This window comes from Thunnus maccoyii, chromosome 4, assembly GCF_910596095.1.
Source record: "Thunnus maccoyii chromosome 4, fThuMac1.1, whole genome shotgun sequence".
Taxonomy (NCBI): Eukaryota; Metazoa; Chordata; class Actinopteri; order Scombriformes; family Scombridae; genus Thunnus; species Thunnus maccoyii.
In genome coordinates, this window is record NC_056536.1 from 29,731,357 (window position 1) to 29,803,445 (window position 72,089).

Here is a 72,089-nt window from a genome sequence, read left to right on the forward strand (position 1 = left end):
GCCGACTGTCAATCAACGCCAACATGGCAGACATCAAAGCTAGTATAAGTCGTATAAATGATCACCAGCACACTTACATATGTGTGCTGGTGGTCATTTTGGAAATTATTGCTCCATTAATAAGATTTGAAGACTTATAGCAGCTTTGATGGGTGAGTGTTGATTGACAGCTGTGATTGACAGTTGGCTCACCTGCTGCTCTTCCCGGCTCTGGGTGTGATAATCAGGTATGGTAATCAAGTAGCATTAATGTTACCAAAATATTGTGACAACAGTCCAACTCAGTTCGAGTCCCAGAGCCAGGAAGAGCAACAAGTGAGCCAACTGTCAATCACAGCTGTCAATCAATGCCAACATGGCAGACATCAAAGCTAGTATAAGTCTTCAAATCTTATTAATGGAGCAATAATTTCCAAAATGACCACCAGCACACTTACATGTGTAAGATTTGAAGACTTTTAGCAGCTTTGATGGGTGGGTGTTGATTGACAGCTGTGATTGACAGTTTGCTCACCTGCTGCTCTACCAATGTGGCAATCAATTGGACTATTGTAGCAATATTTTGGTAAATTTAATGTTACTTGATAATGATACCTGCCATGTTAGCATCATTTAGCTAAAATAGCTAATGTTAGCCCAAGTGTGCACTGCTCAGTAACTGGGCCGTGTTTCCATCACGTGAAGGCAGCACCTTGCACCCCTTATTTGGATGGTCCCGACTCCAAATGGTCTACCTACGTTGACCATTGTTATCTTCATCTTGCATGTTTTAGCCATCCCTCGAGAGTCCCTAGTATTCTCTTTTTGTCAATTGAGAAGGAAAGCATCATTAAAAAAACACATTGTTCTTCCTCAGTCATTCATTGACTGACAGTGCCTGATCCACAGGTGTGTTCTCACCTGTCTTGAGGACCAGCAGGTGCAGTGCATCGTCTCTCAGGTAGGAGGCAGCAGCGATCTCATGCGTTGGGATCCTCATCAGCAGCTTCTCGTTGTCTCTCCACGTCAGCAGCAGACAACGAGCGGACAGACTCAGAATACAGTCCTGATCCACGCTGGTCTTCAGTGGCAACACCTTCAACTGCTACTGACAAACACACAGGTAAACTGATTATAGATTATTGATTAATGAGTCAGATAGTGTTGAATTACAGACAGATGAACAATCACAGACCGCAATTGATTACTATCCCCAACAGTGATTAGTTATAGTGTTCTGATATGATCATTTGAATGCTGAAATTAGTAATATATAAATAATTGTTTGATCAACCCAGTTACTGCTTATTGACCACTAAACCCAAGAGTATAGTTATTGATTCCTGATCTTGGCTGAAATCAATTATATAAAGACAGTTGATGAACAATCCCAGCAGCGATTAGGTAGTTAGTTATAGATGAGTTGATGAATATCACAAAGAATAATTAGTTATTGATTACTAACCTCAGCAATGAGTAGTTATTGATGAATAACCCCAACCCTGACTAGTTATAGATTGGTTATTGATCACCAACAACATTTAGATATAGATGTTATTCATCACTAGCTACAAAAGTGATTGTTTATAGACTAATTTACTGAACTCAGTGATTAGGATTAAACAAGTTATCGGATTGCTAACTCTGGTTGTGATTAGTTATAGATTGATTATTGATTACTGACCACAACAATGATTAATTATAGATGTTATTTATCACTAACTACAACAGTGATTGTTAATAGACTGAGTACTGAGACTGTGATTAGTCATAGGTTCATTATTGATTACTAACCCTGGCTGTTACTAGCTGGCTGTTACACTCCTGGCTGACGTGAAGAGACAACAAGAACGTTACTGATTATCAACATCCACCTTATAGATTTCTTACCTCATTGGAGATTTATTATAGATAAATTATGAGTTACCAAAATCAGTGGTGATTAGTTATAGTGAGGTTATTGATTACTAACCCTGGCTGTGTCTAGTAGTTGTAGCAGCTCGTCTCGGCTGGAGGGGTTCAGGGAAACTGACACCCAGGTTAGGTGGCCAAGGAACTAACAAGAAAGAGTCAAAGTTCAAGCAACTGGATCATGTGGTTATGAAGTCAATTGAGACTCTCCTATACTCTGAGTTCTACCTTAACCTCCTTCTCCACATAGTCGAAGATGAGTCTTTCAGGGTGGATGAGGTAGTCAGGGGGGTAGAGGGGGACAGTGTGCAGCGGGCGGCGGTAAACACTGGCTCGGTCCGCCTGCCTGCGACCAGATTTGGACCAGACCAGCCGCTTAATGGGAGAGACAAAACCCTGGGGAGGGAGAGAAAGGATGAGAGAAAGAGAGAGAGAGAGAGAGAGATACATGACTGATAAGAGGAATTATTTAAAAAATAAACAGCACTTTGGTTAAGAGCAAGATATCTTGCAGGGGACATATCATGCGCATTTCCAGGTCTATATTTTTGTTATGGGAGTACTGGAATATCTTTGTATGATTCACAGTTCAAAAAACTCCTTATTTGTCTTATATTGGCCATTTATGCAGCCCCTCAGTTCAGCCTCTGTCTGAAACAGCCTGTTTTAGCTCCTGTCTCTTTAATGTCCTCATTCCAATGAGTCCACTCTGTTCTGATTGGCCTGCTCTTGGAAAAAGTCCCCTGGCAGACTTCCACCAGCTCTGGAAGCTATGTAAACAAACAAAAGTAGTAGGTTTTCACTTATTTTTCTCATTCTTTACTTGAAATGGCATCTTCTCAAAGACATTTGAGAATCTGATCCAAAATATGGAACAACCATAGCAACAGCCTTAGTAACAAAGGCTACGGAACAGAAGGCCGTTTGTGGGCATGAGCAAACGATGTGATGTCATCTCAATGAGGAAGTAGAGGTTACTTTGCAAACAGAGTCTTCAGAGCAGGCTGAAGCCCTGGTTTTTGTCTTGCAGGTAGCATTTTTACATACTTTCACCTCATGTTTTGGAACTCTAGCTGTGTATATTCATGGTCCCAAGAGGAGGAATCCAAATAATTTTTGTGATCCCATGATCTTTCCTCTTGCACCACCATCAGGCCAAACTTTACACAAAAAAATCCTTTTGATTTTAGTGACCCAATAGCTGTAGTGCCATCCTTTAGGACAAACTACATTATTAGCTCAACTAATAAGTTATCATCAGTATGTTGTTTATTTTGTCCAACAATTTAGTATTCTGGCTGTAATTAACACAGCAGTCTCTGGTCACTGGTGGGTTGTTTTGGGTTTTGAATTTGAACAAGGATTTCATGTAAGAAGGTTCATTTGTGTGTTCATACATGCCTCAGTGTGTGTGTGTGTGTGTGTGTGTGTGTGTGCATGTGTGTTAATGTAGTACATCTCCCCTTAGCTGTCCCAGCTGTGATTGACAGGTGAGTAGTGATCTTTGACAGCTCCCTGCTGAGACTCACTTATAACACAGCACACACTGTTAGACACCCACTGACACCCACACACACAAACACACATTAATATACTGTGGCTTGAAGGCACAAGACGAATGGACATAACACATACACACACACACACACACAGAATAGAGAGAGAAAATCAGCTTGTTTTAGAGTCAGAAACCTCTCTTGTGTTTCTTTCTGAATAATAACAAGGAAAGATCTCTACATATCAGAATGAGGCAGATTTTTGATGAACATCTCTGCTGTCAGCTGAATTTAATCGTAAGGACAAAGACCGAGGATGGTTATAATGAGTTTTGTTCTTCCTCTTGTTCTAGAGTTTCTTTGAGGAGACAGAAAGAAGAAATAATTGGGTTTAGTAATGAATGTGGTTAATGTAACAACCTGCACAGGTCAGACCAAGGTGATGGAGTTAGTTAGAGGGGTTTTTTGCTCGGTGTCACATTTTCCAAAACTTTAAGAGATATTTCTCAATTTTTAATACAGTTTTCTTTTGAGCTTTAGAAGACAGACAGACAGCTGTCTAGAAGATGCCCATTATTACAGAGATCATGTTTTTAAAGAATCACATCATTTAAGTTACTATAAATCGACTTACAGTTTTTGGCTGGCATTGGTCCAACCCTGTCTCCTAGAAAGTATGTTCAGAAATTGTTTCACCAATCATGTTGTGTTAGCAAATGTAATTGCTGCCTGGATTATGATAATGTGGGATATGTTTGTTTTTTTTAAATTTATGAAGTGTTACATTCATATAGCGCTCTGAAGTTTGCACAAGACGCAGGACTCTTAACACCAAAGATTGGTGTTGGCACCCTGAGTCCTGTGTGTGGTTAGGTTTAAGCAACAAAAGCACTTTGATTAGGGTTAGTGAGAGATCGTCATAATAACCATAACCATAATCTTTCCCTAGCCTTAGCCAATTATTGTGTAAACATAACCATAAAAAGTTTCATATTGCCGTAGTTTCTACTAGCAGATGTTGTTCTCTCTGCTATGCTGTTTATACAATGTATGTAGGCATTGTGTTGTCTGGATTATACAACATTTCATTCAATAAAGAATTTTGAAGAGCTAGCTAGTTTGCTAACTGTCAGTTATAAACTCATTAAATTGGCTTATACAGTTTATTCAAATTTAATGCAATATCTTTCTCCATTTTGGACTTCTCCATTCCCCAATACCACAAAGGTCAGCACTGTCAACATGGTTTGCTAATGGTTGTCAGAGTTTAACAAATTTGAACTTGATTGGAAAGATTTACATGTATTCACTTCACTTCACAGCAATTCCGTTGAAATTACTTGATTTTGCTCCAAATTTTTTTGTATCCAAATTTTTTAAATGCTGGTGTGACCTGGGCCTGAAGGCTTGAGTTCGTCACCAACTGTGTGTCTGTAATCAAGCTTGTTGGTTTGTCATTAGGAACTGAGACAACACTTCTTTGACACAAAAATAATGGAGTACTATGTTCCAGTTAGATGATGAAATGTGACAAAAGAAGCTCTGGAGAAACTTCAGAAACAAATCTTCCTCATCCAAATTATAACTTGAATGAGATTAAATGAAAGTCAGAGACAGAACTGAAGCTACCGTACCTTCTTGGATTTCTTGGGTTCATAGTCCATCGTGATTCAGTCCACCTCTGTCCTGGTCCTTTACTGGGTCAGCTGAGTCCTGTTCACACTTTTCCTGACTGTATTTTTTTCAGTTTGTCTTTTGTTGCTGCTGCATCTGTCTCTCAGTTGTTTTTTCCATCGCTCCTTCTGTGTCTGTCTTTCCCTGTTCGAGTTATTTTAGCCTCTGCATCTCAGCTTGTTCTTTCTCTTTCTACACTGATTGTTCTTTTGAGTCCTCTCAGGGGGCTACACACACACACACACACACACACACACACACACACACACACAAAGGAGGACAGAACAGGAAGCAGAGGAAGCCCACTTCCTGTCCGAGAGGAAACTCCACCAAAGGCTGATAAGGCCCATTCTCTCTGCACTGATAACACAAAAAATAATAATAAAATTTGATTTGACTGCACACACACACACACACACACACACACACACACACACACACACACACACACACACACACACACACACACAATTAACCTTTAATAAAACCTGCCCCTTACATAACTGTCCGTCCATTTAGTTATTTGCAATTTGTTCACTGATTCAAATAGGTGTTTTGCCAATTGATGATTTTCTATGCAGGATTAAAATTGGTCAGAAACACAAATTTTCTGTCTAAATTAGAACAGATTTGGTTATTTCACATGAGAGATATCTTCATTTCTGTTTTTGTCATTGCTTTTCTCATCTTTGAAGTTGGCAAGGCTCAGCTGCAAAAAGGTGTCACATATTTACTCGCCTCAATTGCATCATTGTGGAGTTTGCTGATGTTGCCAGCACTGTCAGTCAAATCTGATCAAATCCATACCCACATGCTGAAGCTGAGGTTCTGAATGTTAAAAAACAGTTTTTTTCAAACATACTTTGATTTTTGCATATATAGTAATGATTGTTTTATGTTATAGAGAAACAGAGATTTAACACCATGTTTTCAGAGGTTAAACTAAGCTGTAGAACGATATTTTGAATATGTGAGGAGATAGCAAACATAAAGTACATCACTGTAAACATCAAATAGTTTCAATGAATGGTATTAACTAGCAGATTACAGTATACATGTGTGCTACTTTTAGCGTTGATTTAAAAAAAGAAACAAGGGTGAAATTAAGAGGAAAATCAAGAGTTTACTTAAATAATTGTCATCTTTTCACAGTTTTCAAGACACAAGGTACTGGATTACATTTAGGATGGTGTCTTCAGCCGCAGTGAGCAGGTTTGGCCACAGGGAGGCAGCGCTGTGTCAAAGACTAACTGTGAAGCAGGAAAAAGAGGAGGAGGAGGAGGAGGAGGGGGGAGAGGAAGGAAGGTAACACATATTTCTTCTCAGCAGGACACTGATGGAGACAGAAGAGACAACATCAAACCTGTGACCTATCAGAAACACACACACACACACACCTGCCCACCCACACACACACACAAACACAAACACATACAGAGTCACATAGACAGTGTGAGGGAAATTATAGTGTGAATATGTATAAATGCTTGTGTAAACTTCTAAAAGGTTCAAATTGCTTACTGACAGTCATAGATACCATGTTTGTGTGTCTGAACAGTATGTTCCTGTGTGAAAGAGAAACAAAGAACATCTGTTCATGCTGAAGCATATCCCACCATGTCTGTGTGGGTATAACCACGCATAGAGTAGTCACAACACCTTCTAGGGGTTGGTGTGAAAGAGATCAAGGAGTATTCACCTGACTGTTCGGGGCTCACTCCTCTGCAACTTGTATGCAGAGCTTGTATGTCTGTATCGAGTGTGAGTGAGCAATGCTCTGAGCATTAAAGAAAGTGTGACAATACACATACACATGTGTCACTGGCCAAATCTCCTCTATTGGAGTGCTTGTCTGAGCTCAAATGGATAAACAAGGCAGACGGAGTGCAATACTCACCCTTGCTGAAAACATACAGACGCCCATTTGTGAGTTCATTGACTGGGGTGAGATCTGTACATTCAACTCAGAGAAATATCCTCAAATTCAAACCTGTGTTTTCCCAGCTGACAATAAATAAACAGTACTGTACTGAACAGTCTGTGGGCTAATGGTAAATATGAGGTAGGGCTAGTGAAGGGGGTGCAGCCCCTCCGAGTGACACCTAAAAACACTTACCAACCATGTCAACAACAATATCCACTGAAACTGGAAGCCGTTGAGGGAATCACACCAGTGTTCAATTGTTTTGCTATCAGCTGGAGTGACTGTGCTATGTTCTAACTCACTTGTCAGAAACCATATTTTTCAACTCAAAAAGGTAAAGATGGCGGGTCTGAGTTTCCCTGCAGGTAATGTTTCAACACAGTATATACTAGATGACCTAGTGATCTGTTCACCTTAGCCAGGAAGACTGCAAAAACTGATACAGTGACACTGTTGAAATATTTCACTGAACGAGGTCGCAAGGCTAGCCTATCTAAATTGCAGTTTGTATTACCCACAGTGACATTCCTTGGGCATGAGATCTCAGAGAAAAAATCCCAAATGCCTGAGCCCTAAAAGAGTGGAGGCTATCCTACAAATTTCATAATCAAAAACTAAACATCAATTTGTGTCATTTTGAGGCATGACAGGCTACTGCAGACAGTGGAATTTTGATTATTGATTATTTTGATTTGATGATCCACTCCCAGCCATAAAACATGGCCATGGCCTCAAACTGACTGACCCAGTGACTTGGACCCCAGACTCGGAGACAGCATTCGCATGCCTTCAGCAAGCCCTCACATCCCCACCTACTTTAGGACTGCCAGCCCCAAACAAACCTTTTACTTAGACTTTTGACCAGAAAGGAAACTACATGACATAAATAAACACTCGGTACATATTTGACTTAAAAATAGCAGATACTTAGGGAAACTGCCTTTACAGGAACCCTTGCTGGTTTATTGTGGGAGAGGAAGAAATTATTATAACAAATTATAAACTAAGAAATGATTACTGTCTGACTGTATTATTTCATAATCAGACAACTAAATGAGACATTAAATGACTAAATGAGACGTCATTGAAATCCTTGTTATTTGTAGAATTAAGGTGAATTAGTTTACAAATGCAACCCAGTTTGTTTCAACAGTATAATAAACATTCAATGACCTAAAGGCACAATCCAAATATAGACAAAAAATTATTGAACTGAAAACAGGACAGGACTTAATCAATTTTTAAGAAAATATTTAGATGCTGCTGAAGGTTTATTTTGATCAGGGATGTTGTAAACACAACTGTAAAACTGAATCCAAATTTTACCTTTAAGAAACAGTGAAAGCCATGAAGTGCAACTTAACAAATTTTTAAGCATATTAAAGAATGTCTCTCTTTGGATGCATCCAAGATATTTATGCATGCTATGATTCTTTCCCACATGTCTTATTGCATTACATGTTTGGGGCAGGCTGGAGAAATAGCCATAAGACCTCTTGAGTCCTTATACAAACAAACTCTAAAAACTCTAGACAAAAATCCAATGCATTTCCAATGCATTTGCCTGGTTTACAAAATTTTAAATGAATTGGCCCCTCCTCCACTATGTGACTTTGTGTACACTTGCTCATTAAGCTTTATCAGCTCTTCCAGAATATCCTCCATGTGAGATTGTACCATACCATTTTGTCACACTGCATCTGGGCAGTCAGCTTTCTCTGTGAAAGCCACAACTCAGTGGAATGCCCTAACTGATGATATGAAGAGCTGCAGTTCCATCAGTATGTTTAAAATCAAATTAAAAAGTCTGCTAAAAGCTACTCAGCTCCATAACCACTGACTCTACATTTTATCTCATGGTCTTCTCATGAACGCAAATAATCTTGCTTTAAATTTGACAAGCATACATTAGTCATTTTGTGTGGAGCTTTGTATTTTGTATTATGTGTCCTGTGTGTGTTTTGCTTTATACTGTTTGTTATTGTGCTGTTCTATTAGATGAAAATTAACCATAAGCTAACGCTGTTACAGTACATCAAATGGTAACATCTATGTTTAACAATGTACATGGCCTCAATAAATAAAGAAGACAAAATTACCATTCTTGCCTAAATGTTTGTTTCTCTTCTAGCTAGGTTGGCGCATGGGAAGGACCATGTGTCAAAAGGGGGAAGGTGGATGCAGAAAACAAACACTGGTTCACTAGAAGCTTCACAAATTACCAAAATGAAAAATATATATAATATTTTTTTGCTCAAAATGTAATAAGAGGATATGAAACACAAGCCTCCAGTCATTCAGCCCCTGGCCAACCCTTCAATCACTTGCAGATGGATTTCATTGAACTAACACCATGCATAGAGAAGAAACATTGTCTTGTAATGGTCGACATGTCAATAATAGGCTGAAGTTTTCCCAACAGCATAAAGCTTTGAGCCCAGAACTAATGGAAGATGTGATGCTTAATAACTGTGTGCAGCTAAACAAAATGTTGAGCTCTATCCACACACAGGTGAAAGCAGCTCTCCTGAAACCAACCAAGGGGCCTCTATGCAAAGAGGAAACACTGGAGGAAACCCAGGTGGACAGGACTTCATAAGATTCTGCTGACCACGCCTGCAGCCATCATGGTAGAGGGACGAAGCAGCTGGTTTCAAACCAGCCACTGCAGGAACACCCGTCCTCATAAGAAAAATGTGAAAATAAAATTCAGCGGGCAAAAATGACCAATAGTTACATTTACGCCATCTAGTGGCTGTAATGATTATGACTCGGAAAAATTCAGATGACATAAATATGAGGTGAAAATTTGCCTTTTTAGGAGGTGGCATGTTGGGTAGATGGCTAGATAGTTAGATGGCAGAAAGAGTGCAGACTTAGCTGCAGGTGACCACTGTTAACTTCCTGTTTCCAACCATGAGTGTATGTTAAGTGGTGTTTACTGTTGCCATGACAACAAAGGTTGCATAACTTTAAGGAAGTAAAAACCATGTTTCAAGTGATCATTTTAGCCCAAATCATGATCTTTCCCTAACTCTAACCATTTGGTTTTTGTGCCTAAACCTGACCAGATCTTAACCACAGCGTTATCGCACTATAAAACATAATTATTTTTAACATTTGTAATGGTTTTGGAAAGCGGCATATTACTCTGGGTTGTTTTTGTCTAAAAATGCTCCTATGGGTCGTTGCGGAGTGCGGGTACAATCGACCTATGTGGTCATTAAATTATGAGGATGTGTTGGCAGGAAGGTGCTACCACTGGAAGAGGAAAGACAACGTCAGAGTTTAACTTGCCGTCAAATCTGGTGATGGTCATTTTTATATTGTTGTGGTATTAGTATTGTGTATTTTGTGGGTAATTTGACCTAATCATGCTGCTTGAACCTGCATCCCATTGATTTTGCTGCAGCACACGTCAACTGATGTGTGTTTTATTTGCTTTAACATTATTTCTTATGAACGCAGCCTACAATAATTTCTGATTTGATAAAGAATAATCAAAAGGGGGGAAATGTGAGGGACGTTATTGTATGAATATGTATAAATGCTTGTGTGGACTTCTGAAATGCTTAGTGACAGTCATAGAAACCATGTTTGTGCGTCTGAACAATATGTTCCTGTGTGAAAGGAAACAAAGAACATCTATTCATGCTGAAGCATATCCTACCATGTCTGTATGGGTATAACCACATCACAACAACTTGTAGAGGGTGATATGAAAGAGATAAAGGAGTATTCACCCCACACTTCGAGTCTCACTCCTCTGCAGCAGCTTGTATGTCTGTATTGAGTGTGAATGAGCCATCCTGTGAGCATTAAAGAAAGTGTGACAATACTGTATTGAGAAATTAATTCTTTCCTTAATGAAGTCAAGCGCAAGAGGTGAATTGTCACGACAACAGATACAATAAATACTACTTGAACTTGTCCTCTGGTTTGAGCATGGACACACATGCATAGACACACACACACACACACACACACCTATTGTCAGGGTAACCACTCCATGGTGACTGGGGGGCTAACGGCTTAACGATCGTCCAGTTACCTAGGCAACGAGAGATAAAGATGGGGCATTTATCTTTTGAGTGCTTTTTTTTTTCTTGTCCAGATCTCTCTCTTTCTCTCTGTCTCTCTTGCTTTGAGCCCTGGTGGGGGCTTAACTGTGTCAAAATGAACAGAGGACAAGTCTAAAGTTTCGCACCAAACTAAGGTTTCCATGAGCTCTAAATGATAGATCAAACAAAACGTGTGTACTACGGCTATTGTGCTTAATTTTCAATTTTTCAAAAGAGGATAAAACAGTCTTTAGCATCTATGCCTGGAGCCTCTGAGCCTTGAGCTTGGCCTTGGCAGCACAGAGCCAGTGTTGTGAGGAAATGAACTGTCAACTTATGTGATGCGCTACTGACTGGAGATTACGAAAATGTACAAGCTATGACTGTTGATGAATAACATTTTCAATCTTTTACAATAAGTCAGGTTTTTATCCCACTTGGAAAGTCAAAGCTAGTTAGCCTAGCTTGCAAACTGCACTACTTCCCACTTACTTTTCGTTCATGTTACCTGTGCCTGCTGAGTATCGGTACCTCGTGCACAAAAGGAGAAGACTACTGTCTTCCCTAAAATTAACTCCCTTAATGTTGTCTTCACTCTCAACAATCACAAGCAGCATCAGAAAGCAGAAAACTGAAGCAGCCAGTCACAGTTCTTGAGGTCTCCATGTGGTATCTCCGTCGCTGCAATGGCAATGATGGCTTTTTTTAAAAGTCCAGTCAGTTTTTATTTGTATAATATTAAAAATTACAAATTTGCATCAGGGGACTTCCACAATCCGCACAGCAATCCTCTATCCTTAGACCCTCTATTTAAAGACAAACAACCATAACAGGATAAAAATGGAAGAAACGTCAGGAAGAGCAGCAGAGGAGGCATGTAATAGACGTTGTGTGTACAGAATAGACCAGATAGCAAAATTACAGAAATATAAATAGATTGAACATATATGAAGAATCTGATCAGGAGGACCTTTAGCAACTTCCAGTTGCCGACACAACGTGCATATCTGCCTACGGTGTGGCCTATAATATATCCTCGGAGCCCACGCATGTAGGTAGGTTGTTAGGTACGATATGTAACCCCTTAACACAGAAGTATAAATCTTTACTTTTCGAGGTTACAGTATCACTCTAAAAGTAAATGATAAAGAACATAAAGTTAACTTCTGTAACAGTTTTGCTCTCTCTGCTTTTTAAAGTTTAATTTGGCCACACATACGCACACATGCAGTACATTGCACACTCAAAATATATGTACATATAGTATACACATGTGCTTACCTGCTCTTGAAGTTCTTTCTCTCTTTGACACACACATACACATCAATCATTCTGCTGTGAACTTCAAAGTATGTCAGACCTTGATATGTTTGGTGCTACATCAACTCTATATCTCTGGAAATGTGTGTGTGTTTCTGCAAGCTGGTGTGAAAATCTGTATTTGGGTGCATTATGTGTGAATTCATGCATGTACATTTGTATGTGTATGTGTGTGTGTGTGTGTGCACCAGTGATATCAAAAAAAGCAGCATCCTTAAAAGACCTCATGCTTCAAACACATGAGGTCTGACGCAAGAGGAGAGGAATGAAAATGGAGAAAATACACATGAGGGAGAAGAGGGAGAGGAGAAAGGGATGGAAAATGATGGAAAGAGGGATGATTAAAAAGAAGGAGGTGGAGAGGGAGGAAGACAGGTAAAAATGAAGAGGAGAAGTTGAAAGAAGAAGAGGGTATATGGTAAGATAAAGAACAAAGATAGGGAGTAGACAGGTGAGGAGGAAATGACAGGCAGGTAAAAGAGAAATGACAACTACAAAGGAGGGAAGGTTAGAAAGGAGATGGCAAGGGAAGGTGTTAAGGGACAGGAGAAAGAGTAATAACTGAAGAATGGGAAGGCAATAATGAATACAAGAAAAGGGTGATGGAAGAAAGGAAATGAGAAGGGGGGATGGAAAAGAAAAATGGTAATAGAGGATGCACTGAAAGGGAAAAGGCGGAGAGAAGGCAAGGAAAAGAGAGCAAAGAGGACAGAGAAAGAAGGAAGGAACAAATAAATCAATACCAAATGACAATCAGAAGAAGAGGAGCAAATAGGAAGAAAGGAATAAAAGATTGAGAAGAGGGATGAGAAAAAGGAATGAGGCAACCCATATAGTGTGGAGACAAAAAGGGAAAAGGGAAGAATGCAGAAAAGGAAGGACAAAGTGGAGGACTGATGATATGAAAATGAAAAAAGGAAGAACAAAGGATGGAAGGATGCAAAGAGTAAGATAAAAGAAAGCGGGAGAGAAGGGGAAAAGATGCAGAAGATCAAAAAAACGAGACAAAATGGAGGAGGGAAAGAAGAGAAAGAGGAGGCAAAAAGGACAAAAAAGGAGGACTACTCACCCCATCCTCCTTGTGTCTGCTGAGAGGTAAATGAAAAAAAGGAAGAAAAGGAATTGGAATGAAAACAGAAAAAAACAGAAAATTGACATAAACAGTGCAGTTTAGACTTGAAGAGAAAGAGAGGAAAAAGGAGGTATCGTTGTTTGGTCGCTGGATCTCTGGAGACGCCGACCAAATAAACAACAAATCCTCAGGATGGAGGGATGCTGATGTGAGAGTGAGATGGAGAGATCAAAGGATATTGGTTTGAGGGAGAGATTTTGTTGCCGCCTCGAGAGGGAAGATGGAGGAGAGCTCAGAGGAAACAAGAGAAATAGGGCGGGAAGATTCAGGAGAGAGAGTTTGGTGGAGCTCCAGCTTTGGTTTCAGCTCCACCTCATTCTGGTTTCACACCTGGAAAACCTTCAGTATGATCCAAATATAGAGAATAACCACAGTCAGTAAGAAACGGCCAATCAGGGAGCTTCAAATCATGTTATCGTGGACCTAATAGGGGGGTAAAGTAGAACATTATTGACCGTTAGATAAATTCAGTATATTGAATAAAATCAATTTTGGATAAATTCGTTGTGCAGTGTTTTGTTCCCGATTGTAACACAGAGCTGCAGAGGTTAGTGGATACTGTAGTATTTAAAATCATTTTAAATAACATAATGACAGAAGAACTTGGTTTATCATGTGGGAAAATTCTTCCCTCAAACTACTGTAGCACCATACCTAAGTACAACAGGATGAGACACTTATCAGTCAAAGCAACCAAGCTCCACAATTTAAATATAATAATCTGTAAAATAATTATTAATTAAAAAGGAAATATTATTTGTGAGAAGATTAACCCGTAAATACTGTTCGGGTCAAATTTGACCCATTTTGACACATGAAAGCAGTTAAGACACCCTAAATGACATTCTTTGAGACTAAAATTTTATGACTTTTCCTAAACTGGCCCAGAATATACAAAATGGAAATATTTCAAAATAACTTATATTTGTGCAGCTGGAATGAATATTTGTACATGGAGGGTGTTCTGGGTCAAATTTGATCCACATTTATTCAAAGGGATTTTAAAGTCACTAGAGGGGTTCAAATCAAGGTTAAGGATGGTGGAATCTTCAAACGGTGAAACTATCGATTGGCATGTCTGTGTATTTTTGTCACTGGGGCAGTGGGGACAGAGCTTAACAGGGAACAAGAACTGCTCATGTTTGTTTGAAATTTACAAACCAGTTTGTTGTTATGTTTCATGATTTATACACTCAATGCAGAGTTGATTGTGTACAATTGACAGAAAAGGAGGGCATATGGTCTGTGGGCAGTGTAGAATGATGGTTTTAATGGTTATAATGAAACCTACCATTTAAGAATGTTGTTGCATCCTTCACTTTCAATAAAATTAATATAAAATAATTATGGCTTTTTTGTTCTCCTGTTGTAGTAAACATGAGATCATAATATAGTGATACATGAACATATTTTTTCTATAAACGAATAGTGTCAATAAAGAAAACTCTCTCTGCTCTCTGAAACATTAATAAAGGATAAATCAACCATTTATTAATGACTGATAAGAGATAAGAGATCTATGGATGCAAAATATATTGGTAAATATATATGGTTCAAAATTTAGTATAGGCTAATTATAAAGGGATATTTGAGCTGGGTCAAAAATGCCAGGATATGAACAGTATGAAAGGGTTAATTAAATGTCCTAAACCTAATTGATGTTGCCTCATGACAATAACAAAAGTTAGGAGCCATCTTAAAAACTGGTCACAAAATAGCTATATTTTTGCAAAATGTTGATAAGTTGGATGGGGGACACAGAAATGTTTTTTGCTTATTGTCCCTTCTTGCAGATGTTTGAGCTTCACTGTGCAGTTTGACACTAGCAGACTGCTTATTTGCTGAAAGTGGAAAGTTTCTCTGAGCTCATCTTAAACCGGAGTTTAACACATGTATCTACAAGCATGATTTGTGACCTCACAACTAGCTTTGGGCCAATCATGATCCAGTATACAACTTACACAAGTGGAATATGGAAACCTTAAGCCTCCTACACTGAGAATGGACTTTTAGAGAAGTAGGAGACAACTTGTGTCCAACAGTTAAACTTTTGAAATGAGCGATATTTGTATATTTATAGACTCTGGCTTTTTCAAAGAGGGAGAAAGAGGTGATGTCATTTTGAGGTTTTTAACAAGGTAATTGAACCTTTTTGTGGAAAAACTATATTAGACACAAATTATTATTCAAAGCCGAGTATTTTTATATATCTTTAAACATGTCTGGCAGGGATTCTTAAGTAAAAGTATGTAAGTATTAGCACATATTACATGTAAAAGCACTTGTTATGAAGAATGATACCTTTTAGAATGCTATCAATTATTGCTACATCAACCTGTCTGCAGCATTTTAATGTCATAGCAAGTCAAGGTAGTGCTATCACACTACCACTATGGTAGTACTGTACTGTACTCAAGTGGCAACCTCCAGGGCTGAAAAATGAAGCCATTGCGGAAGTGCTAAAAACCTGCATTCCCTCTAATGGCCAGCAGGGGGCGACTCCACTGTCTGCAAAAAGAAGTCCGATTGTATAGAAGTCTATGAGAAAATGACCCTACTTCTCTCTTGATTTACTACCTCAGTAAACTGTTTCCTAATGAGTTTATGGTCTCAATCGCTAGTTTCAAGTCTTCTTCAATTCAGCATGATTTTCATTTTGTAAATTATGGTCCCATTTAATTGCTTTAGGGCGTGGCTTTGTTGTGATTGACGAGTCGTTACCACGGCTATTCAGCATTTGGTTGTAATAAAAGACCCATCAATGAGTCGGATGATTAGTTTTTCCGGTGAGTACATTTTGTTTTAACGGTTTTAGGCCTGTTTTTCACTAGCAAAAATTAGCATTAGCATTAGTATTATCACTGTTACCCATAGATTGTAAATGCACTGTGCTAACCACGCTAGCAGCTAGCGCTATGCTCAGCTCCACCCTCTCGTTTAAATATGGACACTTCTGGCTCCAAAAATCAAACATGGCAACGGCCAAATCCAAGATGGTAATGGTCAAATCGCTACACTCGAGGCTTCAAAATGGCAGTTCGCAAACCAATGGGTGATGTCACTGTGACTACGTCCATATTTTTTACAGTCTATGACTGTACTATTACATAACCTACTTTAAAGTAATTTAATATATAGCATTGGATGATATATTTTGAGTTTAGCGCATAACTATGCAAAAATAGAATCAGTGAAGTAACTAGTGATTAAAGCTTTGACATAAAAAATACAATACTCTCAAATGTAGTGAAATAAAGCTTCACGTTGGACATATTCAAGTACAATTACCATAAAAATTGTACCAAAGTATACTATATGAGTAAATAAACGACTTTCTACATCTGTTGCCATAAAAGAAGACACAGACACACCCAGGGAGTTTATTTTGACGGCTGTTCAGCCATGTTTACTACAGTATTGTTCCCATCTACAGCTATCAGCACAGCTTGTTGAGTTCTTTTTTAACATCATCATAGATATTTTCACCACTGGTTTATTTTTCTGCTCGTTCACTCAGAGGATGTTTAAGCAGCATTATCAAAAAAACTTACAGCACATCCTTACATACATACATACTATACATACAATACATACAAACCAAAGCACACACACTCATACACACACTTCCTAGTATAGCGCCACTCTGGTATATACAGATATATAGAATGAGTAAAAAAAAAATCTATTTTCAGTTTTTACATCTTAATATAAGAGTCATACCAAAGACATGGCCACCGAGTGAGTAAACAATAGATAAATAGATATAAAACAAATACAAAAATAAATAAACATAAATACTTGCATCAATTAATAAAAGATGATTTGAGTTTTTTTGTTTTTTTTTTAACTCACTGTTCACTTTTTAACATGTTTTTGTTCAAGTTGATATATAATCAGCGCACCACAACTGTTATTTTACCTCGACAACAAAGGATTGGTTCATTACCCAATCAGAGAAAGCGAAGCCTCGCCCTCAGCCCATGATTGGGTGGTTGAAGTATGCATCATCTGTACATTAGCCTATCATGTTTAACATGACATGATCATGGTTGATATAGAGTTGTTGTTTTCAGCACCATAAACATTGCCGTGACTGTACCAACATCCACAAATTCAGGTAAGACACAACACTGTTGGGATAATAAAACTGTATTATTACCAAATTATTACCAATATTGATGTTCAATTGGCATTCCTGATTTTAGATTTTCCCATCACGACCCACCAGAGCTAAAATGACAGCTTCTCTGTAGAGGAGACACACATACGTCCAAAGTGAGTTTATGTGGAAAATTTTCCCTTGGGTGTCATCATTAAGGAATACAACCACAATTTGTTAGGTTCAGAGCGCTTATGTGCTTGCTTTTAACAACACATATGAGTCCGATCCTGTGATCCTTCAGAGCTTTGATTGTTCACGTTGTCAAAAAAATGAACGTAACCCATCCACAAGATGCAATTAGACACATGAACAGTACGGGCAGTGAAGTAAGGTCAGCAGCAGAGAACAGAAACGACAACAATGGTGGAAAGTTTCGAACAATAAAACTAAGAGAACTTGTCCGCAATTATTCACATTTATATGACATTTCTGCCACTTTTTCTATCTTGATCTCAACATTGGGCAACACCCTTGAATGTTGAATGTTTTTATTCTGTTGTCAAACTGGTTTAATTTGACCCTGATCTGCCCCTTTATGGATATACTTTTTAATCCTCTTGGTAGACACAAAGTACGGAGGCGACAATGCTGCTTGCATTACAGCCACTTATCTATGTAAACCCATTGTTCAAAAGCAAGTATATAAGCCAGTCTTAGTGACTTGCTCTAACCATTGGTCTTAAGTACACAAGCTTGGGAATAGTACCCCTGGGAGTCCCTTCACACCTCAACATATACACATGCAACATCAGCATAAAGGTGACTATTAAAGCAGCACTGGATACTGCAACAAGACTTTACTATCCCCAAAAATAAACAGTACACCGCTCCAATCTACAGTAAATATTTTCTTATTGTCCATGAGGGTGGAGATGGTGAACTGCTTCATACATGTTCAACAGCTCTGGATGAAACACTTGTTGTTAAGTAGACATTCTCAGTTTTTACACATATAAATGTAAAATGTAAAATGTAGATGTTAATACAACAGGCTGCACCAAGTTTGAAAATTAAAGTTGAGATGTCATCTTTAGTCATTCAGAACTGCCGCTTGTCCTGTTTTGTAAAAACTAGAATCTAAATATCTTTGACACAAGTTCATAGCAGTTCAATATGGGCTCTACTGTGCCATAATTTAGTTTTTTGTGCTTGTGTCAGTCAACCCTGACTTGGTGACCTTCTGAACATTGGTGTGTTCTAAATACTTGTTGGGTTGTAACATAAAATCTTTCTGTTACAGCTTTAATTTTACCAAACCAGGTAAACTACATGAACTGGGAGCCTTTGTCACCATACAGTATCTTAAATGCATCTTCAAAGTGTTTTGATGACCATGTTTTTTGAGATGCATTAGGATCACATAGTAAAAGTAATATTTTTAGATAAAGGCTTTTAAGTGTATTTGACTAGTAGCATTGATAAAAATGCTAACACCCTCTGCCACCCTCTGGGATGGACTTTAAGAACTCTGACTTTGTAACAAATCAGATCACCATAAATGCACAGTCTAACCCTAAAGAAAAATGTCTTTGAAAAGAACTTCAAAGAGAGCCTGTCAAAGAGAAATCTGTTGTGTAATATGAGAGAGGACATAAGTTAGCTTTGATGCAAGTGTTTTTTTTAACTGTTCTTCCTTCAGGTACTGTTGCTGACCATGCTTGACTTTCTCAGCATCCAGCTGCTTCTAATTAAAAGTAACAGTCACTCACACTCGTGAGTTTTAAACTTCAACCTCTGAAATTGGTTACTGCTCAGTTCCACTGAATTTGTTTTAGTTGTAGCTCCTTGCTTCAGCACAAGGATTTCTCATCAAGTCTTACAATTTCATCTTTTCCCACCAGTCTGTGATGATGTCATTTACCAACCCAAACCTAAATCTACCAAAATCTATTTTGAATCAAAGGCCTGTACATGGTTTCATTTTGTAAACAACACTGCCTTTAAAAAAGTTCAACCCTTGTCCACATTCTATTTGTAACATGAGACAGCATCTATTTCTAAATAGCTAGCCTACAAAAAACATCATTACTTTGCAGTTCTTTTTGTTATCAATTTGCTTTGAGCATATCTTTTGTTACTTGCATTAACTGCTTACCCGATGTGTTGAAGGGTTTTCACATTTGAACAAACCCTTCTATAATTCTTTGCAGCCTGTTGATTAAAAGACACTTCTCTTCAGCTACTGTTCTCCCCAAAAAACAAACACTGGAAATTGTTTTCATAGCGTAATGAGGTTGCTCATGATACCCTTCATACTCCTACATGTTATGTATTCCAAGAAAAGTGGACGACTCTGGACGACATTTAGACTCTTACGAGTTAATGAATCTTCTTCACCCAAAATTCATTCATTACCTAACTACAGCTTATTATAATAGCTTATATCTGACATCTGTATTTATTCAACTGTACATCACAGGCCTGTTTGTGGTGAGTTACTGCATGCCATATGGTGGTAGCCATTGCAAAAGTCGTCCACTTTACATCCTTACGTCCAGTCCTAACTGATTTTTCCAAACAGGTCCTTTCAGCTGTGATGTAAACAGTGAGACTTGTGCGATGGCTGCTTTTGTATCACATATGGATGGATGACTGTTATCACTTGTAGCTCAGGCCTACATTTCATATACCATCTGTTGTGAGCCTACATTAGGAGGGTCCTTCTGTCCTCATGAGATTGGAGCCCAATGTATGAGACTATATTTGTCTTCAGACACCACTGACAGAATGCTTAGAGGATGGTTACTGAAGGTTGTGAGGGACATGCAACCTTTTGGAAGCATGATGGGACAAACCTGAAAAATGTTTACTTCTATCAATTCTTGCTTAAACAAGAAAAAAAAAGGCTTCTTACTATATTTGTCTTCTTCAAACTCATTGCATTTCTTACAATATGAAGCATACCCAGTTAGCAGTGAATTGGTGATTTGGAGGATTAAAAGAAGTCTAATCATCTTGGTTAAAACTGGGCTAAATTTGGTTTAAAAAGTGACACGTCTATGTCATAAATGGGCATTGTTTTATTCACGTTTTAGTGAATACATTTCATCCTGTAGTTATGTCTTGCTTCACAGTGAAATATACAAATTTAAGTGCTGCTGAAACAACAGCTATACATAACCTAGATTTAAAAAAAAAAAAAACCCCACAAAAAAACTAGATTTAAAAAAAAAAGACATCACCTTTCAACATAATTTGGCCCAGTTTTGACCTAAACATCTAAATGTCTTTTGCTTTTGATCTGCAAATCACCACAGTGATATTAATTGGGTAGTATGTCCCCATTTTCTGTCAGTGTCTGATTTTGCTCCAGAACCAAAATGATCACATATCCTGCGCAAACTTTAGCAAGCAGTCTCTAAACGTTCCCTGTTAAGTGTCTGTTGGGTCTCCAGGGTCCGAGGCTCAAGTTCATGCAGCAGACTCTTTCTCAATTATCTCAATCTCCACAATTTCATTACTCTGAAATCCTTTTACTTCTTGTACTGGCCATGCAGGAGGAAACTAAATCTAACACTCCTTGGTCCCAGGATGGGAGATTAAATTTCTCACCTCCAAGCATTTAGAAAAGATGAAGATTATCCCGGTTCAGTGTTACTCCATTAACTTCCCACGGCTCAGTCATGCTACTAACTCCTGAACTGTGTCCTAAGGGGAGAGCCATGGTCCCAGATTGCGCTTCACATTTTACAATCAAGTTTTGATAAACTCTTTCCTTTAAAAGAGTTGCCTGACACTTCATGTCTCCTTTCCATGCTTCTCCTGGCATAAGGAGTCCAGGGATGAGAACTGATCTCAGGCTGTGCCTTGGTCCCAGACTGCATTTCAAAGTTTAAGAGCCTCTGTTGCCTTAGACAGTTGTTTCATATTCTAATACCTCTTTGCTGCCCATCATGCTACTCCTGTACTGTATCCTGGGGCTGATGACTGAAGAGGACTCCAGAACAAGGATGGTCTTGCGCAGGCGCCGATCGATAAAGTGGGCATCCCAGGCTGGATATCGCTTTCTGGGGAGGTCGATCCTGATCACAGGGCCCTCCTGTGCACGGCATGAGGAGGAGGTCCTGTGAAGGAGTGCTGGAGAGGAGGAAGGGGAGGGACGTACCTGGAAGACAGGCAGGCAGCTGTCCCTGTCCCTCTCCCTGTCCCTGTCTCGCTCCCCAGGGACGGGCTCCCCCGTGTCTTTAGTCCTGGGGAGAGTCCTGGGAGGGCTAGTAATGACCATGTCCGTTTGGGACCCTTGGGATGGGGTGAGGCAAGCATCAATCACTCCCACCACGCCTCCTGCACCCACCACACCCTCATCCACACATCCTCCCCACTGTGAGCCCAGAACAGGCCCATCCGGGTGCAGCCAGCAGTAGTACACCAACATGAAGAAGGTTCCCAGGGCAAAACTGCAGGCCACCAAGCACACCACCACCAGGGCATAGGAGTCAGAGGTGAGCTGGCCGCGGTAGGTGTACCAGGCGGCTGTCAGTGCCACATTCTCAGCCAGTGTCACAGAGTAGTAGACGGTCATGCGGAAACGGCTGGGGCCCTCCTTGACATTGAACCAGCAGAAGATGTAGATAATGCCCACCACCATGTTGTAGATAATCTCCTCCCACTTGGACATACAGAAGTCAGTCTCACCTTGGATGATCCAGAAGGTCATGATACACCTGAAAGACAATAAATAATACAGCTGTGAACATTGTGATGACGGCTAGTAAGAATAATCTGATGACTTAGATGTACAACTTTAAAAAGACTTGACAATAATGGCTAGGCATTTCTGTTTTCTAATTGGGAACACCCATTTTCCAATAATATCAACATGCATTTTTAAAATTTCTACACAATTACTACTGTAATTCATATCATTACTACAGCTACACATTCTCCTACTACAAAAAACAACATTGGACAATGACACCACCTTATCAAAGAAACAAAAGAGAGCTATAGTTGTCAGTGCAAAGTTGGGGCAGTGACAGGAGGAATTGGAGGTGGACACCAATTTTCCACATCAAAGTGTGTTTCGAGGCATTGGGGAATACTACTGTGTATGTGAAAAAAGTTGTATGATGCTCCAGAGGGAGCTGTGTGAAATCTGAGAAACTGTCTCAAATGATGTCACTTGAGTCAGTATTGGTTGGGACTGAAGACCACAAGTTTGAAAATGAAAAAAATGGGGGTTTGGGGTTAGAAAGAATTGAGGTTAACAGACCATATACAATATACCCTGCTCCTCATCTCTGCTTGAGGCTAGTAGCTCCAGGCTACATTAGCCGCTAATAGCATAACATACCCAAATCTCTGACCGAACTGTCAGCATTTGCATTGTGGGAAATGTAGGCACCATGTTTTGACAGGGCAGAAGAATTCATGCAATAAAAAAGCGAACATCTCAGGTTCTGCTGCATAGATTTGAATAGTTTAAAAAGAAAAACAAAACTGTCCATCTCGGGACAGACAATATTAATAGAGTGCAATGCTAAATCAGTGGAGTACTCTTTTAACCCGACTGAACATCATGTGTATTCTTGAATATACTTTTCAAATAATCAAAGAGGCCTCATAAGTCCTGGTAAGGTATTTTTGCATATAAATGGTGTTATCTGTCAAGTGGTTTGGTCCAGAGCGAATGATATTCATAATCCCAAGAGGATGATTCCTAAGGACTTTCCTCTAGTGCCACCATCAGGCCACAATCTTCACTGGTACTTAAGAAATATCAAAATCTAATGAGGAGATTGACCTGATATTTGCTGATTCACTCTCTCCAGAGGAAGTAGCTTTTAGATTTTGCATCACCCATGACCCAAGTGTGTGTGGTGGTGTATGCATCTACAGACGCTCTGTCTTCTGCCTGTATTTTCTTATTATTTTGCTGTGTTCAGGACATTTCTGGGCGTCAACCTTTAGGCAGTGGGTGTGTAGCCACCAGCTAATAACAGCGCGCACGTTGTGAGGGCAGGACTCCATAAAAATGTAGCGACATAGCGATGCACTGCAGCATAATGCTTCCAATGTCGAGCCGGTGAGGATGGGCCAACTTTTAATGTTGTGTTTACAAACAACAACCAACAAATCCTCCTCATTCTGCCTTTAAGAAAGCTATTTATAAAACATTGTGCAGAAAATACATTGTTGTATCACTTTCTAAAGGCTCTGCTTGAATAATTTACCTTCTGTTCTAGGACTCAGAGTTTTCTACTAATAACTATTAGTAAACAATATGTCATAATTAATCATTTTCTAAGCGTCAAATGTTAGGTGTCTTATTTTGAGAATTGACTTTTTTGCATCAGGTTACATATATCGCACCAGTGGCTGACGATGAATATGCCAAAGTAGAGCTGGAAGACGGAGGCGAAGAGGGCGAAAGCCACGGTCCTCGCCCCGATGGTGAAGAAGTGCCACAGCATCTGGGCGATCACGGCCTTGTAGGACATGGGCAGCTTGTCGTCGCGGGAGTCTCGCAGAACCTTCTGGTAGGAGGCGATCATCCAGGCCAGAGAGACCAGGGAGGCCGAGGCTGAGAGACCTGGAGAAACACATGAAGAGAGAAAAATAAGAGGGGACAGAAGGGTAACAAATAGATAGATATTTGGGCAATGAAGGTGGGAAAGGGAGTAAATAAAAGAGGCAGATTACTGGCAAAAAAATAAAGAAAAAGAGAGATAGTAAGAGATAACCTATGCAAGAACATGAAAAATAAAACCCTGATAATAAAATTTCAAAAACCAAAATAGAGTATTTGTCTAATTAACTGTGATAACTGTGAACATCCCAAATGTGGAGTCAGTAACACCATGGCTGATATTTTGTATTGCAAAAACAAAGACTGCTAAATTCAGTTTTGTTGCCTTTTGGTTTTACCCAATGGCCCAGAGCAGCTGACAGAGACACGTTCAGTAATGGTCTCATAAATATGAGGGGAAAATTCCAGGAATTGTTCAAAAAAAAAAAAAAAACTATCATTAGAAATCTTTCAGTAGTAAAGTTTCAAATCCCCCTCAAATCCTTCAGATGCAATACACTCTCCAAGTGCATGCGCCTGTGATTCAACAGTGACGAATCTTCTACCTTTCAATCTCAGTTTAAGTTTCACCAAGCTGTAAGCCTAGGAGCAAATCTGATAACTATGCTATTGGTGGCTTCTCAGAATTTTTGGGTTCCTCCTCATGTATCAAATTTAAATGTCTAAATTAAATGTAATGACCAATACCAAATATTTGTCAAGATATTGTGCTGTGGACCAAAGTGTTTGACGAGCTGAACCATATAAATCAAACTATTGGAGAGTGACTTATGATTCGCGGTCCTTCTGAGCAACCAGCAGATGGCAAAATGTCTCAAGGTAAACGAATGGACTATTAATATAGTTCATATATCACCTTTACAAAGGCTAACTAGTGAGAAATGTTGATAAGCAGCAAAGTAAATCAAAGTAGACCATTACCTACAAACACACTAAATAATGTATGTTTTCCTTCAGATTCAAATGGACCTGAACCAGTTATTTAAGTCAAACGATCATTAGCCCACACACGTAACAGTGAAGCCCGCAGCAAGCCGCCCAGAGCGCAGTTTAACACATTAAACATTCATGTGTGTTAATCATGCAGTCTTGTCTCAAATTAGCCATGAATCTTACTGAGAGGGCATTAAAATTTGAGCAGAGAAAGAGCTGAACTGGCTTTGCATTTTAATGTAATTTTGATATTTTTTTTTATGAAAGAAGGGAGAACTAGAATATTGTTCTCATGTGGAGACATATTTGATTTAGATATTTACACAACCAAAAGTAAAATTAATTAAATTAATTCAAGATTGATAAAGTCAAATAACAAAAGTGTCTCTTTGCATTCTTAAGGGTTAACGTGACATCTTGTTTCAGTCTGGATCTGCCCAATCAGCAGTCCCACTGCAGCTCGATACTGCAGTGCAGACCAGCTTTATTTTATCAGTAAACTTTCTCAAAGATCAACTTATTTCATAAAATCCTTTCTTGAAACTCCCTTTTATTGGATGGCATTTTAATAACTTTACTCATATATCAATGCTCAAACTGAAACTTTTGAATTTGAAAAGGACTTTTTTGAAAAAAAACTTTTGTTTTGTACAAAGTAGTTTTAACCCCTTAACATCCATCCTTTTTATAGAATTTTCGCCTATTTGGCATACCTAAATGGAAAAGCTTATAACAGAAGAACTGTAAGGCCATGATGCATGTATTAGGCTTCATTTGACAAATGACATCTTCTAGTTTCTGGAAATGTGTTTGTTTAGCATGTGGCTAAAACACAAACAAAACTACATCAGTTCAAATGAGGCTCAAAAAAGTGTTTTAGGTCCTCGTCTATAATGAGTCATATTTGAATAACAATAATTAGGACATGCTTTATGCCAGAACTATGCATAACACCCTAAACCTTCTACATCTTGTCAACCTGCATAATATTCCAAACCTCTAGGCCGAACCTTATGGGAGCTAGGGAGTTTTTAGTTTGTGGTGTCACTGGTGTCCCCGAACCTCTCCAATCATCTCCAATTGGCAAAATTGTACCAATTGCTTTTACTCATTACTGTGTGATGCTACCACTTACAACTGGCTTAAGCGGGTCACCGGCGACCCGGTGGATGTTAAAAGGTTAAGCTCTAGTTTTGACAATTGATATGAGCTGAATCCCTTATTCTCTTCTTTTTCTACCTTTGCACCCCGTCCGGACCTTATAAAGTATTATTATTATAAAGTTTTCCTTCTCAAAGAAATTACCCATCAATGTCTATGAAACCTAGTAACTAGGTTTTACACTTTTGTGGAATCTACAGCACTGTGCAAAAGTTTTAGGCATTTAGATGCTTAGATTCTTATCCATAATGCAATACCATCAGGGAGGCGTCTGATTGGCCCCAAATTTATTCTGCAGCATGACAACGACCCTAAACACACAGCCGGCGCCATAAAGAACTATCTTCAGAAGAACAAGGAGTCCTGCAACAGATGGTACGGCCATGACATTGCTAAAAATAGGTCCAATGGGTCAAGAAACAAGGGCAGTCAGATGATCCGACAAGTTGTGAACAAGCCAGCTGTTTATCCAGATGAGCTTAACCATTTTTATTTTCCAGGTTTTTTGTTCAAAAGCTAAAATCAGTGACAGCCCAGTGAAGGATGTGTTTGTCCAGTCAGGTGTAGAGAAGGTTTATGTTGGATAGAGAGAGAGCTGCCAATCATTTACTGCCTAAAGTGATTATTTAATCCACAATAAGAAAAGAGAAAATTTTTTGATGTCTTCACCAGATAAATACTAGAAGAGGATTTTTATAGTCTGAACTCAAACAGCAGCTCCCCCGGCTGCTACGATTTGATGTATGACTGATATCAGAAGCAAACTTTTAGCTTTTAGATTTTGTTCTATACTTGCTTCTTCTATTATGTCCTTTTTCTTCTGTAACTTTTGTGTATTTATTTTACTTGATGCTTGGCCAGTCTTACCTAACAAAAATGAATGTCAACCTCCTTTAAATTAAGAAAAACTCATGTTGGATGACTTGTGGCTGAGTGAGATGACAGCAACTGCCTGACTTCCTCTGATGTTGCCTACAGTGAACTCGTCACTACGGAGGACGACACCATTGTTGTGATTGAAATATCTTCTGTTGGATTCATCTTGTCACTGTCAAAACAAAAAAATGTCAGTGGGTGCAACTGTTCCAACTGACTTGATTAGGGAAAATGTATGTGGCCTGTGTGGGAAGATGTTAAGTGGTACTTTCTCACCAGGTAAATTCTGAAATACTCATTGAAGCTCTCCGGGGTTTCGTCCCGTAATGTTGTTTGTCCAGGTGAGAATGATGCTATTTGACCTTTAGTAAAGCCAAATAAGTCTCTGAAAATGTTAGCATTTGTCTTTGTTAGGAATGATGCTGGTTTGTGGATGAAGCTGGATGCAGAAAGTTTCTACATATTTCCAACTTAACACATTCCCGTCAACATAGAAAGGTGATATATAAGGAGGAGCTGGTAATTGTTTTGCTGATGTCTCTCCAAACTTAAACACTTCACCAACCAGTTTTCCCTTTTATTTCTCCTTAAGTAGCTTCAAGGTTTGAAAAATCATGTTAATCCACAATTTCTGACTATATATATATATATATTCTTATTATCAGCTTGTTCCAGCTCCTTACTGAATCTATATGATGTTTACGCTTGGTGGAATATTCAAATCGAAGACATGTTTGACAGTTCACCAAAATTCAGTCTAGCAACTTTGGCATCTTTAGAAACTTCGGTATCTCTAGTAGAATTCAAACAACAATGTTTGGCTGCTCAGCATAAGCTTGTAAAGACTTAGGTTTAAGAGCTTAACATGATTTATCAGAAAGAGAATTTTTACTCAGTAATGAATTATAGATGGTATCTTTTGAGTATCAAACACTCTCCTTATGCTGAATGGACCTTGTGGACATATTTGTTTTGTTAACTGCTGTTTCCAAGATCAAGAATACACATTAAGTGAACCTCAGCTTTTAAACCAACATGGACAGGAAGTCCTTGAAGTGCTTAGAAAAAAATGTAAATCTACAATTTCATGACAACTGTTGAAACTCCATCTGTTGATCATGATTATGTGATGTGATCAAAAGCTCCAGAACAGCCTTTTCTAAACCAATGTTTCCAAGTTCAAGAGTTGAATTTTCACAACCATTAATTGATTGTAAAAAGTTTGTAGTGACCTCACTGATCAAAATTAGTACATGTGGTTAATTCAGTCAATTGTGACTGATTCTAAAAAGTCAAAAAAATGCAGCACAATCCACCATTGTCCATCTGTACAATCAGTATACTCTTAGCTGTGGCAAAATATGGTGAAATACACCTGTGCTGTGTCATGATGTTGATGTCCTTGAGGCTCCAGGTGTTAACCCCAAATGGAGAAAATATTCAACATATTTGGCAGAAATTTCTCCAACACATTGCATCCATAATGAAGGGACAATGAAGAAGTTTGAGAAGTTTCTCTGGACATTTAAATTCTTTTGTTAAAACATTTTTTTCCCTTAATTAAAACTGGTCACTGTTGGAATCTGACAGTGTTGAAATAACACCATGTGTTCCAGGGGGTTTCTGTTTTTTAAAGACTTTTTTAAATGAGTCCAAAAAGATAGTGGTGTGCTCAGTGGTTAAATCTTGAGATGCACTCAAAAAAACGCTGGTGCTGTTGAAGACAAAGGGCTGAAATCTTCAAACGTGCAAAAGAGCAAACTTCAAGCACTCAAACCTCTCTTCAGACCACCCAATTTAGACCTCGATAAGTCTTCATCAGGGTTTCAAATGAAAAGACAATACCTAAGCCGGACCCTTTTATACATTCATTCAGGGGTGTGTCCTAATTGGGTAATTGTGATAACAGGTGTGAGGTAATAAGTGTCAGCAGGAGATTACTTTCAAGATTTTAACTCAAAAAATGAAAACCCCCCAAAAAACAAAAAATCTGAGGCAGAAAACAAGGGCAGACATGGTTATTGACTCAAAGGGGAAAACAGACAAACATACAATATAACAAAAATTGTACTGAAATCAGTTTCTTCATTCAGTCCTGGATATACTGTTTTTTGGCTTCCTCGGGCTTTTCCTTCCTCAGGGGGATTGTGGGTAGAAAGAAACTCGTGCTTATGCTTTGAAAACCCAGCAAATCCTCACATTTGGGAAACTGGAACTAGCAAATGTTTGGGATTTGTACTGAACAGATGACTTGGAAGACTAATTGGCAATGTTGATAGTTGAATTAATTGATTGATTCACTAACAGAATAATCAATGAGCCTAATCAGCACTAATATAATTGAGGCTGTGTGAGAGAGTCTGTGTAAGTGCACACATTTAAAAACATGAATGCTTATGAGCAGATGGTGGTAACCAAAATAGACAGAAATGTGTGTGTGTGTGTGTGTGTGTGTGTGTGTGTGTGTGTGTGTGTGTGTGTGTGTGTGTGTGTGGTACTTGTATCTTTGTGAGAACTTTAAGTTTTAATTTATGAGAGTGAGGACACTCTTTCCAGTCCAGGTTTAAGACTGGGTTTAATGGTTAAAGGCTAGAATTAGATCTAGATTAAGGTTTGTTTTTGTTTTGTTTTTACAGAACTTTTCAAAAAAAAAATAACAGCACATATTACACCAAGTTCAGAATATGTGCACAAAACAATACCAGAGTGCTGATAACCTATTTGAAAATATAGTAAAAATATAAAATATAAAAAATTAGTGAAATGAAAGACAAAAAATATTGAGTTAAAAAGTAAATAATTAAATGAATAAATAAACACTTATGATGAGGAAAGACATAAGAAGGCAATTCATATAACCTCATTAGAGGGTTTCATCAATTATATTTCTATAATGATATAAGAATCAGTTGCTTTTTATTGTTTGTGATAGAAAGAGAATTAAGTAGCAGTGAAATTTTATGTTGAGGTTAGAGTAAAAGGTGAGATATCACATTAAGAGTACAGATGTGTGTGTTTAAAGATATTCAAATGTGTGAATCACTTAGTCTGTGAGCTTTTCTGTTGCTCCTGTGTGTATTTATGTGTGTTTCATGAGTCTGTCCCTCTACTATATGTTTTGTAAAATTTAAATATGTGTCCGACACTTAACTTCTGTGCTGCCAGGTGTGTATGTGTGAATGCTGAGAGTGTGTATAGTATATGTGTGTGTGTGTGTGAGTCTGAGAGAGAGAGAAAGAGAGAGAGAGAAAACGTACTGTATGTTTTGTTTTATTCATCAAAGACCAATCTGCTTCTTGTAACAGGTGCATGAATAAAGCATAGACTGTCCTACTGATATCTGTCTTCAACACACACACACACACACACACACACACCCATCATTAAACCTTACTCTCTCTGCAGAAACAATGAAGTCTAATAAAATAACTATCTAGTCTAGTCTTCTTCTTGTCTGTATATATAACTACGAAGGTACCCTAACCATAACAAAGTAGATTTTTTAACCCAAACTATGATCTTTTCCCAAACCTAAATTGTTTTTTTTGCCTAAATAATTATTAAACACAATTATATGTGTTGTTCTGTAGGGGGCATGGACCAACAACCTATTCTGTCATTTGCAGGATTGGATTGGGATGATGGCCAAAACTATGAGAATAAAACCCAACTTTTAATAACCAGAATTTTCCTTGAATTCCTTCAGTTCATCTGAGAAACGAGGAAATCAAATGTTACAAAGTATTTTTCTTGTTTGTGTCACAATGTTTCACCGTGAAGGAGGAGCTGCGGCTCTCTCACCTTGCAGGGGGAGGACAGTGTTTCCGTGGATCATGATGCTCAGCTGGAGGACGAGCTGCGGCGCAGACTTCAGGAAGGCCTCCAGCAGGCGGAGCATGGTGATGTCAGCGCTCTCAAACATCAGCTGCCAGTGGAAATGGCGGCGGGGACCGTTGCTGTGCCAACGGCTCTGGGCGCCCAGGTAGAGGGCGTGGATGTACCTGAAGGCAAAAGAGACATAGGTTTAGAAAAACGCTAGTTGTTGCTTTCCTCGTCAAACCTGCTTGTCCACACTTTTCAGTAGATTCTTTTCTATGCTTTTCTTCTTATCGTCGAAGGTATTTTCAAGGTTGGTATTACATGGTTTGAATGGATGACCCTCTAACACTGTACGTTCTTCTCAATGCAATTCTTTTTTTTTTTTAGAGAATTACTAAAGAATTCTCACATTTTGCAAGTTTTTAATTTTCTAGTAATAGAAAACTAAATGGCAAATTTCTAGGTTTTGTAGGACACATGGGAACTTTTATTTCTTTTGCACTATGTGACCTAACACAGGAGTGATCACAAAGCAGTATCAGTCAATATCATTCACAATTTCAGGTCTATATATTCTGGGGCTTGACTGAAATATCTTTGCATGATATACAGTTCAAAAACTCCTTATTTATCTTATACTGGCTCTTTATGCAGCCCCTCAGTTCAGCCTCTGTCTGAAACAGGCTGTTTTAGCTCCTGACTCTTAAAGCCCCCCCCTCCCGATGAGCCCACTCTGTTGTGATTGGTTAGCTTCCAAAAGCTGCCTCTCAGCAGACTTGTGCCATAGGCCATATAAACAAACAGTAGTATTAGGATTTCACTTCTTTTTCTTGTTCAAATACATCCGCACATGTTTGAGCCCAAATCTGATCTGAAATATGCGAGTAGACATTGCAAACAATCCATGAAACAACCGTAGCAACAAAGGCTACCAATGGATGGCTGTTTGCGGGCATGCACAAACAATCTGACGTCGGTTTGATGGAGAAGTAGAGGTAACTTTGCAAACAGAGCGTTCAGAGCAGGTTGAAGCCATGGTTTATGACTTTCAGGGAGTATTTTTGCATACGTGCACCTCAAGTTTTGGACAATACAGTATGACATTAATACACCTGGTGTGATAATGCTAAAGACTTCTAAATATACATAATATATAGGCCTATATAAACATCCTTCAGTGTCAAATGTGCACCCTCATCGTGCTGTTCTCCTGGGAAAAAAAACCCACCACAGCGCCGTGTGTTTCTCCAGGGAAACACCTTTACCCTCACCTGTCACTGTTCGACTCTAACACGCTTTTATTTGGTTGTTTTTTTTGTGTCAGTGATGGTCTTGGTCACCAGGTTGCAACAGGTCACCTGGCACACGCTGGAGAGTTGCCCGGTTTAAAAAAAAAAATCCAGAGCCAAATATTGATGTGAGGGGAGGAGGAGCAGGACCGTTCAAAGATATCAGACTCTTCTGTTTTCTTTAGCAGCTATTTTTACCTGTTGGTGCAGCAAGAGGTCTGAATGAAAGAGACATCACTTTCAGTAAGGAACAGCAATGGAGTTTGATAGAAAAACACAAGAAAACTTTTTGGAAATAAGGTACAAATTATGACTTGGGAAATGTTTTAAACATTTAAAGTACCCCTCTATTCAAAAATGTGTTTTTGTTCCTACAGTTGGATGTTTGAGCTTCATTGTGCAGGATGATGTTGGTGCAGAGTTTGACATTATAAGGCTGTTTTCACATTCAGCTACTGAAGGTGGAAAGTTTGTCTGCGCTCACCAAAAATCCAATTTTTAAGGGGCGGGTCAGTGAGTATGATTTGTGACATCACAAATACTTGAATTGCAAGCCAATTCAAGTTGCCAATTCAACTTATACATGTGTGATGTGGAAAACTGGCAGCAAACTTGAAGCCTCCAGTGCACAAACACTGAGAATATACTTTAGAGTGAAATAGGAGACATCTTGTGTGCAAAAGTTAGACTTCTGAAATGAAATACATTTGCATATTTAAAGTTTCTGGAATTTTTAATGAGGGATACAGGAAGGAACAGATGTAATTTTATGGATTTTAACAAGATAATTTAACTTTTTTGGTGGAAAAACTATATGAGACACAAATAATTATTCAAAGCAGAGTACTTTACATACCTATAAAATATGTCTGGAGGGGATCTTTAAGTGAACATAAAGTATGCTGTAGTTTTGTGAAATAAAGGCACTGATATATAATTAAGTAATTTCCTACATTACAGAAGTTACCACTAATTAAAGATAAGTAATTAATGAAATGCTCACAGAAAAATATAGCATTATGTATGTACATATGTGCTGTAAAGAATTTCTTTTTTTTAGTTCCACTGGTGTCAGTTAAAACTGAAGTGTATTTGTTTCCTTGGATGGACGACTAGAAAACGTGGCAGAAGTGCATCTGGTGTCCGTCTGTAAGGGAGGGAGGGACTGATGCATCATGGGGGAAGAGGTCGACAGACAGCAGTAGTAGTAATACGGCAGGACAGACGGGTTGTGGAGGAGAAATGAAGCTAGCTGGAGGAAAAGTGAGACGACACTCACTTCCTCTGCTTCTGCATTCCCAAGCAGATTTTAAATAGAGGGGTAAAAATAACCCAGGAGTATATGTGCACACACACACACATATGCAAGCACACACATGCACACAGACACACACACACACGTCAGCATATATGACGATGTTCAAGCCTGCAAATACTGACAAGCGCAGATACACATGCGTATGTGGATGTGCAAGCGCAACAAACAACATTCCCACAAACCTAAAACACACACATACACCGTACGTCTCACGTGCACGTTCACACACACACACACACACAGTAACAGACAGGCAGGAAGGCCAACGAGGCAGCCTGGAAATCTGTAGCTCTGCAAATAATTTGCTGGCCAAGCACTGCTGGCGCTCCTCCATTCAGTCGCTACGTCTCTCTCTCTCTCTCTCTCTCTCTCTCTCTCTCTCTCTCTGTCTCCTTCTGTAACTCTATTTGCCTGTTTCTGTTTTTGTCTTTCACTCTCTTATATTTGATCGCTTTATTTATCTGCCCTTTCTGTTTATCTTGCTCTTTTCTGCAGTTTTTTTTTTTGGGCGATGGTGACGGCAGTGGGTGGGTAATTCCACCAGTTTGGTCCAGACTGAAATATCTCAACAACTATCGAGTGGATTGGCACAAAATTTGGTTCATGGTTCCCAGACAATGTATCCTTGTGATTTTGGTGATCTAACTTTTCCTCTAGCGCCACAACGAGGCTGAATTTTGTAGTTTTGAGAGAAATGTCTCAACAATTGTTAGATTAATTGTCATAAAATTTTGTGGACAAGATTAATTGTAATTACTTTAGTAGATTTTAATCTAGCGACATCATGTCAACATTTTGATTTATCCGATACTTTGGTTCATCTGCAAACACAATGACATTCCCATCAGTCTCAGTTGTACTTTGTGTTTAATGCTCATTAGCAAAATATTTAGGTGTTGCTTTCCCATTTCTTTCTTTTGTTTCTCTTCTTTTTCTTAGAATTGTGTGCAGCTGTTGTCTAGATCTTAACCCTTTTCTCATTTTTTAAAATAGTCATACTGTGCAAAAGTTTGAGGCACTTTAGATATTTTGATGCTTATCCATAATGCAACACCATCAGGGAGGCGTCTGATCGGTCCCCAAATTTATTCTGTAGCATCACAATGACCCCAAACATACAGCCAGAGTCATAAAGAACTATCTTTAGTGACAAGAAGATGGAGATCTGCAAATGTTATGGCCCCCACAGAGCCCTGATCTCAACATCATGGAGTCAGTCTGGGATTAACATGAAGAGACAAAAGCAGCTGAGACGCCGAAATCAACAGAAGAACTGTGGCAACTTCTCCCAGACGCAGGAACATCCGACCTGCCTGAAAAACTAACTGTGCGCAGGTGAACCGAGGAGAACTGCTGCTGTTTTAAAGGCGAAGCTGCTCACAGCAAATATTGATTTGATTTAGGTTTTCTGTTTACTGAACTTTGTGTGGAGTTAACTGATAAATAAAGAGTATTCGTGGCATTATTTTTGAAAGAGTCCTCACTTCACTTTTAGTGTCTAAAACTTCTGCAAAGTACTGTATGTGTTTAATCCTTTACCATTCTCTTTGTATGCGTGCTGATACGTTTCTTTGTCTTCTTGCTTTTGTTTACTCTTCCTCTTTTTTTCTGCCGCTCACTTTCCATTTCACCTACTTTTTCAGTATCTCTTTCATCCTCCGTCTGTCTCTCTGTGTTTCTTCGCCTTCTCTCTGTCAATGTATCTTCCTCTTTCTCTGGTGTTTGTCTCTATCGCTCTTTTTCTGCCTCCTTTCCTTTGCTTGTTATCTCTCATTTTGTTTCCCTCTCAATCCAATTTCATGCAGCTATTGTCTTTCTCTCTCATTTTTTCACTCTCTCTCTCTCTGTCTCTCTCCGTCCAATTTATTTTGTTCTTCCCTCAGGCGTTCTCTTTGCCTCGAGCTTCCAATCTATCAAATCTATACGAATCCTCTCCTTCTATCCTATCACTCCTCTTTTCTCCTCCCCTTGTATTCTTTTCTCTTCTTTATCCTCCTTCCTCCCTCCTATCCTCTCCTCTTTGCCAAAAACTCTACTATCTACAAGACCACAGTTGGACTGCTGAGACTCTGAACTGAACTTTGTGAAGTAAGTGTGTGTGTGTGTGTGTGTGTGTGTGTGTGTGTGTGTGTGTAGAGTCTTACAGAAATTGCTGCCAAGTCTGACGGTGAACCAAGAATGAACCCGAGGAGAGAGATTCACACGCAGGGGAATTAAACAGTTGCGCACACTTCATTTAAATCTTGTTTAAGTGAATATTACAGGTCAAGGGATGAAACGCAGCAATCAGCAGCAAAAAAAAAGGAGACAGAGGCAGAGATTTATAATTTACTGCAGAAGCAGCAGCTGCACTTTTAGCATCAGCACAATCCCATAATGATGCCACTGAAATTGTTGTGATTATCATGTCTCCTAAAATTAAAGAATTTGCAGTGTTGTTCCAAAAACGTGTGTGTCTTTTTTGGTGAAACAATAAAACCAATTTATTTTACAAGAAACTGCAATGAAGTCAGAAAGAAAATTAACCATTTATCTAAGAACTATTCATAGTTTATGAATAGTTCCAGTAACAGAATTAGTTGTATTTTAACTGGTTTGTTCAATGAACTACCTGTCTGTGAACTAACCCTTTCAACGTTTTTCAAGGACTATTTTTGCCCTGAATTTGCTCTGTCAGATAGAGTTTAATCCCAGGTTGCGCAGCGCTCCCAACGAGCTCCACAAATAAGACAGTAAGAGATGGTTTTGTTTGGGTAGAAGGTTAAAAACAGTTCGCTGAGGTTAAATCGGTGCAGCTTAATGGGAGCGACGCACAACCTTGATTCTGTCGAAAAGACGAGGCCGAGAGAAAATCATAGTGCAAGAAAGTTGGCTTGTTGAAGTGGAGGTTTGAGGACTTTGATTATTTTATGGATTACACAGCGGTGTTTGGGAAAAATCTGCAAGATCATGATTTAATCAGATTTGATGGAAATATTACAGGGATTACATAAAACTAATAGTGCAGTAAGTGCATGAATTTGTGATAATTCTTGAGATAACAGGATTGTAAATTCCAACTGGCAATAGAAGCAGTTATAGCAGTAGCAGATTTAGCGCTGGTACAGTAGTAGTTGTAGTAGTTGTGGTTTTAGGGTATAAATGACTAAGCAGCAGCAGCTGTAGTGTCATTAGTAGCACTGGTAGTTATAGTAACAGTACAGACTGTCCTTGCAAGAATAACCACATCTTTTGTTGTTCAAATGTCTAATATGTTAACATTTTCCTGAAATGGACCTCTGATGTCCATGCTTACATTTACATTTTACATGTTGTCTTTTATCCAAAGTGACTTACAAGCAAGGCAAGACAATCAACCATTAAAGGACAGTGACTCAAAAGATCTCAAGTAGCTGACCAGGACCAGGTGAGAAAGACAGTAACAAGTAGAAGTAGACAAGTGCATAAGAAATACCATGAACAACAAGAAAGTAGTGCAACAATCAACAAAGTGCGAAAAGGTTAAAGGGGCTAAAGTGTCGAGGTGTTCGCAGAGGAGCTGAGTTTTCAGGCGTCACATTTACATTTAATTTTATAATCATTTTACAACTAATTGCTTATTATGACTGTTGTCTGCCAGGAGCAAAGGTGGTCGCAGTGTGATGTTATTACAGCACGTCAAGAATGTCTCAGCATCCACGCACCAAACCCCCTGCCATCTCCTCTGCGGCTGTGTGCACACTGTCCACAACAATTAATGTGTGCTGCTGTGATCTTCTGCTGCAGACTGCAACATTTTAAATTATTGCATAATTGCAGAGGTTTGCGGATGCATGTGCAAGAACAGAAAGATACACGAACCATGTAACAGACTTAAGAAAGAGAGCCCCTTTTCCTGTTCCAACATAGCAATGCCCTCGTGCAACAAAAAGCCAGGTCCGTGAAGAAATGGTTTTCCCAGTTTGGTGTGGAAGAACTTGACACACACTTCTTTTAAGATGAACTGGAATGCTGACTGCAAGCCAGGCCTTATCTCCCAACATCAGTGATTGGTCTTGTGGCTGAATGGGAGCAAATCCCTGCTTCCGGGTTCGGAAAGCTTGTGGAAAGGCTGAAACCAGTAGAGATTCATGGCCATGGTTTTAGAATGAGATGTACAACAATCACATATAGTCATAATCTTCAGTTGTGCACATACTTTTGACCATGTGATTTTCCTTCTGTGAGCCATATATATACATATTTTTTGAATGTAATGGTATTACAGTGGATGTAACCACTTCCTATAAACCAAACAGCCAAATAAGAAGACATCATGTGGCTGTAAAAAAGTTATCTTGTTATTATTAACAGACTGTCCAACACTTTAAATGATGACTTGTGAGCATTTCCTTTTTTATAATTATGATCGTTATTATAAAAGTCATTGTCCCTGCTAAGGCATCAATTTACAGGCTGCTAATGTCTCATCATTACGGCTCATTGACTTGAAATTGATCTGAAGACGCAATGCGAGGCAATAAACAAAGGTCAGGAAACATATATTAGAGTCAGTAGTAATTAATGATTTGTTTACCTGAAGGAACAAATGAGAGTAATAATAACAACAATGATAATAGTGAGTGAGTAATTGGCACCAGGAGGCCACCAGGAATATTAAATCATTGATTGATTTTATATCTACCGGATATGACACTAATCACATTCCTGTATGGTTCCTGATGCCATAACTCTACATCTTAACCACAGTGACATCACTGACAGTCAGGCCATTACTGTAAATCCTCCATCCACTCACAAAGAAAATGAGTTGAGAGAGAAAGGGGAGCGGGGTAACGACTGTAGGAAATAGAAACAAGAGGGAGAAGAGAGGAAAACTAGTGTTTATTAATAACTCTTCTCTGCATTTGATCAAAGACTCGACTGGAATTCTGACCCGCCTTCTCGTCAGTCTCCACGGCGATAAATTGGTACCAGCACCAGGCTTTTAACGAGCTGCTGATCTATTAGCTTCACTCACACACACACACACACACACACACACACAGCAAATTTCTATATATCCTGCAAATCTTTAAGCAGTTAACAGAAGACAGAGAGAAAAAGAAACTGAGCGCTCTTTAACCTTCATTACTTGTCTGAAGAGACTCTCAACCTGCTCATTATCACGCCAGCAATCAGTGGCATTTATTGCCTCTGTATGTGTGCGTGTGTGTGTGTGTTCATACAGTACACACTCCATGATCAAATGCCTCTTATGAAACACACAGTGCTGGTTCCCCTTTTTTGATTGGCTGAGTCACATTGGAAGCTGTTGTGCAATAAATATATAAATAAATGTTGCGGAGCGTTTGGCTGTGTTCCAGGCCGGCTGGAAGATGTGGCGTTTTTCGTTTCACTTCCTTTCCTCAGAACGTGGCCTCAGACCAGCAGCTCGCTCTGGGTTATATGGCGCTATGTTTAGTCTGCTGCATGGATGCTGCCAAGCTGAAGTTAGAAAAAGTTTTGTAACCATGACAGTCTACTTTTACTATTATGTGCACACATCCTTCCATCCTGGAGGCTAACAGCTCCGGGCTACATCAGCTGTTTCTAGCAAAGCACATCTGAATCTCTTACTGGGCTGTCAGCAGTCAAGTTGCCTTATGGGTAATGTAGGCGCCAGATTTTGACAAGGAAGAAGAATGCATGGAAAAAACTAGATATACAGCCTCACAGGTATATGCCTCTGCCAACCAGTCAAGTTGCTGTTTACATCCATGTCTGTCCAGACTCATCATATTTGTAGCGAAGACTTTGAAGGAATTTAATAAAAGGTGTATCTCCCTTGTATGTGTTCACATACTTGACCAATAAAGCTGATTCTGAGAGAACACAAGTTGTAGCGAAAGCTTCAGATATGGATGTTGCTGCAAAGAAACTACAAATTCTAAAATGTGGATGATTCACACTCATCTTCAACCAATCACCACGGTTTCAAGGTGGGCACCCAAGATTAGTGTCACCAAATCAGTATCCGACCAAAATGTAAAATATGGTCACAATCTCCCCTTGTGTTCCTGAGATATGGCGTTGAATAATGGCCAGAAAAGTGTTTTTGCAGAATATTATGATGTCACAGTGAAGTTGACCTTTTATTAATTGGATATAAAATGTCATCATTTCATCATTTTATCCTATTAAACATTTGTGTGAAACTTTTACGTAATTGGTGTATGAATTCTTGAATTATGGCCAAAAAAAGGTCACAGTGACCTTTGACCACCAAAGTCTAATCAGTTCATCCTTGAGTTCAAGTGGACATTTGTGCCAAATTTGAAGAAATTCCCTCAAGGCGTTCCAGAGATATTGCATTCATGAGAATGGGACGGACTGACGGTTGAATGGACACATAGACAACCAAAAAACATAATGCGTCCAGCTACGGCTATCGCCAGCACAGAATCATAAAAAGATGATGTCTCTGGTTCTGCTGCATCCATTTTGATCCTTTTTTCAATGATCCATCATGATTCTGATAATGATATATAAAACAGTTTGATTATAAAAGGCTAATGCAAAATTGGTGTAAGCTCTTTTAAAACTATACTACAAGTCAAATTTGTAACCATGCTAGTGGCCCAGTGAGGCTGAAACAAAAGACTGTCCTCAACAAGAAAAACACCAGCATCTCTTGTTTGTTCATGTTTATGCTAACCTGACAAGCACCATCTTTGTCTGGTGAATATCCTCTGAGTAGCAAAGGTGGAAGTAGCATTACATTTTTATTAGTGCCACACAATCGTTTACGGAGGACGTTAGGGTGGATGGTTGGGTCAACAAATTGACTTTGACATGAGAGACCTTGTTCACGTTCTCTCTTGTAGCATAAATGTTGGTTTCTTTGGTTTCTGAAAGTTCTACACTGGCACAACTATTGTCAAACTGTACTTTATCTCCACTTTCTTTGAGCTGACTGCTGATGTTAGCATGCCAACATTAGCATGATGCTGGCATTAGCATGAACCTTTAAGCATGTTCACATTAGGGTGCTACCGTGCTGATGCTAGCTGCTCACAATGGTGATTTTAAGCATGTTTACCATTTTTTCATATTAGCATGTCAGCCTTTTAAGCAAATATTGTTTTGTTCTGATATTGTGGCAAATGATTTTTTAAATGTGTTGAAAACCTACATATAAACCTAAACCATACATGGTGCCAAAGCCTGATCTTGGAGCCTGGATTCAAGTTTTCCTATTTATGAATTACATTATAACACATCCATACAAATACAAGTCATAAAGCTGCTCTTTTTCATAATTTACAGTCATGCATTTAAGGTTTTTTGTTGTTTTAATCCCTAATATCCCCTCTAGTGGGCCTATATAGTATATACCTTTAAATGTTAGCATATAAAATGGTGTTGGGACACACTCCTGTATTGAGTTGTAATATATGCTTTACAGTTAGCATGCAGCACTGGAGCCAATTGATACATGGTTAAGTTTCACTTTGTCTCTCGTGTGCACATAACACACCAAATGATGTGAACATTTAATTCAGACAAATTAGGCAAACGTACAAATTAATTAGTAAGGGGATTGGGACGTGTTTGCAGCCGTACTTTGTTATTTATGGTACGTTTGTCTCATACAATCACATAAAGCAGTTTAAGTTTAGTGAATATTTAAAAATGCATTGGTGATATGGAGCCACACAAGCATACGTTACTGTATCAGCATCACGGCAGCACGAGCAGTTTCCCCCCCCAGCAGAGATGAAAAGCCTCCTGCAGTGGGTGGTTGGAGGTTAGAACAGTCAGCCTCCTGCTAGTCAGTGAATAATGCAGCTGTCAAAAAGCTCAAAATTAAACACATTGAATACACACAGGACAGCCCTGGGCTCTACTCCACTCTGCAACACACACACACATATATGAAGACAGACACACAACCAAATATAATCCCATACAGGTCCATTTATACATGGAGATAAATAAACACTCACAAACATCTATCTTATCTGCCGTTTCTGCTGCTGTGTTACTGCTCTGCTTTTAAATGTGTCGATAAACATTTAAATGGTTTTAGTTTGGAACTCGCAGTGCATCCATACTATGTAAACTGTTCACTAAACACTTGGCATTACTGTATATGTAGTGTGCACAATTTTTAGGTTATTTTTCTTATCTGGCAGCTCTCTAAATTCACCCTCATTTTCCAGCCTGCATATTGCTTGCAAACTGACTTACAGAGACTGTGCTCCCAAGAAAAAACACAAAATCTGTCCTTTCAATGAGTTCCCCAAATAAGATGTGATATGAGGTTGTGATATGAAGCACAACAAGCTGGTGAAGCTCTGTAAACAGAACCTTGTTCCCGCACATGCTCAGTAGCGTCCGCCTTACACAGAACTACTCTCTGGAGACTGAAAACGTGATCACTGTTATTAGTTTTTGGAGCCGTTTCTAAACAAATTAACGTGACAAAACTCTTCGTGGTGAAGGAACATGTCACCTGACTCATGTTTTTAATAGTTTTTGGACAACAACAGAGGTCTACGGCACAGAGAGATTAAGATTTATCAGGCTTTGGAAACAAACACAATACTTGTAAGTAGTTCATTGTTGGTTTGGCTCTGCACATGAGATTTGTTGGGAGTAAGAAAAATATAGGAAATCGCCAGCAATATCCTTTAAGTAACAGACTCTGACATGACAGATGTGTTGCTGCATTTTGATTGGCTGGATACAGATGTAGTGCAATGTGAGTTGCTTCTTTTATCAGACTATACTGATCCTGTAAAACAAAAAAAGTGTTGCTGTTGTGGTCCTGCAGACCCCACTAAGACACTGTATGTGACATTGGAGTACACATTAAAGACAGGTCCTGTTAGGTCCCTGCAAACTGTTGCATAGATGTCAAGACCCGTAGAGGTCAGGCTGATGTGGGCTACAAAGTGTGGACCTGATATAGTTCATAGGGACGTCTGGTTTTTAGGGGGGGGGGGGATTTAGATCTGGCCATAGATCTGTATACCGCGTCTGTAGAGAGCAGCGAGGTTGAGAAACAAACAGTGAGTGAGCGTTTCTATGGAAGCCCACACAGAGCAGAAATAATGTTTCCTCTCTGTCTGTGTAGAGCTCAGCTGTCAACACCGACCTACTTAGACTGCCACACTGAGAAACCCAGCGCAGAGAAGAGGATGTGAGATTATGGAGAGAGAGAGTGAGGGGAGGAGAGACAGTAAAAAAAAAAAAAAAGGGAAGAAAAGGCAAAGAAGGAGATGCAGAGGCGCAGAAAAAATACAGAGAGAAGAAGAAGAACCAAGCTGGAAAGGAAAGGAAGAGGCAAGATGAGAGGAGGAGAGGGAGAGAAACGTCATGCTGTCTGTATGAGATTATGTGTGATGGGAGGAAAGAAAAAGAAAAGGAGAAGAGGGAAGGAGAGAGGGGGGGAAATGTATAAAACAGTAAAAGCAGAGAAGACGAGAAGGAGGAGAAAGTGAAAGAAAGACGGAGGGAAAGTGACGGCAAGAGAGGACATGATGTTTTGTGTGTTCTACGCGTGTGTGCGTGCGTGTGTGTGTGTGTGTGTGCGTGCGTGTGTGTGTGTGTGTGCATGACAGAGGTGACGAGCATTGATCGCTGCTGCTAAAGCTGCCAAGCTGCTGATCAGATAAGATCACGCTGAGCGCTGAAGTGTTTAATTGGGAATTGTGTGTGTGCGTGTGTGTGTGAAGCGGGTGATGTTATCACTTAACTCAAGGGCTCAAGTTTGATCTTTCATCTCTCCGCTGCTTTCTCTCTCTCTCTCTCTCTCTGTCTCTCTCACACACACACACACACACATCCGTCAAAAATCCAGAGCCATCCTTCTGCTGTGTAACGACTTCAAGGAGAAAACAAGGAGGAGGAAGAAGAGGAGGAGGATGAGGAAACAGGAGCAGAAGGGAGGAGAGGGAGATATACAGGTTATGGGGGAAAGTAATCGAAAGAGGTTAATGAGGAGGAAAGAATGCAAAGAGGAGAAGAAGAAGAAAGTAAAAAAACAAGAAGGGAGCTAAGGAAGGAGAGGAAGAGGGAGAAGAGAGAAAATAGGAAGAATGAGGAACATTGACAAAAAGAAAGAAAAACACAGGAGAGGATTTGGGGAAAAGAATGAATAATAGAGTTTGGAGAAAACGAAATAAGGAAACAGTAACTCAAAGGCAACACAGAGGAAACGAGTGAGAAGTGAGAGAAAAAAAAATGAAGAGGAGATGATCTCAGAGGCAAAGGAGGGAGAAGAAAGAAGAGGAGGAAGGAGGACAAAAGCACGAAGAGGCTGTAAGGACAAAAAAAAAACGTAAAGAAAAAAGGTGAGGAGGTGATAAAGAGAGGTGAGAAGAGGTGAGGAGGAACAGTAGGGGAGACGAGGAGAGGGGGGAAAAGGGGGGAGGCGAGGAGAGGTGAGATTTATGGCGAAAAGAAAAGGTAATGAAGGGAGAGAAGAAAAGGTAATGGAGGGAGAGAGAAAAGAGGAATGGAGGAGGAGATGATCAGTGGGCCGCTGCCTGCGCTGATCAATCACTGTTTATGGAACAATCAGAGAGAGAGAGAGAGAGAGAGAGAGAGAGCTCAGGATGGATGGATGGAGCGGGAAAGATATTTATTACGGAGAGAGAGGAATAAATGATAATGGGGCTGTGAAAGAGAGATGGATGCTGCAAGTCAGATACTTTCTGTCGTTCCCCTTTTCTATTTTCCCTCTTTTTATTTGTCTCCTTTCATTCATCATCCTTTATTCTTCTCTCTCGTTTCTTTGGCTGTTTTTTTGCTTCCTTCCATCTTTCTTTTAGCCAGATCCCAGAGCTCTGAATAGGATTCAAATAGGTCTCATTGACAGCTCTTTACCCTGAATAGAAGCGAGCCAATCAAAGCTCGGTAGATTTAATCCTTTGTAAGGTAAAGAACGGACACGTCGTCTCCGGTGACGGAAAAACGGCGACAGAAAAAAAAATAAAAAAAAGTTTGGACATGATCGATAGAGCTGTACAGGTTATTGGAAGTCAGCTTACAGAAATAGCTCCTAAATGAACTTATCTTCAACTAATTGAAACAAAAGTTAAAAGGGGCACTTCAGTAATTTAGTTTGCCACTTCAATTCATTCGGGGGGGATTGTTAGAGACAGATTGGAAAGAGAACGGTCCAAAATCGATGCAGCGGAGGCCGAAACATCCTGCAGAGGTTTCATAGCTTAAATGTACTACTACCTGAAGGTTTTGCAAATTTGCTCTTTTAATGCTAATAAAAAAAAGAGTGGAGATAAAAAAAATTCAATAAAGGAATAATTTGCATCTGAGCTTTGTGAAACTGGGCTTTTTATCAACCTGGAAATTTGTTTTATTGAAGTAGATGTTTTGCTTTTTAGACTAAAGTTCAAATGATAAATTCAAGTGTTTCATTGAACTGTTTTTGTTGATGTGATCGATATGTATTGACTCGATCCAACGACTAAATACGTTCAGTTAACTGAATATTTTAACTCGCAGAAAAGTTGGACCGACTTGACCTTGAAGTTAAGAGTCAATAACTAACATGAGTTGAGTGTGAGCTGAGCCAACTTGACCTTGAAGTCAGAGTTATTGACCTTAAAGTCAATAACTAACATGAGCTTACATAACTTTTGGATTTGGAAAAAAGCTGAGTTTAGTTGGGAGCACATTTGGCCAACTAGATTTCAAAGTAAAATACTAGGTTGAGGCGACAATTGTTCAAAGGAGTTGCCTTTGTTTTATTGGTATAAAGAAGACCTAAAAAAGGTAACATAAATAATGGTCTTTAATGTTCTAAAACCTCATAGTGACAGTTATTATATGTTACGTTATGTTATAAAGACTTCACTTCTGATTACCCTAATAAATAAAAAATTACGCCACAGGTTCTTCTGCTGTCAAAACACCTGCATCGACCATAAATCTGTCTTCAGTCTCTAGTCTGAGTCAAGCTCCTACTTCCCACAATGCATTTCTAGAACATCTTTTGTTAGACTGTACTTACTCAAGTATCCTGTTATAAATTAGATTTGAAATCTTGAAGTCCTTCAGAAGCAGTTTTTTTTTTACTGCTGTACTCACTATAATCAGTTAACTGATCTGAGAGAATCTGTGAAATGCTCCTTTAACTGCTCCTTGCAACCGTAACTGGAGATTTTCTGTTGACTGAAAATGGCGTAGACTGATTGGTTGGGGACAAAATAACACAAAATAACCCTCCAAAACAGAAATTAGCATCATTATCTGGAAACTTTTTTTGTCTTTTTCTTTCTATTTACTATCTCCTCCTCCATTCTTCTTTTCCATCTTTCTTTCTTTGATTCTTTCTTTTCTATTATCTTTCTCCACTTTGCTTTAGGTGCAAGATAAATCTGAAATCTTGCCTTAGTGATCTGTCTTTCCAGTCTTTTTTCTGTCTTTTCCATCTGTCTTTCTTTTCTTTCTGTCTTTTCCATCTGTCTTTCTTTTCTTTCTTTTCTTTTTATTATCTTTGTTTTAGGTATAATGACGTAATATCATATAATCTTGTTGGAACAGGGCGCTGTCCCTCCCTCTCTCCTCTTCATATCTCCACAGATTTTGAAGGTCGTTACTTTCAGAACATTTGATCACAGTAGGAAACTGAATTTCTGCTCGGCCTCCTGCAGCTGAGGGTCAACCTAAAAAATCTCAGCAGTCATAACCGCTGCTCCCGTTCAGCACGTCCAGCCTCTGCGGCTCACTGAGCTGAGCGTGGCGTTACTCGAGCTTAGGGCTGCTGTAATAGTCCTTTTTTTTTTTTTTTCCTTTTTAATCGCATTTATCTAAAAGCTGAGTGTACAAAGTGCATCACATGAAAGGAGAAGGAATGGAACTAAATAAATTAAATTAATCTCACATGGGTCCAAAAGAATTAAAAAGATAAAGCATTAAATTAAGAGTTGGGGAATAAGAAAGCAAGACAAATTACTTTAAATAAAAAAGCTGTTTTTTTTAAAAGTAAGATTTAAACCATGATGCTAATTTGTCTTTCACAAACGTAGTCTTAATGCTGAAAGTGTTTGATTATATAAACCTGCTCTAATCTTTAAATATGTTTAATTTTTCTTGGCTCTCTCACAGTTTTTCCCCCAAAACAAACACACACTGATAATCATTAAATCCTCACGGAGGGAATTTTACCTGAAAGCACCTAAACTCTGTTATTGAATCAGCTTTTTGTGCTCAACCTCGCCTCAGTTTGTTTTATTGAACACTGCTGGTATTCAGAGTTTTCCAGCAGTTACAGTGACGGTTTCTGACAGGGGGAAATGGTTCAGAGATCTAAAACATCAACAGTAAATGTCAGATTTTGGTGTCAGTCTCTCAGAATGAAGAAGCATCTGTCTTTCAAGAAACAGACAGCTTAAATTCATGCATCTTGTTGGGGGATTTTGTAGGCCAAACCCAGCAAACATTGAGAGGTTGAATTACCGTTGTTTGAGCGTCCAATCAAGGCGTCCCATTACGGTTCAAGTTTGTGCCGACATCCAGGACGTTACCTGGACATCAGTTGTTGAAATATGTCGTCACCACGAATGGGCCTATTCAGCTATTCTGCTAAAGTTTATGTATACAGTGTACATTCTGTGGCTTTATACGTCCAGATTAACAATTTGATATGCTACACACACTGAAATGGTCTAATCAACATCCTGTCTGACCCGGACATCTGTTATACATCTTAACAACGTGTCACTTTCAAGATAATCCTGATAATAATCATCAATCAATCATCATGATGCCACTGGATGACAGCAAACTTCCTACAGCAGAACAGGGAGAAAAGCCCAGAGGCAATTTGTCTGCAAGTACCTGGAGTCTAGATCACCAAAAACAAGAGACCAGATTAAAAACCTAGGCGTAACCAATGATGGTGAACTTAGCATTAAGGATCATATTAACAGCATCACCAAGGTTGCCTTTTTCCAACTCAGAAACATTTCCAGAATCAGAGGCTTTCTTTCTCAATCTGACTCAGAGAAACTCATGCATGCATTTGTCATGAGCAGGCTGGATTATTGCAACTCTGTGTTCATGGATCTTCCAAACAAAACAATCCATAGATCACAATCTATCCAGAACTCAGCCACATGAGTTTTAACCAGGAGAAAAACATCTGACCATATAACTCCAGTCCTCTGGAACATTGCTACCTTTCATTTTAAGAATACAATTCAAAATCCTTCTTTGGGTTTGCAAAGCACTTGTTGGTCTGGCTCCACAGTACATTTCAGATATGCTGTCAGTTTATAACCCCAGCAGATCTCTCCAGTCACAAGGTGGAAAACTCCTCCATGTGCCTAGAGCACTTTCAAAGTCTGGTAAGATGACATTTAGTATTTATGCACCTAAAGAAAGGAACAGTTTGCCTGCTGAACTTAGACTTGCTCCAACACTGTGTTCTTTAAAAACCAAACTACAGACCTTTTCATTCAAGCATTTTCTTAAATGAACACAACATGTTTGTACAGTATGTTTGCATGCGTGTATGTATATGTAATTTTATGCATATGTTTGCATGATGTTTGTTTATTTGACCATTAGATAATGTATCAATTTGAATTCTTAACTCTTATTTCCATGTGATGCACTTTTCTCCAGTTTCCATCGAGCGCTGCAGGCTAATGATAATGCTAACCCCAGGATGTAAACAGCTGCCAACAGTCCTCGTCTGAACTCTGTGAGAAAAATAGAGGCTCTAAATCACTGAACTCTTCATCATCATGAGCATTATAGAAAATATATACCTACGTAAAAGCAAACTTACTCAACAGCATTATTTCTGCACCGTTTCTGTCCTCATCTTGCTTTTCAAACTCAGCGAGCAGTTCATCCTCAGCTTTCAACTCTCGTAGTGAACTACGTGTATTCTTGCAAGACAGGGTGGTGCTCCGCTCATATCAAACTTGAATTACCCAAAGTATGAAGATAATACATCCATGATGAAAATATGTAACTCAAGAATAAACCCTTCATAACTTTTATTAATCCAGATAAAGCTCACATCATTGCTAAACATGTAATGCACAATGATGTTGATTCTACGGGGAGATGACGTCCCCCTTGGACAATCAAGCAGGTAAAGAATAAAAAACAGGGTTTTTTTAGGTAAAATACAAAACACAACACTCATAGATGTGTTGCACAACAAAACCTTGAGAAGTATTCAAAGTGTTTTTGAAGTAAGGTCCTAGTGGAGCTTTATTGAACGTTAAAAAGGACGACACAACAGTTTGCAACAGTCTGCTCACCACAGTTCAAACCAAAACCAGACCTGATATTCAGTAGAAGCAGAAATTGACACTTACACATACATATTGCTATTCCAAATATGTGCAGATGTCTGCTAAAAAAGCAACTTTACTTGAGTTTCATGATTTATGTTTTATGTGCATGTTGCTGTTTTTGGCGTCTGACTGGAACTATTTTTGGTCAGGGACACGACATTTGCTGGGAAGTTGGAACCACACTGGTTATTTCTGTATTTGTGTTTTTGTCTAGGCTCTTCTGACTGGTTTGAAGTGGACATGGCTGTGTGGGGAAAAGGTGATGTCAGGTATTTCTATGCACCAATCTATCCTGATAATCTAGCTAGAAGTTACCACGGTTTGTAAAAGAAAGAGTTATTAATGCACAGGCGGTATTAGTACACAGGCGTCGACCAGGACGGCCACTTGTTGCAGCTACTCTTGTTTTTTTCACACTTTTTCCTGAATATCTCTTTCTATCTTGTTCTTGAACGGCATGGCCCGCCAAACTCACCAAATCCCAGAGGAGATTAGGAGAAAGTTTCAGGGATGACGGGATAAGGGTCAAGGCAGAGGCATTGTGGGAGAGAAGGAGATATAAGCCATATCTCCCCTCTCTCAGCATGATGAGATTGCTGGTGAATAAGATGGACAAGCTAATGGCGCTAGCCAGGTGTCAGAGGGAGCTCTGGTAGTGTAGTATCATGTGCTTTACTGAAACATGGCTACACCAGGATATCCCTGACCGCAACGTTTTCATTGATGGCTTTCACACTGTTCGGGCTGACACGGATTGCACTGAGAGCGGTAAGCATAAAGGCGGCGGCCTTGCTGTTGTACTTAAAAACAGATGGTGCAATCCTGGTCACATTACGATCACGGAACGTATCTGTTGCTCCGGACATATTATTTGCCCAGGGAAATTTCACATGACATTGTGGTGGCTGTTTACATTCCCCCTCTACCAAGCCGACGTCGGTGTGTTACGTCATTGACACATAGCTCGACTCTAAACACCACAGCGCCCTCATCACAGTCTCAGGTGACTTCAACCGTGTCATCATGGCAACAACCCTGCCCAACTTCACCCAGTATGTGAGATGTCCAACCAGAGAGGACAACCTGGAGCTTCTGTATGCTAACGTTAAGGATGCATAAAGCCTTCTCTTCAGTCTCGTAACACTGGCTTGTTTGAGGGGGAGAAGGGTGTCATCACGGGTCGGCCGTCGTCGACCCTGCCAGCGAGACGTCACTGCAACCTGCTTGGAGGCGGGTCGCTCATGTTTTCCTGGAGCAGCATCTAGTTGAGCTGCAGCTTAGAAGACTTCAGCATTATCACCACTATGGTGGTTACTGCATTGTGAACACACCCATTTTTTTTTTTTTTTTTTCATTAGATTGCACTAAAAAAACTAGTAGATTTGTTTAAAATGATGTGACTGCAGGTTGAAGTGTTTTGCTGCTGAAAATGACGTACAGAGGCCGTTCAGACAGAAGAAGAAATAAAAATGGTAGGTTGCTCACCAATCAGAAACTGTCGTGTGTGTGTGTGTGTGTGTGTGTGTGCTTGCGTGCGTGTGTGTGGTGTCTAGGACTCACTGTCCAATATAGCTTTTCCCAACACGCCGCTACCATGGTTACACACGAATATGAGGCGCCACGGAAACAAACAGAGAGACATTTGAGCATACTCACTGCTGATCACCTGGCTGTTTGCTGTTTCTCTTTCTCTCTCTCTCTATGTCTGTCTATCTCTCTCTCTATCTATCTCTCTCTCTCTCTCACACACACACACACACACACAAACACTCTTTGGAAATACATTTACTTGTCATAGACAAAGATGTAAAAACTGACACAGACACTCATAAAGTATACACTGAAATATACAGCTCATATTGGGTCAGCACCCATCACCTGCTGTCTCATGCACACATATACACACACGCACACACACACACACACACACACACACACAGACACACACATACACGTCAGCTATAAATATCCATGTGCCACTCAAAGTGAATCAGTTGTCTATCCCCAAGCTGCTGTCCCACATAGCCACTCAACTGAGCTGTGTGTCAGTTTCTGTGTGTGTGTGCGTGTGTATGTGTGTGTGTGTGTTAGGAGAGAGTGTGTGTGTGTGTGTGTATGTGAGCGAAAGAGAGGAGAAGTGTTATTTTAAGCCAGTAGAAATCCAGGGAGAAGAAGAAATAGTGTGTTGTGTGTGTGTGTGTGTGTGTGTTAGGGGAAGTGTGAGTGTTTTGCAATGCATATTTGTGTGTGTGTGTGTGTGTGTGTGTGTGTGTGTGTGTGTGTGTCAGAATAAACATTTCGTCCCCTGCGAATGATGCAGGCAACCCTTGGGCCAATCAGTAACGAGTAAACAAACGCAGCGCCACCCTCAGGCCAATCAGAGCAGCTTTAGGAAAGCCGGAAGGAAGTCAGAACGAGGCTAAAGACATTCTGAAGTTTCAGATAAACTGCTCGACATAATGTCAATTAAACCAGTAATTGTGGCGCCCCCTCAGGCCAATCAGTACAGTTTTTTAAAAATGCAGGAATGAAAAAAAAGCTTCCCTTAGAGATTTTAAATCCAAAACATCCAGTAACTGAGAAGAAAATACTGAAAATATTCAAGAAACAGCAAAAAATATATATATTTCTCCCCCTGAAAACAGCTTTTTCATAAGGAAATCTGATCTGTCCAGTTTGGTTAAATGTCTAGAAGACGTGTAAGAATGAATGTCCACTTTCAATTTCCTTCTATTTTTTTCCCCCTTTGGTCCAGAAAATTTGCATGCTCAGATTCGACTACATCTCTTTGTTAACCCTGTTGTGAAAAACTAAGAGTGCTTTTAGTGAGCACTTTTTTCTTACAACTGCGGTGATTTTAGCATCATTCTATTTTCTATTTTCATTCTTATTTCTCCCATGAAATGACCAAAACCAACAATATATTATTACGTTATTTCAACACTTTCCTACCCTATCCCTACCCTGCCTGTGGTACTCAGCCTAAAGTTCAAGTTCAAAATGTTTCCACTTAAGCGGAAAATGTGTTCGTATTCCAGCCGGCTTCATGAAGCCGCTTCATAAACACATTTTGCCACCTGAATTACATTTCTCAACAACATAATGAGGAGACATTTTTAATGAGTGTATTTGCAAAACGTTCACTGACAACACTCGTAGCAACTAAAGCAATATTAATGTTTAAGGTTATGTTTAGGCACTCAAAACTCTCAAAATTCACCTTTTTAAAGCTGCTTTTAACTAACACTCAACCCTTACTGTGATACTTTTAAATGACAGTATGTCTTTTTTGTCTTATTATGATATATTCTCTGTTATTCTATTTGTCTGCATTTGTTTTTGACTTTTAATACTGGGTCTTTCCTGCTGCTCTGTCGTTGTTGTTGTTGTTGTTGTGTGTAACTTATTTTTGCCTATTTGTTTATCTATGTAAAGTATCTTTGAGTGCCTTTAAAAGCGCTGTATAAATAAAATGTTTTATTATTATAGTAGTAAGGTTGGGGAAAAAATGTGTCACTTCATTAGCATTTAACTGAAACCAAAATCTGTAAGGGTATATGCATATGTGGTGCCTTCAAGTGCTTGTAGGAAGCTCCAGAAATATAAAAAAAAACTCAGCTACCGAACAGCCTAATTCACTGCATTAAACCTTTAAAACAAACAACAACATGTTTTTTTTTAAGAAGCATTATATAAATTTGGTTTCCCCTTCTAAAATCTACATTCCCACAGACCGTGAACGCACCGCAGCACAACAGGTGTCAAAAACACAACCAGCCTGAAGCAGACTTTTCTAATGATGAGTAATAAAAGAGATGAGACTACCAGAAAAAAAAAACAAAAAAAAAAACTGGTATGAGTCTTGAATGAGGCTATAAAAGATGCAAGAGTGAAGAAGAGGAAACAGTCAATTAATCGTTCTGAGGCTAATGCTCAGCAGCACCAGAGGGAGACCGTTTGAAAGCAGATGGATGATGTGTTAAATATGTAAATATACACTCAGGAAGACTGTTGTATTCAAACTGTAGTCACATTTCTTATCTCGAAACACACTTCTCGGCACATTTTCATTGTGTCCATTAATATTAAAATACAACTATGGAGATGAGCACACAGATGAAGATACAGCACCTTAAATACCTCAACAACACTCAAATGAATACATCTATACAATATACACAGCATAAATAGACACATCTGCAGCATCCTGATATCATATTTAAAAGAAGAAGAGGTTCTCATACACACACACAGAAACCCAAACTCGCACCCACCCAGTTCAGCAACACTTTAAGCATCACGAAATGTCATTTTTTTTTTTTTTTTCTTCCCTAAAACAGTCGCCATGGATACTGACCCACATTTCAGCCAACATTGAGATCTGCTTCTCATTTACATTCACCTCAAATAAATCCTCACCAACCTGAACCTGCAGCATCTGGGCGTCGGGGAGAAAGTGTACAAGTCTGAAATGTCACAAAAGTTTATTGGATGGCTATAAATAAAAGTTTGTTCACACCTGCTGCAGTTCATTAATTTTCAGCGATCAGATAACTATAAGTGATGAGACAGAATGGTAATGATTTTGTGCGCAGGTGTGTATGTGTGTTTGATGCTTGTATCTTGAGATAATCTGCACCAAACCACAGGAGAACATTAGCTTATTACATTAGGTTCATAACAAGGAGTGTAATAATAATAATACATATTAATTATAAACTTATACATTGGTGATGCATGAGCAAAAGGCCTCTGAATAGCTGAAAAGTTATTTGAATGAAATCAGTAGATGTAGGGGTTGTGTGGGTAGTTTGGCATTTCTGCTTTTCTGACCGGTGTCCACGGCCTCCAGAATATAAAATGCACTGTACATCTCTCGTGTCACTGTAGCCTGGCAGGCTGCAGTGACGTGAGAGATGCACAGTGTACTTGTATTCCCAAATCACTCTGGCTGGCAGAGCTGGCACAGCCTCCCTCGCCGTTTGTAGCCGAGCTCCGGCTTACACGCGAGGAGCTGACGATTGGTCTCTAGAGGTCCGTCTCTGGAGGTTTGCCGAGCTATTATTGTTGTTATTATTATTATTATGTGATGTCATGTAAAATTTTATTTTCTCTTTTATTTTCAAGATATCTGTGTGTTTACTGCCCCCTCATATACATGGAAATGATAAAAGATTAAAGTTAATACATTTAATGGTACAGTTTAAGCCATTATCTATCTAGTTTATCTGTGGAGCTCTGATGTTCTCATGTGGTGTTATGAAGCATTTAACAGAACAATACAAATTAAGGCAGAGATAGGCCCAGCTTGGCCTCTGTATTAAAGAGCTAACATTAATAACTTACTCTGTTCTCTCTCAGTATTCTGTCTCTTTATTCCAACAGGAAATACAACAGTAAATTGGGATTTCAACCTATTTTACTTTGATATTGTTTAGATGCATTTATTTTGATGGTTTACATGTGGGAATTTATTTCCTGCATTTTGATAGTAAGCATTAGTTGTAATTTTCATGCTTTTATGGATGAATAAGTTGAACCTTTGAGTGAGTTTGTACTGATGAAATTATTTTTATGTTCATGTTTTTGTATCAGTCGTTTAACATATTGTGACCATGTGTGAGATATTTTTTTCTCACTCTAACATGTTATCGTGTGTTTTGTGGTTCCATAAATAAATTAAATGTCGGGCTTGAAGTTTTCACACCTATCCCCTTACTGAATGTGTGTGTTACAATAAGTTTTTTGTTGTTATTCAGCAGGTGTCGCTTTTTTCACTTTCTTTTCGGTTTCATTTTGGAAACAAACTCGTGAAATGTTCAGCCAGGATTAGCGGAGGCGTTCTCGTGGCTTCATGGAGTGATTTGGTTCTTTCAAAAAAAAAAAAAAAAAAGAGGAAGAAAACGGCTGAAGACAGATTAAGTTCCATATTTCACATTGGAGACACACTGAGATGAGATGAGAATCTGCATATTTGTGAAACATCTTTGGATCTAACACACAGTTTTAAATCTTTATGACACCCACCTCTTTACAAACAAATATCCCTCTTTAGCTAAACCCTCCACACACACACACACACACGCACACACACGCCTGCACACACACAATAATCATCTCTCTCGGTTCCAACAGTAAACACAGTCCAGTGATATAAGATGTCATTAAACCATTAACAGCCTGCTGATTATCTCTGCTCATCTCCTATGTGTTGCCGTGTTGTTCTGCTTCGGTCTGAATGTTTGTTCACATTTGTGCCGCTGTGTGTTTTTTCCGGCCAACTGGATGTTGAACATTATGCCTCACTAGCGACGGTTGCGGTAACAGATCAATCAACTTATCGGGTATGTGAGGCCTCTCCTTCCACCTCTCACCTAATGTTGCATCCTTTTCACTGTGTGCAAACATGATGTCTTGAACCAATCCGTCAGTTGTTATCCATTAATAGTCTAAGTTGCCTCACCTTTATTGCTTTTAAGATGTGGTAGAAACATACCGTTCCAGTATTGAGACCCTTAATTTAACTGATGGCAACACACCGAGACCAGACAGCCCACATATAACATTTTTTTTTCCACCAACGTGCACAGACATTGAAGTCTTGACAGTAGAGAGAACATGTTGAAGATGACAACAAACTGGGTGACAGGTAGATCATAATTAAAGATCTGTTGCTGGGCAACCCCTCAAAATCCAGAGACAACACAGAAATCTTTTGTGATTGTGTGTGCCAAGGATGAAAAACACTTCTACCATAAACGGTCGGCCTCGCTTATTCATGCCGATGGAAAAATGCTACATCAGGATAAGATGGTGAATGGTGAGATGAGGTTAACAAGGACGATAAACTGCGTAGAGAAGTGGAGGAGAGAGAACTTAAAATGAACAGTGGCTTTGACCTCAAACCTGATGAACTGGATCATGAAGTAATATTCTCTCATTTCTCTACCATTTACACACTGTTTTTCAGTCTCCTGCTCACACATGTGATATCGATGTTCCAGTTTCCAGACGAAAAAAATCAAACATGATGAAAACAATCATGAGAACGACGGGTAGAAACTTGATGAGAAGGCTAATGATTAAAATCAATCAACAACACAACACTATATGATTTTATCTGCTGACTGTCAACACAGACAGGATCCAACTTGATCCGATCAGTGGTCACAATCATATCTTTACCACAATCTGCCCAACAAGCTTTGCTCTTGTGAGCATTTGCTTGAAATGGTGCAACTGACTTCCTGAAATCAGCAGTTGTCTGGTGCATGCAGACCAAAACTAGGTATTGGTCATGGCAATAGCATATTTACATTTATTCATTTGGTGCTTTTGTCCAAAGCGACATACAAATGAGGTACAATCCAAGTTACAGTATCATATACACACTAAACTCCAATGATTTTATTATATAACTGACATTCAACCACACTCTCTCAAGGTGAGTTCAATACAAGTATCAGATACAGCCTTGTATATACATATCTAACATCTGGTGTTATATGCGTATACATATATAAGGCCGTATCTGATACTATTTAGTACTGAACTTACCTTGAGAGATGTCAGTTATATAATGAAATCACTGGCCGTCAGCTTCTCCTCAGCATTCAACATTCTGAACAATACCACCCTACAGCACAACTTATTATGGATGGAGGCAGTTACTCAATGAAAAGCAGAATGAACTGGATGATGCATGTTTTTTTCAATTCCAATTTATTACAACTTGGGTCTCATTTTTGTAATTTTGGCAAGTATTGTTCATAGTGTATCAGTAATAATAACACTGTACCAAGCAGTAAACTACCACATCTTGAGGCTGAAGTAAATGCGGAAGTCCCTTAAAGTGCAATACCACAAACAGCCACTAGATGCTCCAGTAGACTCCCATTCAAAAAGTGTCAACTTCTCTCTAGAAATACTAAGTCAATCATCTTTTTCACAGAGTCATTATGGTTATAATTGCTAAATTCAGACCCTCTTATAAGTGTGCTGGTGGTCATTTTGGAAATTATTGCGCCATTGTTAAGATTTGAAGACTTATAGCGGCTTTGATGTCTGTCGTGTTGGCGTTGATTGACAGATGTGATTGACAGTTCATTCATCTCGCACTGAATCGGACTGTTGTTGCAATATTTCATTACGTTTAATGTTACTTGCTAACGATACCTGCCATGTTAGCATAATTTTGCCAAAGTAGCTAAGTCCAGGTAAGCTAGCATTTGTGTCCACCTGAGGTAGCCGGGCGTGTTTCCAGAGCATGACAGGCAACACCACAAACTCCTTATTTGGGTCCTGGCTCCACATGGAAAAGATGGCACTGACCATCAGCTGCAACTCTGAGTTTCAAACTGGCTCTGATGCAAACCAATGGTTGATGTCACACCTTGCTACGTCCATCTTTATATACGGTCTATGCTTTGTATTCACCAATACGACTGCAGAGAATTAATCAAACTTATATAAAAGAAAACAAAGGTGAACTGTAAAATAATTTATTAGTCCAGTTAAACTTTGACCTGCTGTTTTTTTATCGTAGTTGTGCACACATAGTTTACCAGTTTCAATCAGCAACATTTTGGGGATGCTCACAGTTTAACTGAAAATAAAAAGGTTTATATAATATGGATAAACTGTTGGCTTGTCTACACTCCACACATGTTGAATTTCTAGTTCTGTCAGACTTAGTTGTATGTTGTCATCTTCCATAATCTCAGCTATTATTCTGGGGAGCAAAATGTTCAAAACCAAGAGAAGTTCATAACTGATCATAACTGATAGAAGCGAACTGATCATAACTGATAGAGATGATGTCCAAACCCACAAAAATATGTTCATTGAGTTGTAAGCAAAACAGAAATATCCTTTCACCTGCATGATCACAAAGATCTCAGAAAAGAACATCAGTTGGAATCAACTATGTGCATTTTTTTCTCCATGTCTTGTTGTGTTCAGCCGTTCCCGCTGCAGCTCCTTCACAACCACAAGGCTGTCTGTGCTGCATCTGAAATATGGCCAGATCACAGCTGGAGGTAAACGCTGTCTCCCCAAAAAAAATTACAGAATTAGATTTTTTACATGGCGAGATAAAAGGATGGATAGATGCAGGATGGTAGGGAGGTAGGGAGGGAAGATGAGAAATGGGGGCACGTGTCTGAAGGAAGGAGCGGAGTGCTGTGAGAGGAGGAGGGGTTTCTAATTTGAGAGGCAAAATGAATGAAAAAGGATCTTGTGGAGAAACAGGTGAAGAAAACCAAATGAGAGGACGACTCGGTGTAAAAACAAAAAAGACGACAGATGCAAAGGAATGCGAGAGAAGGAGCGATAACGAACCTTTTGCAGGAACATTGTTCTCCCGCTCCCTCGTTCCTCACCCCTTTCCTCTCCATCCACTCATGCACAAAAAAAAAATACCCCCAAACTCATACTCGTCCTCACTTGATAACACACATCCACAAAAAACACACACATGGGTAAGCGAATGAGCCGGAAAGAGTACTTATCGCTGCAGCAGCTGCCACTCCATTCATATCATTATAATAACTCTGAATAACGCTAATGAGGAATACACACCGTGAATAGACCGGGATGAGACTGTGTGTGTGTGTGTGTGTGTGTGTGTGTGTGTAAAAAGTAGCACACACAATAAATAGGCCAGGATGCAATGCTGTAAATGTATGTTTGTGTGTGCAAGTGTGTCGTTGTGCGTCATTGTGAATGCTGCATTTGTGTGTGCGCGTGTTTTCCTGTATGAATAAACACAATTAGTAATCAGAGAAAGAGAGAGAGACGACTAAAAGGAAGGGGGGAAAGAGAGAGAGAGAGCGAGGGAGAGAGAGAGATGCTGAAATTAACTTTACAGGAAACGCATTTAAATCTGAAAAAAAGCACTTATTGATTCAAAACCCCAAAATTATTCATTGACCTGTTATGTAAGAGACCAATTTAAAGCTCTAAATGCAAAGATGGATGATGAAAAAAAAGAAGACTAAGGCAACATGAACCGTACTCAGTCTGGTTTTCCTCGCTGGTTCATAATTATCATGGAAAAAAAAGTCATTAACCGAATCCTTCCTTTTGCTGACGTTCTTGCCTCCAGTGTTACATGTTCAGGATAAAAACTTTAATGAAATATCACAACCATCAACCACTCATCCACCTCTGATATGAGAGATTTAAAGGCTAAGGCTGATGGTTTTCTATATATTTCTCCTTATCTACATATTTCACGTGCAGAGCCAAACCAACAATGAACTGATCCTACTTACAAGTATTATGTGTGTATCCAAAGCCTGATATTTCTTATTCCTCTGAGCCTCAGAGCTCCGTTATAGTCCAAAACCTATTAAAAACACATCAATGAGCCACACCGCTGCATTGGGTGACATGTTCCATGAAGATAATGGTCACAGTAGTTTGTTTAGAAACTTCTCCAACTTCAGTCGCTGGAGAGTAGTTCTGCAGAGCTTTGTTTGCTTGTTGTGCTCAAGCAGCAACCTCCGGGACTGTAAAATGAAGCCAATGTGGAAGTATGCAGTAGTAGTAGAAGTATCCAATGCAGTTCCTTGTATGGCCACTTGAGGCTCCAAAAGCGATTCATTCCCCATAGACCCTCATGTTAAAATGCCCAACTTTACAGCAGAAATAAACATGTTTACAGCCTGGTACAAAAAACGGTTTTGGTCTCTATAGCAAATTTCCCCTTTCATGAAAACTGACAACTTTAAATTTTACTAAGCCATAAAGTTATGCATAATGAAGGACATGGCTGCTTTGAGTGACAGGTCCGCCAGCCGCTAGGTGGCTTGTTTCAGCCATTCGGCCCGCCTCTTTGCCCATTTTTGATTGGCTGGGAGTTAGGCAGGGTCACACACTGTCAAGATGGCGACGGCCGAAGCGGCTCGCTTTGAGCTTCAAAACCGCTCTTCAGAAATCAACGGGTGTCGTCACGGTAACTGCGTCCATATTTTTATACAGTCTATGGTTGTGCTATCTATCACAACCTCTTGACTGCGTACTACCTTTTACATTGTAAATAACTTTAGTAACCATGTTCCCACACATAGGCAGTAGTGTCTACCTTATACAGAACTACACTGAAAATGCGCTCACTGCCTTTGGAGACGTTTCAAACTCTTGCAATGAAGGAACATGTCACCCAGTGCAACGATATGGCTCACTGATGTGTTTTTAATAGTTTTTGGACAACAAGGGAGATCTACGGCACAGCAGAGTAAGATATATCAGGCTTTGGATGCACATCTAGTACTTGTAAGTAGATCAGTTCATTGTTGGTTTACGTCAGATTGTCCCACACCCTATAGAGCTACATTATGTTTTGTGTCACTTTATTGCCTTTTCATTGCTCTAAAGTGTTGCTAATGTGAAGTAATGTAGAAATGTGTCTTTGGTTTGTTGTTTCCTCCCTTGTGGGAGTTCAGTGAGTATTTGATACTCAAAAAAATTGATTTGAGGTGGAGTTTTGTGTGTGTTGCCTCAACTTTGCTCTGGCAGCACAATACTAAAAGGTAAATTCCTAAATCATATTAAGTCTAGAGGTAATTCTAGCTCTGAGCAAACACTGCTGTAGACTGGCAGAAATCTGAAATTGACATTTGACAGCTGATGATCATGAAAAGTTTTTCTGAGGCTTCCTCCTCACATCGACAGAGTTTCTCTCATCGCTCGGCTCTTTAGGAAACAAACAAACAGACTCGTGCCAACTGGGTTATCAGGTTGCTCTCAGTGTTAATGCAGGGTTTGACTTTCACCAACATCTCACAGAACCCGGGAGAGGGAGACTGACACCGTTAACAACAGGATTATGCAAACAGAGAAGAAAGAACATGAAGAAAAACTCGTAAAACTGAAGTTTCACAAAATGAAAATCGGGTGGAAGATATTAAAGTTGATGGATCGAGCAGAAAAGAACTTTGTGGTAAATACATGAATGAATATGGTTTTTATAAGCTTAAATAAGAGGAAATTCACAGTCCACCTACATCCAATCACCAAATGTGGTATTCCTCTGAGTGTGTGTGAGTGTATTAAGGGTTTTTCTGGCTGTGTTCCCAGGAAACAAACCGTGGTCAAACGATGGTAATTAAAAAGAAAAACTTGTTAAGAGTGAGACACGCCCACCCTATTTTCAGGCTCTGTTCTTTCTCTTTCTCTCTCTCACACACACACACACACATGCACACACACACACACTTCTGTCTCACTTTGCAATTCTTCATCTGTCATATACACTTGTATGGATGCAACATGTCTCTCTCTTGCACACACACACACACACACACATAAACACACACAGTTCATTGATTTTCATTGTTTCATCCATCCATCTTTCTGACAGTCACTCCTCCCCTCCTATGACTCAACTCCCTGATGTGTGCGAGTGCATGTGTGAGTGTGTGTGTGTGTGTGTGTGCGTATATACATTTGTATATTTGAGGCGTCCTGTTTGTTCAGAGCTCTCTGCAGACATTTTTAACTCAGTGAAGTGGGTTGAAATTCTTTGTGATGACTGACAGTTTGATGGGTGGGTTGGTGTTTGCATCTCTTCACCGCAAAGCTACAGATGAATCTGAATAAATGTGTTTATTAATGTGGTGAAATGGAACAATGTTGATCATACAGAAAAGAAGGGGACGGTTTCAACAATCAAATGACTACATTCAGTGTGAAAGGAGTCTCTCAATGGAGACCAAACCAGAGCTAAAAGAGAGGGAATTTGGCACTTATAGATACTAATCCCAAGATCAAGAATGAACTTTCATGCTGTGTCAACTGGATGTTGTACCATCAAGCCATAAGGTGATAATATGTCAGGGCTGTGTGTCTGTGTTCTTTGCCTTAGTGGCCAAAAAAGTCAATTAAAGCATCTTTAAAGCTGCATTAATTGATTTTTGGCTACTTGGGGGGCTGCAGAAAAAGCTGAAAAAGACAACTTCTCACCTTATCAACATAATGGTGAACATATTAGCAAATGGCTACCTATTTCCACATCCTGCAGTCACAGAACAACATTAGCATTCATCTGAAGTCGTGTTTCTGGCCACTTAACAAATGTGCTGTAAGTCTAATATTTACACTTTTTTGTCTTGGTTTTTGTCACCACCAACTCCTCAAGAGAAATGTCTTGCACCTTAAACTTTAACCTTCAACTTTAACTTTCATTTTCACCAAGAGGGAATTTATCTTGCAGCCGGGTAAAACACAAACATGAAAATAAACCATATTGCTAAATGTGTAAAGATATTACGCTAAAAACCCCGCCGACAATCTCATATAAAAAACAAAATACGTCAGAGACAGCGGTGCTGAGAAGGAAGGTATTGTTCAGTGGGTTTTTACAGCTTTTTAGCCAAATGCAGCCGCCCTCTTGCTGCTTGAAATGAGGTTGATGAAAGCACACTTGCAGGCCGGATGAGTAAAGCAATGATCCAAAAAAGATTAAAAGGCTGCGAAGAGCAGCGGGGACCTGCAGAGTCGGGTGATAATTCTCTGTAGCTTTGTCATTACGGGTGACACCTTTCACATTACACAGTCATTTGATCCAGTGTTAATATAAAAATAATGGCCTGCATTAACTGTTTTTTTGGCCACATTAGGGGAAACAAGGCTGGAAACTGGTTTGGGACACACTGACATAAGTTGATATTTTGAGCTTGTTAGCAAACGGTTGCTTATTTCCACACCTAGCAGTTAGGGAGCGACATTATCATTCAGTTGGAGTCGTGTTTCTTTCCACCTGGTGAATGTAAATCCAATATTCACTCTCTTTTAGCTCTACCGACTCCTGAGGGAAGTATCTGGCTCTTTAACTTCTAAATGCTCCACTATGTTCACCAGCTAATCACTAACTGTGTCTGTTTGCTGTTTGGTGCTGAGCAGGTAGCGTACAGTGGGTTTTTAAGAGCTTTTTTTCTCTGAAAACGGCTACCTGCTGCGGCTGAAAACGACACTATGAAAATGCTGAGAGTGAATCAAAACAGTTAAGTTGCAACCAGACAGCTAAACAATGAGCTGAAACTCACTATAAAGCTCGTAGGGAGCTGCGGAGGTGATAATTCTCGTGGTTTCATCACTACAAATGACACCTCTGACATTAAACACTGTCATTTGATGCACTGTTTGTTTGGTTTCAGTTCATTTCCGCTTGCAGATACCTGAAACTTGCTGTGGATGGTTCATTCATTACAGTAAGTATTTGTTCACAGTTTTTGGTTAAAAATTCTGCTTTGGAAATGATTTATTGGAATCTTAAATTTATGTATTTATGTACATAGCACATAATACTGGAGACACTTTACAGACAAATGCAATGCAACACTACAGATGTAGATGTACCACCATTGTTATTTATTTTTTAGGTGAGATGTGTGTGCGTGTCAAAGTAAAAAATGTGTGTAAAAAGTAGTACATATAATAAATAGGCATGGGTGGAATGTTATATGTGTGTCACCATGTGTGTGATACTGCTGATAGTAGAGTATTTGTAGCCAGGAGTCACATCCTTACTGAAAATGTCACTCTTTGACCCTGAAACACACACACACACACTTCATATTCATTCATGACACATGTTCATATACAGTATACAGACACACACGTGGTACACAAACACACACACACACACATACACTCCCTCTATCACTCTACTGCCGACCATATCTTTTATTTACTTCTGTTTTATATTCTCCCTTCCGCTCTTTTTCATCTCTCTCTCACACACACACACACACACACATTCTTTCATGCACTCTCTCATCTCTCGTCTTCTTTATAGTCCATCTTCCTGCTTTATTTTCCTGTCCTCACTTTATCTCTCCTCACTTCTCACTCATCTATCTCTTCACTTCCACTTTTTTTATGTCGTTCTGTGAATCACGTACGCTCGTTTCCCTTCCTGCTCCTTGCTGTCTTTTTATTCATCTTCCTGTTTGATCTCCTGCTTTGTATTCTGGATGTATCTCCCTCTCAATCTCTCCTTTTTTTTCTCTTCTCCCTCTCTTTTTCCTCCTTCTCTATATTTGTTCCATCGACCTCAGTCGCTCTCTTTTCTGGCTTTTGTAATCCCTCTTTTCCACTATTATTTTATTCTTCATCTTCATCATGTTACCCTCCCTCCCTCTCTTCCTCTGATCAACGAGCAGACGGCTGGGTTTGATGAGGGAAATGTAAATGTCAGGTCGTGTTTCTGCAGGGGAAGATGGGCTTCAGAGCGAACATGACAATACTGGCTTTAATAAAGCCTCAGGTCAGAATCAAAGGGGTTTCCCTGGACTGCTCTCAGGGCTTCCACCCAAAGAGAAAAGTCACTGTGCTCACATCACATCATCATACGAGTTTTTTTTTCTTCACCAAAGTCCAAGGAATTAAAGAGCTGCGGGAAATAAAGTAGTCCCTTATGTAGCAAGGCGGAAAATGGTGGATCATAAAGAGAATCTGACTCTAATGCATGAGAATATAGATCATATCCCTTTACAGCAGCTGCAATTAATGTTTGCTCTTTGGCCATGCTAGCGGCATCGCTTGAGGGATGGCAACGGTTCAGTCAGTCGGTAAGCCCACCCCCTTTGGTCCAGACTGACTATCTCAACAACTATAAAATGGATAGATATGAAATTTTACACAGATATTCATTCTCCCCAGAGGGTGAATCCTACTGACTTTGGTGACTTCTCCTCCGGCACTAACATGAGGCTGACATTCATGGTTCAGATTGAAATATCACAACAACTATAGGATGGATTGCCATGAAATTTAAAACAGATATTCAAGGTCCCTACAAGATATATTCTTATGATTTTAGTGATCTTCTGATTTTTTCTCTAGCGCCAACATGAGGCTGACATTTGTGGTTCAGAGGATGGATTGACAAGAAATTTAAGAACATATTCGTTGTCGCAACAGGATACAATCCAGTAGGTCAAAGTTTGCTGTGAAATAGGTCAGTATCTATTATCTATTACATTGGACGCTCCCTCTCTGTCACACTTCACCATGTAAATTTATAATCCTCCCCCAATACCAAAACACACAAAATGTCATTTTTACATTTCTGTTTTGAGTCTTCCATATCATAGATGACTGCGCTGACTACTGAGCTAAAACTTTGCACTTTTCATTTATTGCCTATTTTTTTACAACCTAACTTGTGGAAAGGAGAAGGGGAACAACAGGTTATGGAGAGTCCCTTGGGAGCACTTCGCTTGTGTCAGTAGCTCAGCTTTATCTCTGATGAACACCCCCAACTCCAGGAGTGATGTCCAAATACGAAAATGTGCGTCATGTAGCGGGTGGATGTGACTCCCCTCATTGAGACCTGCTGATAGACGTCACAGCGGAGCAGAGGAGAGACACTGAGATAATGATGTAACTGACCTGAGCGCTGGTATTTGACATGTCTTTTTTTTTTTTCTTTCCAAAAACAAATAATTTTTAAAATATTTGTATGAAACAAATATTCTTAAAAAAAAAACCAAAACAAAACACTAGTTTTGCTTTAACAAATAATGTATTTGTATTCGGGCACACCCCTACAAGATACATCATGTTAATTAGTGAGCTTTAGAGTGTTTAGTACTTGGTATGTGTCTCTTTGAAATTTAAACAGAGCCAGGCTCCTGGTTTAGTCCCAGTCTAGGTCCAGGTCCATATTTATCACATAGACAAGAGCGGTATCAATCTTCTAATCTAACTCCCAGAAAGAAAGCAAATTAGTGCATTTCCCAAAATATTCAACTATTTCTTCAAGTAACGCGTCGTTGAATGTCTCAGCTATTTCACAGTTTTTTCTGTCAATTGGTTTTGAGTTCAATGATGCTGTTTTGGAGTCACTGTTGGTTTATGGTGTTCCAGCCTAAGGCTTCAGTTTTAATAGCTCTGGTTACTGTGGCACATGGTCTCGGTGCTGTTTTCAGATTTATTGTCATGACTTTTACTGAACTTTATAAATCTGAGCCAAAGAATAAAAAGGACAGTTTCCATTAAAGTCAACTTATAAAAGTGATCTGAAATAGAGACTGACATTTATTTTCAGTACGAACAATTTGGATTAACTGCGGACCTGGATCGATTTATGTTTGTAAAGCACCCAAGCTTTGAATCTGGTTTTGAAGTCGACAGAATGACAGTGAAACAAATCTTTAAATCTCAGTTTGAGACCAGCCTCATCACTCGAAAACTATGATCATTGAAGACATAAGGACCTGGATGACCTGCAATTTTCTACTACCAAACTCAGATAAAACTGAAGTTATTGTGCTTGGCCCTAAACACCTTAGAAACACATTATCTAATGATATAGCTACTCTGGATGGCATTACCCTGGCCTCCAGCTCCACTGTAAGGAGTTATCTTTGATCAGGATATGTCCTTTAACTCCCACATAAAACACACACAAACACAACACATTTGTTACTTCTAGGCTGGATTATCGCAGTTCCTTATTATCAGGCTGCCCTTACAAGTCTCCAAAGGCTCTCCAGCTGGTCCAGAATGCAGCTGCACGTGTACTGACTAAAACTAGAAAAAGAGATAATATTTCTCCCATTTTAGCTTCACTGCATTGGCTTCCTATCAGGCTTCTCTCCTGTGGAAACATCTTCCAGATTCAGTCCATGGGGCAGACACTCTCTCTACATTTAAGAGTAGGCTTAAAACTTTCCTTTTTGATAAAGCTAATAGTTAGGGCGGACCAGGCTCGCATTAGATCAGCCCTTAGTTATGCTGCTATAGGCCTAGACTGCCAGGGGACTTCCAATGATGCACTGAGCTCCTCCTCTCCTCCTCCTCCTCCTCTCCATCTGTATGCATTCATGTACCATTAAGGCATGTTACTAACTTGGCTTCTTCCCTGGAGTTTTTTGTGCTCTCTCATCTCACAGGAAACCCCAGAATTCAAACTGAGGGCCTTCGCCGTGGGAATAGTGCAGGGATGGTGGCGCGGTCCTGTCGGTGTCCTATTTGTTATTGCTAGTCATATCTTTATTATTATTATTGTTGTTATTATTCTGCTTCTCTGTGGCTATACATAAATGAAACTGAACTGAATTGAATTGATCAACTTTAAACTGACAGTTGAGGTGGTTTAAACTGTTGTTGTCATGTGGAGCAGCAGGAATGGACCCAAACGCAGAGACTGACACGCAAGGTTGACGAAAACCTTCTTTATTCTTGCGATGGTCAGGACAGAACAGGGCCAAACAGAACAAATGATCCCACAAAGACTGCTTCCCAAACCAAGACTTAAATACTAACTGAACTAATAAGGATTTGGGGAACAGGTGACTAGACACAGGGGCGGGCTGGGAGCTGATAGACTGGGAAGACACTTAGAGCAGGGCAGGGCTGACGAGACCGATATAGGGCAGGTGTGAAGGTGACAGCAGACTGGGGAAGAACACTGAGACAAGGGCAGGGCTAATGAGGGCGAATGCAGGGCAGGTGTAAAGAGGAGTACAAGAACACACAAGGGAAACACAGAGTAACAGAAAACCAAAACCCAATACTCTAAATCACAACCCAGCATAAATCAAACCATCCCAGAATTACATAAACTCCTCTAAACTCACCACCCGAATCATAACAAGCAAAATCATATGACCAGAAGGACTTGACAACAGAAGTGTAACACAGGAAACCCCAAAGAACACAAAAACACAAAGAGTCCAAAAAATAAATAAAATCCAGGCAGGATGTGACAGTTGTGTTTGAGGTGAAATAAAACGTGGAAAGAAATAGATTCGACACCTGATAAAAACCTAATAAGGCATGACAAAATTAAGTTTTACGATACTTAAACTTTATGAGGGACCTAAAGGAAACAGAGAGACTTGAATCTCTCTGTTGAGCTTTATAGCCAGTGACGCTAATTAGCAGCATTTATGTCACCAACGAGTGTGTATAACCACTTAAGCATTGACGATTTTATTGATGGGATGATTCTCGTCATTGTATCTCTTATCAGGGCTTGGTGCAACATGTAGCTGAGATAAAGTTCGGCCACAGGAGATGCTCCTGTCCAAACCGGATATCGAACCCACAACCTTCAGGCAGTGTCGGTGCCTTTATCTGTTCACTGATTGATACAGAACCAGTGAGTGGGCTCAGAAGGGCAGCAATTACAGAGGAGAGAGGGAGAGAGAGAGGATATAACAGACAGATGGAAAGAGAGAGAGAGAAAGCTTTAAGGTGTAAGGATGTTTTCATGCTGACGGTCCAATAAACTCACAGAGAGAGAACGAGAGATAATGAAAAAGAGAGAGCAGAGTGTGTGAGCCAAACCTTTGACATCTTACAACTGAGTGATATAGATGCTTCAGGAATCATTTCCTCTGTGTGTGTGTGTGTGTGTGTGTGTTGTCAGGACTAGCGTGCACGAGTGTAAGCACTGTGTGTAAAAAAAAAAAAAAAAAGGAAATAACAGTGAAGTGTGTGTGTGTCAGAGATGTAAAAGTGCTTAAACAGCAAACAGCCCAGGGAGGAGAGAGGGAAGAGAGCACTCCACTGGGAATATTGTGATGTCGCCAACAACAACCATCCTTCTGTGTATGTGCGTGTACGAGTGTGTTTGTGTGTGTAGTGTTGGTTTCTGTATATGAATCAAGACTACTATCCACAATAGCGCCCCCATGAGGCTGTAATATTAATTACAACAGCAAACAGCAATATTGGATGGATAATATGGAGGATTTGTTGTGTATTACACTTTGAATTAGAATTAGTTGCCCTCAGGACAAACTTTATATTTTTTTAACCCACTAGTGGAGGATCTAAAGATTTTTCAAACGTCAAAATGCATCATTTGTCTGTGCCATCCAAAACCATTAAAAATAACTGTTGAAAAATACTTTTTATGATGTGACAACACTATAGAAACTATATTTTTTGTCAAAAAAGCTCAAACCAGAAGAATTGATCTACTTACAAGTATTGTGTGTATATCCAAAGTCTGATATATCTTAATCCTCTGTGCCGTAGAGCTCAGTTATTGTCCAAAAACTATAAAAAAAACACGTGCACACCATGACATGCAACATGAGCCGCACCGCAGCATTGGATGACATGTTCCTTGTTGCTGTGAAGAATTTGGACACATTAGACTAATAACAGCAACCATGTTTTCAGTCTCAGGAGAGTAGTTCCATGTAAGGCAGACCACATATCACAGCCTCTTGACTTGTACTGCGTTGTACGTTGTAAATAACAAGAGGCTGTGATATGTAGCACGACAAGCACAGCAGCACGGAGGAATAAGATATATCAGGCTTCGGATACATACATAATACTTGTAAGTAGATTGATTCATTGCTGGTTTGGTTCTCTGCACATGAGATTTGTTGACAATAAGAAAATCCTTTAATGTCTGGTTATATTTAGGCACAAAAACCACTTGGTTAGGTTTAATGATACATCATGGTTTGGGTTAAAAGTACAATGTCCTAAGTTTAGGAAAGCTTCGTCGTCATGGCTACAAGAAGAACCATGTGGTTTAAATAAGGTGACGGTTGTGATCACGGCTTTTAAAAAACAAGGTTGACTCACAGTTGGAAAGGGGAAATGAACAGTGATCCATCCATGCCGACTTTGCTGCTATGTAACATCATCTGATTTCCTTTTGTATTCCTTATCACTTGAACATTTTTCTGGGGAGGACAGACTCGTAATACAACATAAGAGCCATTTCACTCTACCGAAAATGTATTAGTACGCTTTATATTGGAAGACAACACTTCTTCTCCCCTCATTCACATATAGAAAGTATGTTTTTGACCTGTTTCACTGCACAATGAGCGTATTTCTGTCTAATGTTGCACACGAGCAGCTGATAAAGACAACTGACAATATTTGCTCTGATTTCACGTCCACGAAGATGTACAACCCAAAGTTCAACATCACTTTAATTGTCTTTCTCCGGGGCAGTTGCCCAGCATTACTCATTCTTCTTCCCAGCGCCGCTCTGAGGATTTGAACCTGTGACCTTGACCTTTGGGCTGCTGTCGCCCTCAGTTGCAGGCTGCAGGCTCAGGCTGCCTGCTGCTCTGTTATCTCAGCTCCGAGTGAACAGAGGAGAAAGAAGAAATGGGAACATCGGGACCCGCAGCGCACAGACCAAAGTCTTACTGGCTCGTATCACTCTGTGGGCACTTACAACTGCAAGGGATTATGGGAAATTGGGACATTTTATTGTTTCTGCTTCAATCATCTCTTTATCTGTCTTCTTTTCTCACCCTCCTGTCCTTACTCTTGTCTCCTCTTTGTCTGTCATCCCTCTCATCTCCCGTCTTTTCTTCCTGTTCCCTTTTCTCTCCCTCTTCTTCCTGTTTCCTCATATCCCATCCATCCCTCACTCCCTATCTTAATTATTTCACCATTTCCACTTCTCTGTGTCTCCCTCTCTTCCCTTCATCCATCTCTCTCTCTCTCCTCCTCCTCCTCATCCTCACCGTCATCCCTCGTTTCCTATCTTAATTGCTCTGCCCACAGGAGGACACAGTCAGCCTGGACTCCCTGCCAGCTGTATTATCAGCACCGGTTTTATTGTAAGGAGTGTATATAAAAAGAGAACAGAGCAGTAGGATAAAAAATAAGAGGAAATTGCGGAGACCTTTGTTTCCCTTTCAGCGCGCACTCCCAGCGGGGTTCAGTTATATCAACAACTACTGCAGCAAGGAAATAAAGGAAACTTCGCCTAAATGCCTCCCACTTTGGATGCTTTCATTTAAAGGATGTGAAATATTCAACTCATGAAAGCAGCAGGTGTTACATGGTCGGGAACATTTGGTGGCATTTTGATTATGAGGAATAAAGCATAATGAATTTTTTATGATGAAGAATGTCAGAAAATGCAAATGTTGGGCAAGTTTAAAGGGGACATATCATGCTTTTGATGATTTTCTGTTATTTCTATACTGTTATAATTAGAGATTAGCGAGTACATTATTATCTGTATCTGTTCAACCAATTAACGATCTGTATCTGTATCTGTACTCGGAATGGGCGGGGCTTAAACCAGATGTGGGCAGTGGTATTTTAAGCCTGAAATGGACATAGGTTGATCAGAAGATGCTATATTTATTGTTTATTAGAAAACTATTTACAGAACAGCCTTAGAATTGAGCCTCAGATCAATGTTTTTGATCACAAGAGTAAGAGAACATCTGACAAATAATCATAAAATAGAAAATACCTCTGTCAAACCACACAAAACCATAAAGCAGATAGCAAGTAGTAATGAAATATATGTCACCAAAAAACAGATAGACCACAACTCAATTCAGTTTTCAATAGGTGTATTAAACCAAGCAAGCAATTGGTCGATATATTCAGGTCAACCCAGTTTCACAAACATAAAAGAAAGCCAACCGTTCCGCATTTTGTCCCCACAAAACAAAACAAACCAGGAAATCAAAATGATATAGCAGCGTCTGTATTCGTACTTCAGTGATAGTGATTATTTACACTCAGTCTGTCAGTAGTCTGTCAGTTTGCAGAGTCTGCCTTAGCTCTGCCAAGATGGGCAACTCCTGGAGAAACTCCGACTGGGAAATACACACATCCACCAGATTATTCCTCCTCCTGACAGTCTCCAGAGAAAAGGCTTATGATTCACCACGAGTTGGCTACGATCACGCAGACTTTACAACAAGATCTGATGTCGAGGGTAAAGCTGGTGTATCTCTCCTCCGCTGACCAAAAACACTGGCAGCTCTGAGACACACTGATAGATTTCCTGGAGGTTGATTTCACACTGCGCGGGTTTTTGGGGGGGGCTGTGATTGGATTATTGGAAGATTGTGGGTGTTAACTGTGGGAAAACATGAATTAACTCTTGACAGGTGGGCGGTGATGTGATTCTGATGGCTGGTTGCCCACAGAAGTATGAAGTCAAATGCATGAGTAACAGGTGTAGAGGCAGTGAAAGTTGAGAGCTGTTAATCCCTGTGGACAGAGTGGTTGTGACAATGGCAAGATTGTGTTGTGTGGTGCAGCAGCAGTACTTTATACAGGCTCTGTGCAGGGAAGGAACTGTGGATATTGACACATTTTACTGGGATGATACTCGCACTCGTAAAAAGTACCAAATACTCGTTTCATCCAAGTATTCAGCTCAACCGTAGTTATAATGTTGGATGTCTGTGTTGAACATGGTCAAAGGTCCAAAACTTGAGGTGAACATCTG

General features: G+C 39.5%; 2 protein-coding genes across 3 annotated transcripts in view; both read right to left on the minus strand.

Annotated features, from left to right (window-relative positions):
• ccm2l (CCM2 like scaffold protein) overlaps positions 1–5,279 on the minus strand; it is a 15,908-nt gene extending 10,629 nt beyond the window's left edge. For both annotated transcript variants that reach the window (XM_042409591.1, XM_042409590.1), the window contains exons 1-4: positions 5,021–5,279; positions 2,119–2,286; positions 1,952–2,035; positions 901–1,084 (exon numbers count right to left, since the gene is read on the minus strand). In XM_042409591.1, coding sequence (XP_042265525.1) covers positions 901–1,084; positions 1,952–2,035; positions 2,119–2,286; positions 5,021–5,050 — 466 coding nt within the window. In that variant the 5' untranslated portion in view covers positions 5,051–5,279. The remainder of the gene's footprint in view (positions 1–900; positions 1,085–1,951; positions 2,036–2,118; positions 2,287–5,020) is intronic.
• An 11,644-nt stretch (positions 5,280–16,923) lies between these two features.
• On the minus strand, positions 16,924–47,065 carry xkr7 (XK, Kell blood group complex subunit-related family, member 7). Its single transcript, XM_042409164.1, has 5 exons — positions 47,034–47,065; positions 41,271–41,333; positions 30,960–31,159; positions 23,972–24,191; positions 16,924–22,323 (listed from the first exon to the last, which is right to left on the minus strand). Exons 1-5 carry the CDS (start codon positions 47,063–47,065, stop codon positions 21,510–21,512), a joined length of 1,329 nt encoding a protein of 442 aa, XP_042265098.1. The 3' UTR covers positions 16,924–21,509.
• Between the last annotated feature and the right edge of the window lie 25,024 nt (positions 47,066–72,089).

Bases quoted from the DNA above. Each gene is read 5' to 3' on its own strand.
- xkr7 (XM_042409164.1), bottom strand. From the start codon at position 47,065: ATGGGACGCCTTGATTGGACGCTCAAACAACG. The intron at 31,160-41,270 runs GTATGCTTGTGT...TTTTGCCTTCAG, and splicing joins CGTGATGCTGATACAGTAAC to GTACATCCACGCCCTCTACC. The intron at 22,324-23,971 runs GTGCGATATATG...ATTGTCTTTCAG, and splicing joins ATATTCATCGTCAGCCACTG to GTGTATCATGACCTTCTGGA.